General features: G+C 43.8%; 1 protein-coding gene across 1 annotated transcript; it reads left to right on the forward strand.

Annotated features, from left to right (window-relative positions):
- Positions 1 to 8,014: 8,014 nt before the first annotated feature.
- Positions 8,015 to 46,159, forward strand: NPFFR2 (neuropeptide FF receptor 2). Its single transcript, XM_026653350.2, has 6 exons — positions 8,015 to 8,113; positions 34,283 to 34,342; positions 36,244 to 36,363; positions 37,318 to 37,657; positions 42,811 to 42,910; positions 45,042 to 46,159. Exons 4-6 carry the CDS (start codon positions 37,330 to 37,332, stop codon positions 45,883 to 45,885), a joined length of 1,272 nt encoding a protein of 423 aa, XP_026509135.1. The 5' UTR covers positions 8,015 to 8,113; positions 34,283 to 34,342; positions 36,244 to 36,363; positions 37,318 to 37,329; the 3' UTR covers positions 45,886 to 46,159.
- Positions 46,160 to 72,089: the final 25,930 nt, after the last annotated feature.

Genomic DNA, 72,089 nt, shown 5'->3' on the forward strand with positions numbered 1-72,089 from the left:
TGGGCTCACCAGATGTACAATTTTGAGTCTATGGGGGGAAACAAATTAACATTTGTCAGCTACTGTTGTTTAACTCATTTGGCTACAGAGATCACATTAGATTCTCTTTTAGTCAATGTAAAAAAGTTGGCAAAGTTGTTGGTCTATTTAAACAGAGAATCAAGAGCAGCTGGATGCTTATTTCTCATGGGTTGAGTGGGCTTCTAAAATGTTACTGTTTGGGAATTGGCAGTATATCTGATGTGTAGGTAGAGGTCAACTAATGTCCTGCTACTACCAGGCAACTGTAAGTAGGAGGCTGTAGAAATCTCTTTGCATTAGTTAGCATAGAGAACTAAAGAATAAATTGGTGCCCACAATCAACTGCCTTAGGGTTTTATATTTGCAGATCTATTGGTTCATTGACTCATGAATGCCATCTGAGGTGTGTAAGTAAGTTTGACTGTTATCCCCGTTTTACAGATGGAGGAAATGAAGAGGTGAGGTTAAGTGACTTTCTCAGATTCATAGATTCTAAGCCCAGAAAGGACCCCTGTGATCATCTAGTCTGACCTGCTGCATAACAGAGGCCACAGAATTTCCCCAAAATAATTCCTAATACAGATGTTTTAGAAAACCATCCCATCTTGATTTAAAATTTGTGAGTGACCCTGGTAAGTTGTTCCAGTGGTTAATTACTTGCCCTGTTAAAGTTCACATGCTGAGTATCACCTCCAGCACTGGAACCCAGGAATTCCTGGTGCTCCGTCTCCTGTTTATTTCCACTAGATCATGTTCGATTCCTCCTGAAGGATCCTGCAATAAAGCAATTTTGGAAAATATAAGGGTCAAAAGAGGCTACTTGATAGGAGTAAAATGTGTTCTCCGTAGTATTTCACATCTTATTACACAGAGATTAATATACAGTGATATGCTGCATACCAGTGAACATAGATCTTACCACTGCTGCGCCTCAAAATCAAATCTCAGGTCAGGCTACCTGAACCTGGTGTGTATGTGGCTTGAGAGTAAAATGTATGTATGTTTGAGAGCAGATGGGTTAAACCTCATTTGCTCACCTTCCCCCAGCAGGTGTTTTAAAAAAGAGTGAGCATAGACACAGCCTTCATATTCCAATTATACTTCAACACGTGACCTATCTGCTGTACTTTAACAGAAACTGCCAAAGAGTGGCAGTGCCCCACTCCACCTGGCTTTGTGCAAAGGTCCTTAGTGGGCTGCTCTCGTATAGATTTTGCAACATCAGTGGTTAGTTTCTGTTCATTACAGTGGTCCCGGTTGAGATCAGGATGTTTATCATTTGGTAGAAAAGTGGACCTGGCCATGCCTTGGTTAAATAGCATCTGAAATAATCCTACCTGAATGTTACCCATGCACATACTGGTAGCTAGTCCTGGACTGAGCCCTGAGCTCACCAGTGCAATGAGACTTAATACTTCCAGGGGCTACCTATCAGGGAAACAGCTCCACAGCTGTTAAGGCTCAGTCTTAGACTCTGGAAACATTAGGTCTTGGCTCAGTTCCAGGCATTATGTTGTCCGTTTCCAGACAGTGTTACCTTCATTGTCCATTTGAACATGTCCAGGAGGAATAATGTCTGCTACGGAGTCCCCTTCCTCTCCTGCTGCCCTTCTGAAGGACAAGGTTGCTGGTGCACTTCAGAATTTGTGGCTTGAAGAGAAACTTGTATAACTCAAATAGCGTTTGGCCTGGTATCTTGGCCAGGTAGCCCTTTACACAGAATGAAGATGTTATCAAGTTTTTTGGGGAAAAGACATTCATAAAAAAAACAAGTTAAGAGTTCTAACTGTACATGCCCTGATTAGCAGCAGGCTGATACCCTGAAGCCTGGGGGACTTTGGAGGCTGGGAAAGCCAGCCAGGATTGTGCGGCAAATCATTTCTCCAGGAGCACCCCAGAGAAGGAGTTATAGCTCAGGGAGCCACAATTCCCTCTCTGCTTCGCTCTTGATCCAGGAGCAGTAATTTTATTGATGCCCTATACCAGCAGCAAATTACTAGTGGTCCGCTCCACTCCATGCTGACATGATGCTGGCCAGTATGTTGGGAGGTTGTGTATGGAGGATAGGATCTGCCCCTTTCCCACCCTCCTGTTTTGGAGAATGTGGAGTAGTGAGTGTACCGTATCCACATAACCCCATGCATCCGGACACAAGATCTGGGTCATCCATGCAGGGATAAAAGTCAGGTTCTTACACTTTCTTAAACTCCCTATCTAGCCCATAGCTGCACACAACACCACAGAGTAAAGCCCGAAATGGGTAGCTGTTCCTTAAACAGTCAAAGCTCTAGCCAGGAAGCCTTGCTGTGCCTAGGGTGACCAGATGTCCTGATTGTATAGGGACAGTCACAATATTTGGGGCTTTGTCCTATATATTACCCCCCACCCCCATCCTGATTTTTCACACTTGCTAGCTGTGTCACACTTGTTCTTTCCACATGTGGCACAGGCAAAGCAGTTTGCTAGTTTGTCTAAGCCTGAGGAACGTAATTACTGCTTATTTCAGGTAATGCTACCAGTCCATTATGAATTCTGATGCTCATTTAACAAAATTAATTCTAGCAAGCTGTTCTGGAAGGTACATAGCTGTACTATATAATTTTATTAGAAATGTATCAATAATTGCAGTCTGTTCATGGTTCAGTGGAACATAACTGTCTCTGTGTCAACTTTGTCCACTACACCACGCAGCTGGAGCTACAACGGGGCTCTTCTCCATTGTTATTTTCCTGTATTTCATTATAAAACACAATCACTGATTTACTGTGTCACCTGGGATCAATTCAAGCTAGAGTAAAGTAGATTGTTTAATGAGCACAGCAAGTGTCCCTCAGGATTCCAGATATAAATTTACAATGGGAACAGACTACTTCCCAATAAAGAGTGATTTATTATCTTTTCCTTTGGTATTCATATCAGTAATACCTTGAATTGTGACATACAGATCATGGAGTCTTGTGGAAAACATGCTGATTGCAAAAGGAGCAGGATTGGTCCCGCTAGCTGGAAGTATTTTTACTGCTACATCTTTTGGATTTCTCTTTTCCTTTTATCTTGGGACAGATTCTGCTCTCAGTTACACCAGTACCGCCACTAAAGTCAGTAGAGTTACTCCAGATTCACAATGGCATAATTGAGAGAGGACTTTAGCCCATTGATACTAAAGGCATTAACAAAAGAACAAGACTGCTTGTTTTCCCCTAACACATCATCCACTCCTACTGCTTATTCTTCAGCTGACCTCAAGTTGGAGCTGACTCTTCCATCATAATTCCTACTAAGTAGCACACTGTGCAACAAACAGGTGGTCCATTGATTCCAGTGGAACAACTTGTGGAATAAGGTTCTACTTATCTCCACTGCTCTGATGATCAATACCCCCCATAATGCACCTGTCAAGATCCAAGGATTCTACACATCTATCACAACATGTTGTGTATTTCACCCAGTGCACTAAATGGCCCAATAACAACTATGTGGATGAAACAAAACAGTCACTATGCTCTTGAATGAACTCAGACAGAAAAATGATACAAGACGAAACCATCCTATCAAAACTGCAGGCGAACACTTTTCACAAAGGAATCGCTCTATACCAGAGCTCTCAGTCCTCATTCTCAAAGGAAATCTGCACACCACCTTCAAAAGATGAACCTGAAGCTTAAATTCATAACTATGCTAAACACTAAAAATCATGGGCTTAATAAAGACACTGGATTTATGGCTTATTACAACAATCTATAACCCACTAACCTCTCATTTTTGTCCTGTGACTGCAGAGTTGCTAACTGGCCAATTCAACTTGCATGATCTCTTACCATATTCTGTATGCATTGTTGTTGCAGCCATGCTGGTCCCAGAATATTAGAGCGACCAGGTGGGTGAGGTAATATCATTTATTGGACCAACTTCAGTTGGTGAGAGAGACAAGCTCTTGAGCTTACACAGAGCTCTTCTTCTGAACCGTGTCTCTCTCACCAACAGAACTTGGCACAATAAAAGATATTACCTCACCCACTTTGTCTCTGTAATATCCTGCTACCAACACAGCTACAATGACACTGCAAGTCATAAAAGTCAGTTCACACATGAACTTTCTTAACAGTGACAGTGAAAATACAGTGGCTTCTTTCAGATGCCTCTTCATTAACTCTCAATATATCATAACACATTAGATCTTTTTAATGGGACATTTTGATGTGTCACTAATTGAGACCGAGTCATATTACTCTATGAATCCATTGTTGAGGGATGCCCTCTACAGACTTATTTGTAAAATGATTCAAAATAAATCAATCCCTCTCATCATTCAGAGAACGACTTTGAAATTCCTAAAGTAGCCTTTAATTCTTTTCATTCTCTTTCCATCTCCCATGCACCTTGGCCATGTGGGGTATTATGCCATTGAATTATTGCAAGTAAGGCTGCAACATTACTGAGGTATAGTTCTAGTAGAAATTCAGATTCCATAAATTCGTAATAGGACATAAAAATGAGTTCTACCATGTAATGGAATTTTTATCATTGAGATGGAACCATGCTAATTTCTGAATCTGTTTGTAAACAGATGCCCTCTATAGAATCGTTTATGGAATGGTTCCAGATAAATTATCCCTGCTCATTATTTAGAGAAATATACTGAAATGCCTAAAATAACCAGGTTTCCTATAATTCTTTGCTTTTCTTCCCCCCATCACCAATACACTGGCCACCTGGAGTACTATACTATTGAATTACTGCAAGTCAGGCTACATAGAGCCACGGTATAGTTCTGGTATAAATTCAGTTTACAGGGCCCAGTTCTGCAAGCCATTACTCACATAAGTAACCCTCAGTCAATCAACTAATCTTACTGAATTTAATGGGAATACACTTGTGAGTAAGGAGTACATGCATAAGAAGACCTGGTCTATGCTTAAAAATTAGATTGACTTAGCTACCTCACTCAACGCTGTGAAAAAAATGGTACCCTCAATACTGTATTTAGGTTGACCTAACCCCAGTTGTAGATGTAGCTAAATCAATGGCAGAATTCTTCCATCAAGCTAGCTAGCTACCTCCTCTTGAGGGTGTGAGTTACCTACAGTGATGGAAAAACCCCTTCTATAGAAAGTGTCTACAGGACAACGCTTCAGCATTTATGGTCCTAAGCTTATAGATCTGGGAATGAGACCAAAATGGTATTGAAAGGAATGCTTTCGCGTATGCTTGGCTTTACTACTGAATGCTATTTTGATATTTAACTTAATATGTTTCAGCTACAAGTGGATGTAGTTTTTACAATGTATTTAAATTAGGGGGGAACCTTTCACTTGAAACTCATGATCCAATTGGTCTGAACAGGACTGTCTAACTTCCTGCCCTCCAGAACTTTGCCAGATTGCCTTGAGACTTCACCACCATCCACTGAGCAGCAAGTCGGGTGGGAGTTTCAAAAGCGCTCAGCATTGGTCCAACTCTTCTTCCATGGAAGTCTCAATGGGAATTTTGCCAGTGATTGCAGTGGGAGCTGAGTTAGGCCAACACCACACGTTTTTGAAAAACCCCACCCGTGATCATTTGCCTACCACCAACACCATGATCGTTTTTTTAGTTCAGCTATAAAATGTTTAATAGTTACTGCAAAATTAATGGCATGCTACTCAAACATCCAGCTGCTCCATTAAATTAATTATATTTTAAATCCTTGTGCTCACTTTCCTGCTGCAGATTGCAGCTGCTCCTCTGAGTTACACACAGTTGAGTTTAGTCTTTGTGCCAGAGTGCAATCTTTGGCAGGCTTTTTAGAAGTTTTAATAAAACCTAGCTCATGGTGGAAAACTATTGCCCACTGAGTTGAAAATTGACCAGTATTCACCCTGCAGCTAAGGTCATTGTAATCCACCATATGGAACTTTCCGTTTAAGCGTACCTTTCCACCATACGGCCAAACGCCACTCAACGTATAATGAAATAATGTCATATAAGATGCACTTATTAAATTGGAGCATTGCCTCTATATAGGAAAAAACCCCTCCCTGTATGATTCTAATTGTAATCCTACACTCCTTTTATTGTCTTGGCATGCATTTACCCATCTAGTGCATTCCAAAGCAGTTCACCCATGCATTTTGTGGGCACAAGTTTTTGCATCCATCTTGGGAAATTTGTCCTAAAATAGGTTGCTGTTGTACTGTGCCTTACATCATGGAGGGCCCCACCTCCATCAGGGATGGATCCTCAAGGTGCTTCTGTAACAAAAAAGAATAATGTATTAATGTATTAGTAGAGAGACAAGATGGGTGAGGTAATATCTTTTATTGGACCAACTTCTGCTGGTGAAAGTGACAAGCTTTCGAGCTAACACAAGAGCTCTTCTTCAGGTCTGGGAAAGGTATTTAGGGTGACACAGCTAAATACAAAGTGGACCAGATAAAGAGTTAACACATGTTGCAAGAGACCATTCTAGGGGCAGTAGGCAGTTAGCACCTCTATGGCTGTAGGACAAAGGGGGGTTAATGGGTTACAGATTGTTGTAATGAGACACAAATCCAGGTTCTTTATTAAGTCCATGATTTTTAGTGTCTAGCAAAGTTATGAATGTAACCGCCCAGGCTCATATTTTGAAGGTGTTGTGCAAGTTTCCTTTGAGGATAAGGACTGAGAGATCAGATATGGAGTGATCGCTTTGTGAAAAGTGTTTGCCCACCATGGCTGATGGATGATTTTGTCTTTTATCATTTTTCAGTGTGAGTTTATTCGAGAGCGTAGTGATTGTCTCATTTCACTTAGTTGTTATTGGGGCATTTAGTGCACTGGCTGAGGTACACCACATGTTGTGATAGGTATGTGTAGACCCATGGATCTTGAATGGTGTGGTGTGGGGGGTATTGATCATTATAGCGGCAGAGATATGTCTGCAGGTTTTGAGTCTGTCATTATAGCTTTGGCTGGTGGTGCTGCTTTGAATTGGTGTGTCCTGGTCTGTGGGAATCTTGCTTCTGATGATGAGCTTGGAGAGGCTGGGCAGTTGGCTGACAGCCAGAAGATGGGGTTTGGGAAAGTTCTTTCAGGATGTGGTTTATTTACTAATTATTATTGTTAGTAGAGAGATATCCTTCAAATTCAATATACTTGCTAGCATGTCTTGGAGGAAAGAAGACTGAGGAGGGACCTGGTAACAGTCTTCCGATACATTAAGGGCTGTTATAAAGAGGATAGTGATCAATTGTTCCCCACCTCCACTGAAGGTAGGACAAAAAATGGGCAGCATGGGAGATTAAGGTGACATAATAGGAAAAACTTTCTAACTCTAAGGGTAGTTAAGCTCTGGAACAGGTTTACAAGGGAGGTTGCAGAATCCCCATCACTGGAGATTAAAAACAGGCTGTACAAACCCCTGCCAGGGATAGTTTTAGCTTACTTGGTCCTGCCTGAGGGCAGGGGGCTGGTCATCAAGTCTTCTCATGGTCTCTTCCAGCCATACCTTCTCTGTGATTCCCTGGCTAAAGCGGGAGCTGGAGTAGTTAATGCAAAGAGGATTTAGAAGCACAGTAGGCAGAGATGGAAGACACACGTTAGGCAACCAACACCTCCTCCATCCCTTGCTCGAGGGGTGGACTAGACCCTTGCTAGGAAGACGGAGTAGATGTTGCCTGATGTTCCCACTCGCTCTCCACCACACACACGACTGGGACTCCCCAGAGCAGCGAAGCGGGGCTCCGGCCACCCCTGGGTGCGGACGGAGGCGAGCTGTGGAAGGACGCCAAGGGGCTGCTGCTGGGGGGCCGAGCGGGGTGAGTGGGGGCTGCACTGGGCTGGGGGGCGGGCACTCCGGGCGTTGGGTGTCTCTCTGCGGCATTTCTCTGGCTGGCTACAGACGGCTCGTCTCTGACTCCCTCCCTCCTCCGTTCCCGCAAGACGGGGAAGGGCCGCCCGCCCCCCAGGCCCGCCCCTCTCCAATGCTGCTCAAATGCCGGCCCCGGCAGCGGGGCAGGGCTGGGGCCCCCTCGGCGAGCGGGCAGAGCGCCCGGCTCGCCGCGCCGCTCCCGGGCCATGGAGCACGTGGGGCCGGGCCAGGAGGGGAACGCCGCGGAGCCCCTGCGCTGACCAGGTAGGGTGGGCACGGGGAGCCGGGCCAGGCGAGGGCAGGGCGGAGCCGGCCCCACGCGTGTTCGGAAACTCGGCTGGCGGAGCGCGGGGGCCGGCGTGTGCATGCCGGGGGGAAGCTGGCGGATCACCCCGACCCCTGCCTCCCTTCTGTCCGGGTCCTGGCTAGGCAGGCTGGGTCAAAGCGCTGGTTTGTCTCCGCCGCTGTGTGCGGGGCAGTTCGTGCCAGGCTGTCCTTCCGCCCAAACCGGGAGTGTTGGCTCGCCTCGGTTGTGTTTCAGCGTCTGGACCCGGGAGCGGAGTCTTTCCAGCCCTGCCGAGTAACAGGCTGGAAATCCTGACAAAAGCAGACGAGTCTGGACGTCGTCGACCCACAAGAAAAATGTTTCACGCCTGCCACAGGGGAGAAATGGCTCTGAAGTGTCAGTGGGCTAGAGGCACGGAAGTAGCGCTTCCTTTCCACTTTTGAAATAGACCTGCTCCTTGACACCTTCAACGTCTCCATTTGGCTGAAGGGGTTTCACGTCAGTTAATGGACTCTGTAATTTTACATTTAAAGACAGTGTAGTGAAGCTGGAAAACTGTTATTCTTAGGATTGAGCCACGCCCAGCTTTTGTACTACTCTAAGGAACTGGGTTTATAAACTGATATAGTTACATGGAGGTAACTCCTCCAGCGTGGCACAGTTATACTGTTAAAAAAGTGCTTATATAGGTATAATGATCATTGACAGAAATGAGCTATGTGGTATAAGCACTTTGATGCTGGCATATCTGCTTCCACACTAGATGGGTTGCACCAATGTAACTACATTCGATTCTAGCCAATACAGTTTATTTAATTGGTACAAAAACTGTGGGAAGACTAGTATGGTGATAGTGTGAAAATGGTTTAAAAGCACACTAGCTACTCAAATATGAAGAAATCAGACACTGTGTGCGGAGGGAGCTACAATCCAAAGGAGCTGTCAGTTTCATTTCACGTGTTAAATAATGTGTGGAGCTCTGGGTTATCATCACCTGGACTGGCAAAATTGATGGATTTGCCTCTAGATGAACGATAATGCTTATTTGCACCAGTCAGGCAATGTGGCTGTGTTTTTCCTGTGCTAAACTGTGAATGGCTAACAGTGTATAGGGTGGAAATCCCCATACTTGAAATGATTTTGCTATAGGGTTGATCCTCAGCTGCTTTGAATTGGCATAGAGGTACTGGCTTACAGCAGCAGAGGATCCGGCCCATAGATGTGCACTTACTCAGGGGCATCTGTGTTATTTACTGTGGATTCAGTAGAACAGTAGCCAAGTTCTGCTGTACTCACTAGTTTTTTTGTCCTGCCACACTTGTTTTTAATTTATTAAAATGGACCCATCCCAAATGTATACTGGTGCAAGTGAGAGGAGAATCAGACCCTAAGACGACAAGTTAGCACTGAAAACCAACCTGAAAGACATCCATTAAAACAAGTTGGTGCAATTGTTCTTTATCATAAAACGTAATACTTTGTACCCAGCCTGACATATTGCGCATTTGCCTCACAATAAGCCTTTAGGGGGTGATTTGAGCATTCAGGTTATCTTCTAAATGGAGAAGAAAATGTTTTCCATTTCCTATCTTTCCTTTTATTTGCATATCCATGGTTACAAGCAGCAGGTGAAACACACCTAGCGCTTAGTAAGCAAAATGAGGTGTTTTATCTTCTAAATATCAGTTCTGATTACATCTCAGGAGCTACAGTGTATAATGTCACCAAACAAAACAATTACAGATTCTGGGCTGGAGTCCTACTGCTGTTACACTGGTGTCACTCCATTTACTTCCCTGGATTTAAGAGCACAGGTGTAAATGAGAGCAGAATCTTTCAGCAGTTCATGGACTGTCAGGGTGAACTCTTTGAATCCTCCCCACCCCCCAATATTTTAACCACAAGATTTCTCTGTGACTCCTTTATAGAGGATACAGTGGAGATCACAGCAGAATGCACAGAAAGCTGCCCACTGGTATTTTTCTGAATAGTTCCTGTTACAAACTGTTTTATAAATTCTCTGGGCCTGACCCTGCTCCCATACTTAAATTGTGAACTCTCTGGGTCAACTCTCTTTATTGTGTGTGTACAATGCCGGGTATAGTGGATTCCTCATCCTTTACAGGGGCCTCTGGCTGCTACTGCAATACATACAGTAACAATATTAATTGAAGTTCATGGCAAAACTCCCCTAATTAATTTTCTCTTTAGTTTCTAATGTGACATGTAGCTTGGTGATTTGCTCCAGGACAAGGTTATGTGAGTGATTTACTAGTGGATCACGCATATGTCAGACAATATACTGTGTCAATACGCACCTGAGTAAATGGTAAAATGTGATGACACTTTTTGGCTGAATTACTTCTAGGGACATGGGCTGATACCTTGACACCGTACATGGTTTACCAATTTTAAAATATATTTGTATTCGTGTTCAGAATTCACATTTTAATCTGATAAGGTTCTCACTCCTCAACTAAGACCAGATTCTGTCATCATTTCTCATGTTTAGTAGTGCCTTCTCCGTGTTTTGCATTTTGAGAGGGATTCAATTCATTTTAACAGTTCAGAATTAGACCCTTTACCCAGCTCTGTTTTTACATAAGCGAGCCAGTGGCTTTTTTTATGGCCAGAATCTGATATCTTTTCTCACACTGAGAAGTGCCTTAGTCTACAAATAGTCCTAGTCACTACTTATAGTGGGACTACCCCAGATACTCTTCAAGATGAAATCAGATACTCTTCAAGATGAGGAAAGCGATCAAAATCTGGCCCTCCAATTTTTGGGGCCAGACTCTCCATTCCTCCATTACTACACTCTGACACCTTTAAGCCAACTTTGCACAGTATATATTCCAGGATCTTCTGGGGGCATGCCCAGCACCCAGCCTAAATTACAGCAGCCTCTCCAGGGGCCATTCTGTAGCGCAGAATAGCAGGGGTATAGTCTGTTCTACCCTCTCCTCCATTACATGCCCTCAGTAAACCCCTTATGCTGGGGGCTGCAGGGGACAGTGTAGATCTGTTGCGGCAGCTATACAGTGCCTGGGGACCCCCCTTATGCCAGAATTATTACCCAGGAGTGGTTCCAACCCCTTTATGCCACGAGGACCACAGGGCACTGCAGAATCTGAGCTCTCATGGCATCACAACTTTTGGTCCTTAGAAACAGCATCAGGTTTTTAACAGTGAAGATTTCCACTAGAATATTTATTTCACGCTGCATGGGGCTTGTTGGTTACAAGTTACCTTGTAATAGCTAAATTACGTCCAAATCCTTATCTTTTCACATTATATTCTCTCTCTTCCATTCATCAATCCAAACTTATTAGATACTGATATACACTGATATGGGACCTGATCCTGCAGCCCTTACTCCAGTGAGTTGGCGTCGTTCATTCATACTGTCTCAGTGTAGAAGGAAATGGGGGTACTTGCAGAAATAAGATTTGAAAGATAAGATTAAGATGCTGAACATGGAACATTGTATACCTAGATCAGTGGTTCCCAAACTGAGGTTCGTGAACCCCTGGGCGTTCACGAAATGTTACAGGGGATTATCGGGAAAAAATTCCCTAATGGCAGACAGAGCTGTCCCTATGAACCCTGGGCAACATGGGGCCAGCAGCCCGGAGCTCCTGGACTTCCAAGAGCGAAGCAGATCAAAGCAAGCATATCTATCATACTGAGGAGATTTAAACTTCAAGACTCCTTATAAGAAATGGAAAGGGAGGTGGATATTTTTTGCTGTTTTTAAAATTAAATAGGCAGCTAGTATTGTTTTTAAAATTATTATGAAGAACAAGTTTAAGCTTTGTTGTAACGTGCGTTGTTTGCCTGGACTGCTCAAGACATGAATGCTTGTGAAGGAGGAACTCTTTGAGTTGGCTTCTTAAATGCCTTCATGCTGTTTCACATCTGATACTCCTTGATGAAACATAGGAGCCTTGTCTTATAACAGGCTTATTCAAAGTGATACAAGCTACGAAAGTGAGATCTTGGAAGAGTGTTGCCGTTTTCATAATGTAATAAAAATACTATAATGATAAATAATAATAAATTGTGTGTAATAAGCATGTCATAAAAACAAATGTTATATTTCCAAGATCACTGCTTTTTATAATTTATACTCCGGTAAAGGAGAAACCCCCTGGAAATATTCATTTTTAGGAGGGGGTTCGCGAGACTTGACATTTTAGTGAAAGGGGTTCGTGGGTTGTTAAAGTTTGGGAACCACTGCCCTAGATGAAGCTGAAAGAAGTCATTTTCACAAGGTCATCTGTGTAGCGCCTGATCCTGTCAACTGCTGAGCACCTTTAACTTCCATTGACTTCAGAAGTAGTTGTAGGTTGCTTAGCACCTCACAGGCAGTGCTTTGAACTTGATCAGATCAAGACCCTATTCATTCTAAGGGCACGTCTTCACTACCCGCCGGATCGGTGGGTAGCAATCGATCTATTGGGGATCGACTTATCGCGTCTAGTGAAGACGTGATAAAATCGATCCCTGATCGCTCTGCCGTCGACTCCGGAAATCCACCGCGGCAAGAGGCGGAAGCAGAGTCGACGGTGGAGCGGCGGCGGAGCGGCAGAGGTCGACTCGCTGCCGTCCTCACAGCCAGGTAAGTCGACCTAAAATACGCAACTTCAGCTACGCTATTCACGTAGCTGAAGTTGCGTATCTTAGGTCGACCCCCCGCCCCATAGTGTAGACCTAGCGTAAGACAGGTTCCAGTCAGCCAAGTGTAGCAAATGAGCCAAGTATTTAATGGTATTGATACAAGAGGTTTGTTTTTTTTTTCAGCTGCTCTATTCTGTGTTGGAAATACAGTATTATGGACATTGCCCTGTCACGGGAAAGATCGAAATTAAACATATTTAAATTAGAACAGGTAATGCAGCAGAAAAGGTTATAATCAGGAAAGACATGTTTCTAGACAATTAAAAATACTATTGATCCAAACCATGCAATTACATTTTCTCGTTGCTGTCCTCAAATTACACTCCTTATAGAAATCAAAGCAGAGGGTACTTTGTGATGATTGGGGTGGAGGGTGAGAGGAGACACGGGAAGGCCTAAGTTTATTGCTAAGTATCTTCTCCTTTGAATTTTTCCCATGACAACTGAAGTAATGAAAAGGCCATCTAAGCTAATGATGCAGGAAACTTAACTCTCCCACTACATAGCCTTGGTTTTATCTTTCGTTAGGTAGATGACTGAATAATTACCTCCTCGGGCAAGCTCGAATTTATAGGCTCATAAGGGAGACTGACCGTGAACAACATTGGAATGGCAGATCCTGGGCTCGAAGGCCCCAATCCAGCAAGATATTTAGAGATGCCCAACTTTCAGCAGATGAATTGTCCCATTGATGGGATAATTCACCTGCCGAAAATTAGGGCACGTACTCTAAGGGTCTCATTGTGCAACCCTTACTTACACTGCTGGGTGTTTATTTACACAAGGTCTCCTTAAAGCCAGTAGGACCACTTGCACCAGTCTTCACCAGTGTATGGATTGCACAATCAGGCTCTCAATAATTCGGTGCTAGGAGGATAATGTTTCACCAAGAGGTAGCAGGAGTGTCTGTGGGAACCCCTGGTCACCAGTCCTATATTCTGTATGTGTGTGATGGGACACATCACTCACCGCCTCCTCCTGGTCACTCTGGGAATTAGCACTTGAGGGTGACCCCCCTTCCTGTGATCACATATCATCACACCATCTCTCGCTCTCTCTCCAGTCTGCAACTCCTCTCTCGTCCCAGGAACCGCAGCGTCCTCTTTCTGACTCAGCCCTCAAGCTAGGTCACTCAGCGTTTTCCCCCCTTCTGGGAGGAAGGGGTATACTCCTCCAAATTCTCTGTCACTCCCACAGTGACCCAAGCAGTCTTCCAGTTCACTGCTCTGCCTGTGCCACTTCCCCAGTGGCCAGGGACCCTCAACTCAGCAGTTCAAGGCTTTCCTCTCCTAGCCCTCACTGCTCCTTCCCTGGACCGCTTCCTTCCACTCCTGGCTCCCCTCCTTGCTCTGGGTGTACCAGCTCCAAACCCTCCTCCCTCTTCCCAGGGAGTGACTGCCCTTTCCCAGCAGCAGCCTGCTTGCAATCAATCCCTGCTCCTTGACTCTTCCTTAAGGCCACAGCCTGTGGAGTTAGTAGGCCTACCTGGCCACCTTAACCGCTTCCAGTCCTGTGTGGGGTGGACACCCCATCACAGTGTGCCACACGCTTTACCGTGAGACTATTTCTGTTTTAGGGAGTTTTAGAAAATGTACGTTAGAAATATTGCATATTTTTTAAAGCTAAGCTTCTATTAATTTTTCACATTGTTATAAAAATCTAGTCCGGTTGTTCTGTGTCCGTATGTTAAAAAAGAACTCTCATCTACCCTGATAATCGTGACAGCCTTTACAATTGAAACTGCAAATCTACTGCATGAGAATCTCATTAGAACACAACTTTTTCACTAGTAATTAGGAATACCCAATGGCAGGAAGTGGTCTCTTGTTTTGGTAAGTGATTTTAGGCAAGCAGCAGAAACCACTCCTTTGGTCAACTTAATGTACCCTCTTACATTCACATCATACATAATTTGAAAGTTTTTTATGTCTACTTTAAGATGAGGTATGATGTGGAGCTGTCAGGTGGGGCTTTTACCAAAGAAACAGGGATAAACACCAACACATTAAAATGACCACTTTGAAATATTTGCATTCATTTTTATTAGTTTAATGGTTCCGTGTATCATTTCAAGACATAAACATGGATTTATTTGTGATATCAAAGCCTCACAAAACAATCAAAAGGGTAAAACAAAAATCTAACAATACATCTGTACAGGTATCATTGGAATGTGATAGCATTGGTGACATTTCTAGTCAACATCATCATCGTCATCTTGTTCATCATCATGATCTCTGTCAAGAGTGCATGAGTTACCACAGCCTTCATTGCCTTGGCATGTACACAGTTCTGTGCAGGGAAGATTGTTCTGACTACAGACATAGTTGATTGTGCAGCAACCCCTACTTATACAGGCACAAATAAGGTCTCATAGAAGCTCAGAAGCTAACTGGCCCATGAAGAAAAGAAGAATTATCTTATTATCCACATTTTTCCATCTATGTTGCAATGGTGATCCAATATCTGGCTTACCTATGTGCGAAGACATCCACATCTTTGTTTGCCAAGATGCTTTTTTGACATGCTCTTCAAAACTGTCCTTACATAGTGTGAGTTTGGCCAGTGACTTGTCCTTTTTGATGGCTAGATTGAGGCGCAAGCAATTCTGGTCTCTGTGGACCTCCTTTTTTCTTGCTGTGGTCATACAGCACTGCTACCAACTTCCTTGCTGGAGCAATTGCAGCTTGTTCATCACTATCTCCCAATTTGGCAAGATCTCTGAAGCGGTAACTCTCTTTGGTCTGACAATATTAAATATAGATTTCCCCCCATAGCAAATAGGGATGACACAGAGTCACATCCTGTCACTGCGTGTATAGCAGGAAGCATGTTGTGGAAGTCAGGAGTGAGTGCATCACAAGTATGAAGCGATGCTAGTCAGTTGTGCTGGTAATAGTGCACATTTCAATCCACATTTTATCTATGTGGTCCGTTTTTGGAAAGTAGTGATCAGCAAGGACCAAAACATCTGTATCAGGTGACCTAAATATTATGGTTCCTTTGACATCAAGCAACCCAAAGGCCATATTGGCACATACAGCATGCAGAAGCAGTCTTGGGTCCACTTCCTCTTGAGTACTGTGCAGGTCTTGGGCTTCTTCAACATCTCTACCGGTGATGGACTTTGCTATTTTACCATTGGAAAAGCTTCCAGGAAGAAGGAGAGTTTGTGCTGGGAAAGCTTCTACGCTGTCAGGTGCATTTTGAACCATACATTCACAGAGGAATTTTACAAGTGACCGCTTGTTGAATGCCACGTTTAGAAACTTTTTCTATGGAGGCATAGAGCATCCACCAATCACCTGATATTACTTGCATCCAACATTAGATCCTGTCCAGTGCTGTCTTTCTGCAGTTTTCACAGGGTTACTGTTCTCATATTTGTCAAACACTTCACCTACAGAGTTAGCTTTGTCAACTCCTTTAGGACCTACCTCAACTACTTAGCAGACAATTCATGAATGTGTGGAATTTGTCTCCAGCTACATTTGTAGGACAGCCATGATATCTCTGATGTACACTACGGACTCTTTGTTGTATGCTGTTAGCTCATGGATTCTTTTTAGCTTGAGCTTCCACCTGATGTCCTAATTCAGCGTTGTCTGTTCTTATTGTTCCATCAGCATGGAAAAGGGACATAGGCAAAGGTCCTATTGGGTGACTAAGAACAATTACCATTGAAACATCATTTTTTGCTAAGGACAGGGCTGTGCAGAAAATAATTTCTTGACTGATCGCTGCTGTGATTGTCTCTCCCTTGCCAGACTTAAATTTGGTCTTTTTGGCCATGTCAGCAAATGTTTTGATATCAGACTTCATGACCGGGCTGAAGAAGCTACGTGTCCTATTAGAATCAAGTGCACCTCTCACAATCTCTCCATTTGTTTTCAGTAGAGGCTCTTGTACATCTGATATTACATGCAGTCCAGTAGATGTGTCCATAAGCACCTCCGGATGTGATTCAGGGTTAAATGGGTTTGGCATATTATTGATGAAGTGGTCTGTAAAAGATGCAACATGCTCTTCACTCCTCTTCAGTGCAGAGGCAAGGACTTGTTTGTGGACCTGGTCTTTACTACTTCTTGTTAGGCCACACCTTTTTCTCATCATTTTTGCATATTCATAATATGAAGCTGTGTAATGTCATCTCTAACACTAATAGTGATCCGTGCATAAGTGTCAGTGAATTAAAAGCTAGCTTCTTGAATATTTCAAAGGGTATGTCTACACTACAGGATTAATCCGAATTTAGATAATTCGAATTTGGGAAACAGGTTGTATAAATTCGATTGTGCGCGGCCACACTAAGCACCTTAATTCGGTTTTAAACCACATTAATTCGGTGGTGTGCGGCCACACTACCCCATTAACTTAAACACAGTAATTCGGTGGTGTGCGTCCACACTAACCCTAATTCGAATTAACAAAATCGATTTAGGCTCTACTCCGTTCGTCGAGGTGGAGTACAGAAATCGATTTAAAGGGCCCTTTAATTCGAATTAACTGGCTCTGTAGTGTGGACGGGTGAAGGGTTAATTCGGATTAAGGCAGCTAAATCCGAATTAAAGTCCTAGTGTAGACCAGGCCAAAGGCTAGTACTGCATGCATAGGCAATTACAAATTAAAACCTTCTACTAGGCAGACTAGATCCTACCCTGTATGCACAAAAGCTTACAAAGGAGAAGCAATTATATTAGACGTTCACGTACGTTTATATCTACCCCCTATGCAGTACAAACTATGAGCGCACAGTCTACCACTACTGGTGCACGGCCTTCACTGTGAGACTCATCTGGTCAGCAAATTTCAATTTAAAATATAGAAAACTATTACAACACTTGTTAGATACTTTGACAATTAAGAATATGCAATGTGAAAAAGTGAAGCTGAAGGAGGTTTAAGTTGAACAAGTAAAACTTTATTAAAACCTGTGCATTGCTCTTTCTGTGTGGCTGGGTAACTCCCCATGTTCCCTCTTCCACAAGTGACCCATCACTAACAGAGGCTCCCGGGACAGGTTATCAGCACCTATAAACTAATTATCTAGAACTGAGAGCTATATCTCTTTTAAAGTTTTATGAATTTTAAACTCAGATGGCCATTCCACTGATTTGAGACAATGCATCCCCGCATTGTAACTGCAGGGTTTTCTATAGTGAGCCACAAGGTGGCTAAGCAAAATAGGAGTCTGTACCGGCGCGCACTCACCTCATGCAAGTGTCCCTTGGTTGAGTGTGTGATTGCCTGCAGTTTTTCCTTGATTTCCTCCGCTCACAATGCCTCGTCAGCTGCTGCACTCGTCAGGCAGGTCTTCGATGACTCAGCCCTCCACCAAGTCAAACACAGTCCATGTGCGAAAACAAACCAATCCCTTCTGGAGTACACAATCTAACCGGGCCTATCTCAGAGCCCTCAGTAATGTCCTGTAGCCCTCCCTGGGCTTAGTCCTTTAACAGTCCAATCATCACAGTAGCCTCAGTTGGTGTGTCCCTGCCAAGAGCACTACCAGCTTTTTTGCCGCCCTAGGCGGTGGAAGGTCCCGCCCCCGAAATGCCGCCCCCCACAGAGGTGGTGGAAGGTCCCGCCCCCGAAACTTAAACTGCAGCAAGGGAGGTCTAGGTTGGACATTAGGAAAAAGTTCCTAACTGTCAGCATGGTTAAACACTGGAAACACTCTTTCCATTCACCCCCTGCTCGCCACAGCTGGGATCCACAGCTTTCAGCCCCTTCTCGCATTCTTTCCTCCTCTGCAATTTTGTTTAGTCACCTGTGCACAGACTAAACAAGTAACAAGTACAGCCAGGTGTCTGACACTCCACCTCCATTCTGTCTCTCTTCTCCGTTTACATTGATACAATTGCTCTGGCCTATTTTACAGTTCTTCCAGTCCTTATAATTCCCAAATATTTGCCCCTGTTTTCTACAATTCATGTGTTGAATTAAATATACAAAAGTAGTATTGTTTTCAGAGGAGTTCTTCTAGGGAGTTCCAGTACAAAGCATAAATTAGGGTTTAAATTGGCACATAAATGGCGTGGTATTTTTTCACACAACACACAGTCAACCTGTGGAATTCCTTGCCAGAGGATGTTATGAAGGCCAAGACTATAACAGGGTTGAAAATAGAACTAGATAATTTCATGGAAGGTAGGTCCATCAATGGCTATTGGCCAGGATGGGCAGGGATGGTGTCCCTAGCCTCTGTTTGCCAGAAGCTGGGAATGAGCGACGGGATGGATCACTTGATGATTATCTGTTCTGTTCATTTCCTCTGGGGCACCTGGTATTGCTTACTGTCGGAAAACAGGATATTGGGCTAGATGGACCTTTGGTCTGACCCAGTATGGCCGTTCTTATCATCTTAATACTTGCACACGGCACTGGGGTGAATTTCACTCCACACTGAAAGGATGGAGCAGATGAAAATCTGTAATGATACAAGATGGCAAATTAGAAGTCTAACTCCCCATACCCTGACACCAGTGGGTATTTCGCATGCACAAGGACTTCAGCATCAGGCACTGGGAAAGATGCAGGAAACAACTAACCATTGACAGTACAGCTGCTAAGGTACAAAAGCCAAATTCCTTGTTGCCAAGAGCAGAGCACGAAGCAGCTGACGTTATTCCAAGGGAGATCTCTAGCCAGTAGAATGTGATGTGCACAAAGTCATTCTTTATGGAATGGCCTGGAGACAACACCGGACATTCTGAACAAGCTACTTTAACTTCATGCCCAACATGTAGTTCCCTACAACTGAGGTCATTTTTCCTCACTGAATTAAAAAATAATTTGAGGGCAAAGGGTAGCCATAAACCGAGCTGTTCTCAAGCTGTAACAGAAATTACAAGCAGGGTTCCAAAGGGATGAATATTTAATGAACCTCTGTCTATGTTTTATTAGAGAAATGGGCCCATGTCTGCAGTATCCTCCTTTGGCTGGTAGATTTGAGGAGGCAATGGATGCACAAGTTCCATTCTTCCCCAGGCCTGTTTCCAAAACACTCCCCTGTGCTCTGCAGCTTCTTGTGGAGTGAACTGCCTGTGCTGATTCACACCCGCAGTGGAAATGTTCCAGTCCCACAGTGTTCAGGGTCTTCTGCAGCCCTTCCTGTGGCTACAGGATTTGGCCTCTCCTGAAGACCAAGGACCTGATCCAAAGACTTTTCAAGTCAATTGGACTCTTACCATTGGGTCAATGGGCTTTGCCCGTGGCCCTAGAGTCTCATCCCACATACATGGACAAATTACAAAACATGCCCAGTACTTTTTAATACTGGTTTTAGCACCATTCTGGTTATCAAAATTTTTACAACTTTCTTCTAGTGAGTCCTAATCTCTTTTGAAAAATGCACAATAAAAAGTAACAGCTCTGAAGGGTTTCAGTGGTAGCCGTGTTAGTATGTATCAGTTGGAGTCTGTTTTTGAAGTTTTTTTGTTGAAGAATTGCCACTTTTAAGTCTGTTATTGAGTGTCCAGAGAGTTTGAAGTTTTCTCCTGCTGGTTTTTGAATGTTATGGTTCCTGATATCAGATTTGTGTCCATTTATTCTTTTGTGTAGAGACTGTCCGGTTTAGCCAATGTACATGGCAAAGGGGCATTGCTGGCACATGATGGCATATATCACATTGGTAGATGTGCAGGTGAACGAGCCCCGACGTGAAGCTGCAGAACTGGAATTAATTTGCAAACTGGACACCATCCGATTAGGCCTGAATAAAGACTGGGAGTAGTTGGGTCATTACAAAACCTAAACTTAATTTCCCCCATACTAATTTCCCCCTACTGTTACTCACACCTTCTTGTCAACTGTCTGTAATGGGCCACTCTCTTACCACTTCAAAAGTTATTTTTCCTCCTTTGGTATCCTGCTGTTAATTGGTTTATCTCATTAGACTGACCTCACACTTGGTAAAGCAACCCCCATCCTTTCATGTATTTATACCTGCTCCTGTATTTTCCACTCCATGCTTCTGATGAAGTGGGTTCTAGCCCACGAAAGCTTATGCCCAAATAAATTTGTTAGTCTCTAAGGTGCCACAACGACTCCTCGGTTTTTTTTTTTAGCTCTGTAGGGGTAATTCTGGTCAAGTAAATATTATGCATTTGAAAACGGTCTAAATACAATGCAAGTTGCACAATCACTTAAATGTACACATTTGGGAGTCCTTATGTAACATATATAATATTACATTAAAAGAACATTAAAGTTGCAAAATCAAGCATTCAAAAGTTAGGAAATGCAAGAATTAAGGTTGATCGAGCAACCTTAATTCAGTCCCCATGTGCATATGCATTATGATACAATATTTAATTACATGGTCTCATACATTTCCCCCCACCCCCCAGGACCTCTGAATGGGAAGTTTTTCAATATTTCTGTTTATCCTCATTCAGTGTGTGGTCCCATGTATTATTTAACGCACACTATCCAAACCCTGCCCTGAATACATTATTAATTTCCTCCCGGGCATTTCTATGGTGATCTCATTATAGTGTCTGAGTGCTCCACAAGCTTTAATAAACTTATCTTCATCAGACCCTGTGTGGTTAGGTGATGTTATTCACCACAGAGAAGGAGAATAAAACAGAAGAGGGCATTTTTGTTATATATTTTTTGCAGTTGAAAAATGAGTGATGCAGCCTAGAAAAGTATCTTCTTCAGTGATCAGTTCTGTGAGCAACTCTCACATTACTTCTCCTTTTGCTTTATTGCACTTGAGTTTGCTAGGCACCCTAGACGTCTGCTGAAGTTAATTGTGGTTTTAGGTGCACCAGGGATGAGCCATAGGGAGGCATAAGTACCGACTCATGTTTTCCTAGCCAATCTTAGAGTGGTTTGGGGGAAGGCGGTATGCTACTGTAATAGCTCTGTAGTCAAAGCTTTGTGTCTAGCTTTCAGAATAGTATTTTTCATTGGCAAGGTCCATTCATAGAGAGTAAAATCTCAGTTGTGCACATACACAGTAATGACTTTTGCTGTTGTTGAGCAGTGCAGTACTACCTGCATAATTAAAATAATATCATCGATAATATCTACACAGACATTTTTCCGTTTAGTAAGCTCTATATTTTAATGCAGAAACAGATTCTGTAATGCAATCTTTATGCTCCTGTGTAGCATATGAGCTCCACAAGAGGGAGCCTTTCACCTGTAGTGATTGTAATCATTGCAAGAGCAAACTTTGGGGCTACAAGTTCTGGTGGTGACAGAAAATTTCTGTCTATGGAGCTTGCAAACTCCAAGAGCATTGCCAGTTCTGCATGTAAGTTCTTCAAGTCTGCTAGCTCAACAGCCCAACCTTTGGCTGCAGCCGAAGAGAGCTCAGCATGGCTCAGAAGTAGGATGCAAAGGTGAGTCTTGCTTGTCAAGAATCACAGAAAAATCTTCTCCAGATCAGGAGTGTCTAAATGGTGTAGGCTAGGAATCCTTGCTGACCTGCAGAGCTTTCTTTCATGCTGCTGTAACATAAGGATTTTTGAAATGCTTGGCAGGAGCTTCACAGCAGAGTTTGGTGTCTCTTTATGTTGGGTTGGAGCCCAGTGCTTCGGCTGATGGGTGCTGGCAGGATACGTTTCCCTCAAATAAGTAAACTTGTAGTCCAAGCATACAATGGACAGCTTTGCTTTCATGTCAAAAAGTGTTGGACTTCTGAGTTATGAATGTTAAAAATATAGGGCAGACATTAACATAACCATAAATTCTTTTATGAAATCCCTCCAAACTAGGAAATGCCACTCCTGTTCCAGTCTATATGGCAGTTCAGTTTCCATAGCTCCCAAATCCTGGCTTGTCTGCTCAGGGTACCGAGGAAGGTGTTAATTAGTGAGAAAAAGCGTGATGCTGATTTGTATGTGGCTACCTGTGTTCACATTATTCTATTCATAATTTTCATCTCTGCTTCAGAAAAGTAGTCTGGAAGGTGATCTCATAATCAATTTCTCAAAATTATAGCAAGTGTTATTTCATTCAAGAGTAAAACAAAATGGTCTGAATAAGAACAGATAAAATCCTATTTTTTCCGCCTAGCACTGAAAATACTAGCAGCTCAATTTAGTGAAGAATTATTTTTTTCACTTGTGTTTGAATTTTGTGCTTGTGAAAGTGAGGGACTAACAGCACTGGCTTGAGCCAGGGATCTGGGTCAAGTCCTCATTTAATGTGTTCCTAGCTCTCGTTAACATTAATGGGAGTTACACACGTACCATGTTAGATCCCTTGACAACACAAGCAGGTGCCAGGCAAATTTCTCAACAGCTCTGCCAACGTCCCTCAGTTGGACCTACAATACTCCTGCTGTTCTTGTCTTGAGCTTCTTTTTAGCTTTAGTACATTAGTTTTGTGATGTTTATAAAGAAGAACTGAAAGCAGACCATCAAACTCATTTTCCCAAGGGGTCCATGTCAGGCTGGAATCCAAGCTTCAGAAGGCAAATAGGGTAGTCCATTCGCTTACAGATCCAGTTCATCCCCTGAATTACCTTTGTGTCATGGATTCATCTATCTTCCTAAAGATTTACTGGACTTTTCAACTACAGTAGAACCTCAACGTTATAAACACCAGATTTACGAACTGACTGGTCAACCACACACCTCATTTGAATCCGGAAATACGCAATCAGGCAGCAGCAGAGGGGGGGAAAAGCAAATACAGTATAGTACTGTATTAATTGTAAACTACTAAAAAAATAAAGGGAAAGTTTAAAAAAAAAAAGATTTGACAAGGTAAGGAAACTGTTTCTGTGCTTGTTTCATTTAAAAGCAGCATTTTCCCTCTGCATAGTAAAGTTTCAAAGCTGAACTAAGTCAATGTTCAGTTGTAAACTTTTGAAAGAACCATAACATTTTGTTCAGAGTTATGAACATTTCAGAGTTACAAACAACCTCCATTCCCGAGGTGTTGGTAACTCTGAGGTTCTACTGTAAATTGAAAATCCCCTGGTAATTTCAGTTTTCCTATTTTAAAAAAGAGAAACCCATTCGCTATAAATTCTGTTACACACAATGGCAACTTACAATGCATGTTTTGCAGAACCCACAGCTGAGAAAGGCAGAACTTTATGACCCAACCATCAGTCAACCGAAGTCTCTGCCTTGGTCCGTTAAGCATTTCCCCGTGTGTTACCGCGGTAGCCTTTTGCAATACACCTCACTGAGAGAAGATAACTCTGCGCTTGCTCTTTGATCAAAACTGAGCAGGTTTCCTTACTGGCCAGCACCTCTCCTTCAAGGTTTCAGGGTTCTTTTCTCCTTGGACACTAGCTGCTTGAAAACACCCACACAACAATACAACTGCTTAAATCAAGATTTATTAATTCCATTTTCTCTCTGTTGTTCTAGCAAAAACAGCTTGCTTGACAGATCGAGATCAAACTCCCCATAATCTTCACTAGCTGAGGTACTCTCAGCTTACTTAACGAAAAGAAAGGCTCACATGTTTAAAGAGCATGTCCTAGCTCTGACCTCTTCTGTGAGGAGTGTGCCAGTCCCCATCTTGTCCAGAGAGCAAGAATTTCCCTCCTCTCCCATAAAACCTCTTTATCAAGGCTCCAGTATTAAAGCTCATTATCATATGAGGGGTACGTCTACACTACTCGCTGGATCCGCGGGTAGCGATCGATCTATCAGGGATCGATTTATCACGTGTAGTGTAGACACGATAAATCGATCCCCGATCACTCTCTTGTCAACTGCTGAACTCCAGCTCGGCGAGAGGCGGAAGCAAAGTCGATGGGGGAGCCGCGGCCGTCGATCCCGCGTCGTGAGCACGCGAGGTAAGTCAAACTAAGATACGTCGACTTCAGCTACGCTATTCTCATAGCTGAAGTTGCGTATCTTCGATCGATCCCCACCCCCAGTGTAGACCAGGCCTAGGTGAAGCCTTCTTTTTCTCCCTTCCAAAGCATTTTTTTCTAACCCTACCTTCCCCCGAGTCAGGTTACTCTCTCTCCAATGGGCATTTAGACGTAAGTGTAGCACCTCACGGGTTGTTCTGCGAGTCCCTGCCTAATCCATCAGGCTGCTTATTGATTGGGCTCTTCCACTGTTCTTGGGGATATGCATTTCAGTCTGGCTGGGGGGATATATTCTAAATCTAAAACTAACCTCTGTCGTCTTCCTCGGCTATCAGGTATTAATTGGTTGACAGATGGTAATCAGTCTGTCTGTGTTTGCCTCTCTGTAAACCCAATCCCATGTCCTAGCACATGCGGTGCAGTCAAGCATATTTTCTGCTTTCTCTGGATCTTGGCATGATTCTCACATGCCATCCCTGTTAACTCCGTGTAGGGAGGGTTCGTCGGGGCTCGTCCCTCTCCGGGGCAGCAGGGAACCACACTGCCTCCCTTAGTCCCTGCACTGGCCCCTGAGGAATCAGTCGGGCCGCAGGAGTCCTGGCTCAAGCCATCCGGCAGGGGCTGAGCAAACGCGGGTAACCGTTAGCAGTTAACAGGCCCAGGCCTTGGGGCAGGGCGGGGCAGTGATGAGTTCAAGGCTCAGACCCTCAGGCAGGGGCTGAGCAAACAGGTAAATGACACACCCAGGCTTCAGGCTCTGAGCAGCCTGGGAGAGGGCCACCCGCGAGGTGGGTGGCAGGGGGGACGCAGGCCCTCCCACTCCGCTGTGTCCCAGCCCGGGGCCCTAGCAGCGGCCACAGGCCCACTGCTGTGTCAGTGGGGATCCCGGCCGCAACACACGGACATGGGTTTGGGCAATGTTGCAGCCAGACTCGGGTCGGCTGCCCCCGGGCTACTTCCCAACCCCCTCTCTGGAGGTACCTGTGTCAAGGTGGTGTCCTCAGGGGGGTCGATCCCCATTGGATCCTCGGGGTAGCTGGCGAGGGGTAGGCTCAGCGACTCGTCGGGGTAGCTGGCGAGGGGTAGGCTCAGCGACTCTCCCACACACTGGTCTGCGTAGAGTATCAGCCGGTCAGGCCAATCTCCAGGTCCGCCGCTGGTTACTGGAGTCTCCCCAGCAGGAGCTGGGCTGGAGGCGTCTGGCCTCTCCAGCGGCTGCCTCTCGAGTGAGCTCTGGGGTTGGGCTCCTATACTTCCTGTCTGGCACCTGACCTGCTGGGGGGCGGGCTTGGAGTGCTCTGGCCCCGCCCACTCAGGTGTCCGGCACACACCGCCTCCCTACACTCCCCAAGTTGTTTTGTGGAAGTTCAGCATATATCCCACCACAGACTCACCCCGCCTCTGAGGTGCTGCCTTTCCATTCACACCTTACCACGTCCATGGGTTCCCTGATCCTCCTGCCATGCTTGAGTTCCAAAGAAGAGAAACCTTTAGGCACTTCCTTGCATCTCGGTCACGTGGTTGCTGACTGGCAAAAGTTTTTAACTTCATAGTTATGACTCCATTAAACTGGTCAACCAGTCTGCTAATCTTGGGGTATATGAGGAAGACTGGAATTGTTGACCCTATACTTCTCCCATAAACTTTCGAGCAGGATTGATATACAGTTGGACAATACCTCACTGGGGAAATCCCTCCTTTTCTCATTTCTAGCAAGCTATCAGCCACCTTGTCACCTTCCATAGAGAATAAGGCCAGCACTTCTAGGTATGTGCGTATTTTACAATATTTGCATAATTTCAACTAATTTGCATGTGACCATAAATTTCGGGTGATGGGAAATAGGCCCTTCCCCGAGCAGGGTTGCAGGTGGGTCAGGGATCTACATGGAACTTGGCAGCCCTGACTGGAGCAGGTATGGAGGTGTGAGGCTGTCTAGGAATTTGGGATTAAATGGGGGTGGGACAATTATGGTCATTTCTTGTAGTATCCTGGACAAACATGACTGAATTACAATTAAGCCTTACTGAATTAAATTCAGGTATTTTAGGAGATCAGTGTATTAAAAATGCAAATGTTCATGTATTAGCGTGGGATTGTAGAGAACTTGTAGATAGGCCTCCGTGCAATATCTGAGAAGTACTGTGAGCTTCGAAAGACTATGCTGAACAATGTAGCAGACACTAATAATCTGTTGGGACAATACGTGTGACGTGGAATTTCTAGGAAGAATTTGGAAGAGGGGACTGCAAATTCTCACCTACTGACTGAGCCTTTGAAGCTTTGCCCTGAGGGGAAGGTTCAAAGACTGACTTACTCATGAGGATGCTTGTTCTGAGCTGACGCTGTGATGAACTTGTAACCACAGGGAAATCCCGGTGTGGGACTGGGAGAACTGTCCACCATCCAGAGCCCTTGTTGGAGTCAGGGGCTGATCTCTGGTAAACCTGTTACCATGCCTGTAAGTTATTTTATTGTTTTAATGTGTTTTCAGTATAATACTTTTACCTTAAGAATAAATGTGCTTGCTTAGAAAGAGTTGTGGGGTAGTTTAATCTGTGGCAATAATACTGCGTGCCATCTCTGAGGGGAGAAGTAAAGCAGGTGGGCATCAGCAGTTTACCTTGCTGGGGAATAACACAGTGAGGGTAGGGAACTATTCAGCCTGGAAATCCCTGGTCAGACAAGAGAGAGAGAAGCCATTGCTGGGGAGCTGGAAACGTAGAGTGGGTGCCCTTGCTGGACCATAGAGGGGGAATACAAGTGCAGTTGCCCAGAGCCGTGACACGAGGGTGCTGGGGGTATGTGTGTGTCTGGGTAAGGTGAGTAGGTTCTAGGGTGTTTGCTGGGTATTGGGTGGTGGAGTGGGTCTGAAATAGCTGGGAGTGTCTGGGTGCTGCTTGAGGGTAGCAGGGCGCTTTCAGGGGTGGGTGCATGTATGGCTCAGGTATGCAGGTGGGTCCTGGGTGCTGTTGGGGATGGGTGGATCCTGGGATATGACAGAGCCGGGGTTGGTGAATAGGTGCTGTCTAGGAGGAAAGCAGAGGTCCGTCAAGGGGGCTGAGATCTCTTTGGAGAGCAGGGGCCCGGGGTGTAGCTGGGGGTAGTGGAGTCTGGTCTGGCTGGGATGCAGGGATCTTTCTCGTGGTCTGGAGTTTGGCTGCGGGCAGAGTGTCACCGCCTGGGGGCCGGTGTGCCTGGGGCTAGTACTGAACCCCTTTCACCTTCTGTAGTGGGGATGGCAGACAGGAGACCTGACGTCCTGAAGCCAAGTCCCACAGCATCCTCTAGCAGCCAACAGTGGGCCCTGCAGCTTCTGCCTGCATCTCAGCCAGACGCCCGATATTCAGACTGAGATTTGGACAGGCAGCTGGGCTACACATGCGTGACTGTCACACGAGAGGCACTTGGCAGCCCTGACCTACATTCTCTGTGTGCAGAGGGGCTTGGACAGCATGTGAGAGAGGATTCTCCCCCCGCCCCCGTCCACCCCTCACATCTTGGGATAGGTCCAGGGCTCAGGAGTTGAGCCTAGAGTGCTATACAACTCTTCAAAGGGAGTGAGTTATCCTTCCCAAAGCATTATTTAATACTGGGCATTTGATACATGGGCCCTTCCTAGGGTTTGAAAGGTTTTTTTATTCATAAACTTAATTCTGGTCTCATTCAGAATTTCATTTGTTTGCTGTTTGACTGTGTTCAACGGGTTGTTTGATTTAAAAAGAACAATTGCATGTGACAATTGGGTGCAATAAATGCTGTCTTTGCCATTTTTTTTTTAATTTCAGTACATCTCCAAACAAAAACTCTTACCTGACTATAGTTGCCTTCAGCGTATCCACACTCATAAAATACTTGCAGTAAATGACTTTGTATCTGTCAAAACCCGTTTCTTATCCTTTCAAAGCATGGCTTTGGTAAAGTCCCACGGCTAGATCTTCATTTAACATAAATTGGCCTCTTTGCATTTAATTCAGTGGAACAATGCTGAGGATTTGGCTCTCATCTTTCACAGATTTTCATTTTGCATATTAAAAAAAAAAATCTCTCTGCCAATTCTTCCTCCCTTCTCTGTCTCATGACATTTAAAGGCAGGTAATTATGCAGCCATCTGTGCCCTTGTCAAGTGTTTTTTTTAAAGTTTGCAGTGTTGTTGTAGCTGTGTTGGTCTCAGATATTAACGAGATAAGACGGGTGAGGTAAAATCTTTTATTGGACCGACTTCTGTTGGTGAAAGAGACGAGCTTTCTAGCTACACAGAGCTCCTCTGCAGGTCTTCTTCAGCTCTGTGTAAGCTTGAAAGCTCATCTCTCTCACCAACAGAAGTTGGTCCAATACAAGATATTACCTCACCTGCCTTGTCTCTCTGTTTTTAAAACAGATCATTTTTGTTTATTACCTCATAGAATTTATGCATCACATTATGATATTTTCCTGTTCATCAAATGACTTATGTGTCTGTCCTCTCAGCCTCTGCAGGTTACTTATCCTTGTCTATTTTAACCTGCAAGGCCCATGTCCATGCATAAAAGATTCCTTTTTGTTTTCCTCCTTCATGCCAATGCTCTCCTCCATCACTTTCAACCCAACAAAGAGCTCCCTACCACACAGTAGTCTCCAAGCAGTGGAATTCATATTCCTGATTCATATTCATTCCTGGCAACCTTAAGAATAACACTATTCACGGTGCCACATTCATCTCAGACCAGCTATAGAATATGCAAGAATGCCATCACCTTCAAATGTGCTTTGACTTCATGAAGTTTCTCTTATTATTGTAATTCATCTTTATAGGACATGAAAGATATAGATGTGGTGCTCTACAGGCAAGTACAATGTCAAAGGGCCCTCTGTCCTTGGATCCAGTCAAGCAAAGCCGAGCTCAGTCCAGGAGCTGAGGGACAAATGTGCTGTATGCCCCTGATCACTGTGGTTGAACTGGTCTCAAGAGCTGGTCTTCACGGAAAACTTTTATTGGCTTAGTTACATCGTTCAGGGGTGCAGACCGTACTAGGTCAATGGAAGAATTCTACAGTTAACCTAGCTCCTGCTTCTTGGGGAGGTGGATTAACTACAGTGATGGGAGAACCTCTCCCATTACTGCATTGAGTGTCTATACCAGGGGTAGGCAACCTATGGCACGCATGCCAAAGGCAGCACACGAGCTGATTTTCAGTGGCACTCACACTGCTCGGGTTCTGGCCACCGGTTCGGGGGGGACTCCGCATTTTAATTGAATTTTAAATGAAACTTCTTAAACATTTTAATTTAATTTTAAATGAAACTTCTTAAACATTTTAAAAGCCTTATTTATTTTACGTACAACAATTGTTTAGTTATATATTATAGACTTCTAGAAAGAGAGCTTCTAAAAACGTTAAAATGTATTATTGGCACACGAAACCTTAAATTGGAGTGAATAAATGAAGACTCGGCACACCACTTCTGAAAGGTTGCCAACCCCTGGTCTATACTGAAGTGCTGCAACTGCGCCGCTGTAGTGTTTTAAGTGTAGACCTGGCATAAGTTAGAGTAGCCCTGAGGTTGATCTAGCAGATGCCCTGTTGAAGTGCCTCCACACAAAAGGTTATTGTGTCAATGGAGGAAGACTGGAGCAGAACAGGACTCTGGCCACGTCTTCCCCAACATACTCTCTGTTTTGCAGACTCAAAGAGGCATTGGGCTGGTTACACTGGCTCTGTGCTACTTGGGGACAGAGGTGCTGGAACTATGGATGCTGGGGGCGCTGCCGCACGCCCTGGCTTGAAGTAGTAATAACAAACACCAAACACATGGTTTCCATCATCAGCACCCCCACTATAAACATTGTTGCAGCACCCCTGCTTGGGGACTCCCCATGCGCTACAGAAATCCTTAGTTGGCCATTTATGTCAGAGCAGCACAAAGCAGACTTCACATAGACCAGGATCTGGCTCAAGCTCCCTGGCCCAGGGACATTCTATATAAAAGCAAGACAAAACCTCAACAGCAGGGCAACAGTGAGAGGGAGAAGGGCACTGCTATAGCAGAGGGGGAGGCTACCCCTTGGAAGTGCCGTTTCCCCCCGGCTTGAAGTTGTTTGTTTCACATAATTCTTCTTTGTAAGTATATAAAAGTGTTATTATGTATAGCTAGGAGTGTCTTCCAACGGAGGGCTTGAATGAGAGGAGTACAGCTGGACGAACGCTGCAAAACAATTCACTGTGAATTAGCTTCTATTGTGTTTCCGCCCCTTTCTGGGTTCACTTCCCTTGAACAGTCCAGTGAACGAGTTTACAGCCAGCCATGTTTGCTAAAGCTGTGAATTTGAAACAAACACTACAAAATGTTTGAGAAGAGTGAATTTACAATTTATAATATTCACCCCAGGAAGCTGATTCCAAGGCTCTGAACTCATCTAACCAGGGAATAAGAAACGTACCATGGTGGCTACTCCAGAAATCTGACTCGCCACCGGGTTACTGCAATTTCACCCTGGTGTAGCAACCCTGGTTCCAGCAGAGTTCCACTGGCACAGAACGGGAGTAGCAGAGAGGTGAAACAGGCCCTAGGTGTTCACTAAAAACAGCCCAGATTTTAACTGTGGAATATTTGCAGCCAATTGCTCCAGAAGAGTTAGAGTACAGACCAAAACGTATCCCAATTTATTTGGGGGTATTTATTTGGGGAATAATTTTGGATTCACACACACACTTGAGAAAATCACAGTCTCTTTAGGGTTAATTCGTTAAAAGACAGGGAGGTAGAATCTTGCGGATGTAAGTGAAGGGGCAGAGATGTGCGTTTGCAGGAAACAGTGCACTAGATAGGAACGCCTGTCAAGGTAGCTTGCTTTAGTTGTATGCATTAATTCAATTTCCCCATTGATTAAAGAGTCATACTAATGACAGCAGACTTTGTACTCATGGGGTATGTCTACTCTGCAATTAGACGCCTGTGGCTGGCCCCCACCAGGGCTTGCAGGGGTCAGGTTAAGGCCCTGTTTCATTGTGATGTAGGTGTTCAGGCTTGGGTTGGAGCTCAGGCTCTAGGACCCTGCGAGGTGGCAGACTGAACTCAAACGTCTACACTACAATTAAACAGCCCTTAGCCCAAGCCCCACAAGCCTGCGTTAGCTGGCACGGGCCAGCCATGGGTGTCTAATTGCAGTGTAGACATACCCATGGACCCAAATTCTCAGTTGCCCCACTCCTTGTGCAGTTGTTTGTAAAACCCTTCTAAATCAGAATAGTAGCATTTTGCACTGATATAAATGACAACATAGGGCGCAGAGCAATGGCACATCTGGTTGATGGTCTTTCCTCTTAATTCTTTCTCTGAAATGGCAGGGAGTTCATCCCCTAAAATCTATAGATCTCTGGAACTATACAAACACAACTGTCTTTTCCCTGCAATGACATCTCCTCCCCTACCCCTCTGCTGCCCTTTGATGGCAAAGATTCTCCGGGAGCCATGCAAATCAGGGAATACAATATAGCATGAAATTCACGCCATTGCAAAAGAGCAGTGCAAGGTCTTTGCACCATTGCAGTGTTGCCAGCTTCCCTGATATTTGGTCTTCTCCTTAAAGCCCTAGCAACTGGGGTCAAGTGATTCTATAAGAATCTCAGCTTTCTTTTAAAATAAAAAGTAAATTCCTAGTCCTCATGGTTGAAAACTTGAAACAAGTGGACCTCAGAGGCTCAAAACCGGAAGGCAAATAAAAAGAAGCAAAAATGTATTATTATTTTTTTTAAATCTCATGGTTTTTTGGGGACTGACTTCTGCTTTTTAAGAACATGTGGAGTTGACTGTACTGCCAGTGTCCCACTTAAGCCTTCCAAATAGGCTGTGAGTTTTAACTGTTGCAGCAGTTTCTCGCTGGCCCTCCGCACGGGTGTGATTTTTTTCCATTTTGATTGCACAATCCTATTAGCTTTATAAAGGTATGTTACGGTGCTTTGTTTACCCTGCAAGACAAATTGGTGATGCAGCATTGCTTACACATGCTGCTTCATTCCTTGGTGTTTCATTTACTTTTCATTAAGTATCTCAGTGAGTCTCAGCAGCAATCTGCAATGTTGGTAGCTGGGCATCCCCACAGACTTGTCTTGCTTAGTAACAAAATGAAGCCAAATACCACTTTTAAAATAAATCAGGACTGCCCCCCAATTTTTGGTGTTTCCACTGGGACAGAATGTGTCCTTATCTTAGTCAGCCCAGCAGTGGAATAAGGTCCCATCCCAAGTCACGTTTGAGCTACTCAGAGCCTGGCTCTGGAGGTTCGTCTGTACTGCACAGATCTTATGGTGGTAGATAGAGGACATGCACTGCATGCCCCTAGCATGAGTATAAATAGCAGTGTAGATGGTTAGGGGCTGCTTAGACGAGTAAAGACATGTCTGAACCCTGTGGGTATGTACCATACACAGCTCTCTCTCTCTCTCTCTCTCCATGCCCAAGCCGTGCCTGCCCTATCTACACTGCTATCTTTGGCAGTATAGTTTCCTGCTGCCTCCCTGATGGCAGAGCCTTTCCCTTGCCATAGATCAGAGCTAGCGTGGGAATTTACACCATTCCAGGTCTAGTATACACATCCCTTCTTCAGAACCCTGCCTCACGGCCAGCCCCGGGACGGGCGTTGTTATTTGCCAGTGTCTATATTCACACTCTGTTGACACACTTTTAACGTTCTTGGGCCCGTCACAATTCTCCATAAAAAAGAAGATCCAGCCAACATTTCCCTTCCCTCCCCATGACTAGTCACGCTCATGGATGCTCCCAAGTTCAATTTATGACCCAGTCAAGAGAAACAAATATGGGAAGTGTCTTGAGAGCTTCCTTTCTTACTGATTATTGGTGTGTCTTTTGTCACCTATTTTAATACGAGGTTAGTTGGTCTTATTAATTAAAATCAACACTGCTCCTTTGACCTAGTTGGATATGCCTGATCAGTATATAAATAAATAAGCCTGTTTTAATTAAATTACTTCCAAATTGTCAGTTGTATGTTGGACAGAAATCTGACCTTATTCAGTACCTAATTTAGTTGAGTTTCGAAGTCTCCATCTGGAAGATAAAACCGAGAATTGGTTTAAACCACTTGGGTGCTAAAAATAGATTAGGGCCTCTGGAGTCGCTGTAGATGTCACAACATCAATGTAGGTGTAATCTGGTGTCTAATATCCGTTTTACATGGGTTGTGTCACACAGGTTAAGAGTCTGATATGGGTTAAGATTATGATTAAGAATGTGCAGGATCTCACAGTTCTACTGGATCTAGAGGGCAAAAAATATAAATATATAAATGTGAAATATAAAGAAAGGATGAATCTAAAATGTCTGCACAGTATAACCCCTCGAGAGTTGGTGGAAGTGTGGTGGAAATATTTTGTCAGCTGCATTATTAATATTTGTTTTGTCTTTCAGGTTCAAGGTGAAGAACAAAAATCTTTCCTACACAAAGATTTTTGCTTTTCCCCTCCTTTTAATTTTATTTATAGTTTTGTATACAAGCATAGGGCCAGCAACAGAGCTACACCTATTTACATCAGCTGAGGATCTGGCCCATAAAGGGTTATGTACTACTGGGATATATTTTAGGCAGTGATCTAGAACGTTACTCTCTATACAAGACATATAATGCGAAAGGGTTTCATAACAAACTTTTCCTCTTTTTCTCCATTGGAAGGCTTTTCTGAAGAAGGCTGATTTGCTGTGGGACTTGAGGCCTGCTTTTCAGAGGCGGTAGGTAAGTACCCACAGTGCCCACTGCCCGCCATTTTGGTTGGATTGGTGTCCACTCATTTTTTGAGATGTATGGACTTGCAAACCTGGGGAACATCTGGGTGACGTATTGTAACTGCGCTCACCAGGCAATCCTCTTGTTCTGTAGCAATCCTTGTCCTCACATTGGTCGATACTAGCTCCCACACAGCACCTGCTGGGGACAGTCCTTGCAGAGCCCTCATTTTTGATCAAATGATCCCCTTTTCCTCTGAAGTTAATGACCCCTTTCTCTCTGAGATCAATGACCGGGTTCCCGGACTTACGAACATCTGACAAAAGCATAGCCCTATGTGTGCAGTCTCTGCCACCAATTACACACATGCAAAGTGAAACAAAGTTTGAAAAGAGAGAGACAAAAATCTCTAAATAAAAATTAAAACACAGTAAAAGCAGAGCTGGGCTAGCACAGAGAACTGTGAGCAAGCGAGGCTCAGCTCTTGGTTACAAAGGAGTAGTTAAGCAACGGAAAAGCTAACACTTTTATAATTTCCTTGTCTCTCTTTACAGCTGCACAACTCCTGTGAGCGGCATCCCATTTTGGTGTGCCATGGGTGCAGCATGGGAGGGTTCTACCTCTTAGTTTTTTCTATTCTGACTAAATCAGTCTAAACACTCAGGGCCAGCTTGTGAACCCCTTCCGCACAAAGCAGTTCCACTGATGACAACGTCACTCATGTGAGGAATGGCTTTACAATCTGTCCCTAAACCCCTACATTCTATGCCCCGATATGTAGGTGGGAGCGAAAAAAAAGCACTTCAAACATTGATGGTAACAAATAAGGGGAAAGACGGGTTTTAAATTCCATGCGCTTTCTTCTAGTTTGTTTGCAAAATGTTATGGTTCATGAAGCAACCTTGTCATAGTAAAACTGAAAAATATGTTAGACCAAGTCTTTGCAGTGTGAAATTCTGCAAGGTGTTCTGAAGTTCCAAGGCAGGTGAATGGTTCAGGGGGAAATGTTAACCAGCTGCATTCAAACATGCTCAGCCGCACCTATCTATTGAGCTACCATCAATACAGTATTATTACTGGGATTCAATGGCTGAGCTTGCCTATGATCCCTGACTCCTTGGCACAGCTGAGGGAGCTGGGTCACAATTTGGCTTACAGTGTTATTTTCAATAGGGTACTGTGTGTAGTTTGACGAGTGGGTTCTTTGGGGTGGGGTGGGGTGGGGAAGAGAAAACTGCACCAATCACGTTGCCTCTAAAGGTCACTCTAGAAGAGTCAACAACACTGTTGAAATATCTGTGGGCAATGACTGATACAAGTTTGACGCTGTCAGACTCAGATGCCCATGTCATCAAAACACTCCCACCTCATCTCTAATACTAACAAACATTGACACTCTATGATTCTTGGTTAGTCAAAGCTACTGCATTCCAGGATGATGCAGAACTTGGTTAGGTTTTCTAATATACCCAAGGAAGGCACAAAGATGGGAAACATTTTACAAGCAAGCAAATTAAATAAAGCTCCAAGAAACATAGTTCAGTATTTATTATTATTATTTATAAATCCTATTACAGTAGTACCTAGATGCCTCAACCCAGATCAGAGAGCCACGGTGCAAGGTGCTGTACAAACACAGAGTGAGAGATGATCTCTGCTTTAATGAGCTTACAATGCAAATACATGAGATGGACGAAAAGTGGGAAAAGCAGTATTATTTACTTTTTATAGATGGGGAGCTGGGGCAGAGAGAGATTAAGAATGACTTACCCACAGTCACATTGGAAGTCAGTGGCAGAGCCAGAAATGAATCCAGATATCTTGAGTTCCAGGCCAGCACCTTAACTGCTATATGATCCTAAGCACAAAATATGCATTTCCTGGTTTAAATGTCTTATTTCTTGTTAAAGGAAAGAAGAAACAACTAATATAAAGTCTCCGTGTGCGAGAGAGAACAGTGATTCACTAATACTCTGCACCTGAAGTGAAACACAAAAGATCAACGGTCTCACAGCTGCCATTGCAAGCAGGTAGCAACTTCTCTTCATTGGAAGGTGCAGCTCACAGAAAACAGAATTACCACATCCCCTTTTAGGGTATGTCTATACTTACCCGCTGGTTCAGCGGCAAGCAATCGAACTTCTGGGTTCGATTTATCGCGTCTTGTCTGGACGCGATAAATCGAACCCAGAAGTGCTCGCCGTCGACTCCGGTACTCCTGCTCGGCGAGAGGAGTACACGGAGTTGACGGGGGAGCCTGCCTGCCGCGTCTGGACCGCGGTAAGTTCGAACTAAGGTATGTCGACTTCAGCTACGTTATTCACGTAGCTGAAGTTGCGTATCTTAGTTCGAATTGGGGGGTTAGTGTAGACCAGCCCTTAGATACATAGCTATATGTACCACAGTAGAAATATCCTGATGTTAAAGTCTCATGATATCTTATGATCTACAGTTGCTAGAAACAAAAGCCTCATCCCATTGGAAAAGGAGGATTCCTAGATTTCTAATGACTGAAATCTCCTTATTCTAGCTCCGAGGGGTGTGAATTACCAGATGGAAAGGCCCACATTTTTTAAAGTGGCCATTAATTTTGGGTGCCCAATTTTAAACACAGCCCGTTGAGCGCCTGCAGAAGCCATGTCTGAACAGGAGGCCCAAGCTGTCTCAAATTGGACACCCAGAAACCACAGCACCCAAATTAGTGAAGGAAAGAAGGAATAACTTCTATGGTACATTGTATATTTTGAAAGAAAAAGCAGCAGCTGTTTGTGGCTGCTCAGATGATGGGCTGCTATAATCAGTCCTGGCAAATATGAGTGGGCAGACTGCAGGTGCCAGATGTGGTATATATAAGTGTTTGTACGAACAGGTATTACAAGATTATAATACAGCAGCAGTGCCTATTTTAATGGGAAATGGGCACATGGATCCCTTTAGGCAGCTTTCAGGCATATTATAATGTGCTCTTTTTTCAATCTTACAAGGTACAATTCAATATGAATGAGAGAGTGGATTCCAATTCTTCACTCAGTTGGCCTCACATGCAGAGTTTCAATGGCACATACAAGTATCCATACCCAGACCACAACATTTCCTATGTGGACTTCTACCTTCATCAGCCACTAGTGGCAGCCATCTTCATCGTCTCCTACCTCCTCATCTTCCTCCTGTGTATGCTTGGCAATGGAGTGGTTTGCTTCATTGTTCTGAGGAGCAAGCACATGCGCACAGTCACAAACCTCTTCATCTTGAATCTGGCTGTCAGTGACTTACTGGTGGGGATATTCTGCATGCCCACTACTCTCCTGGATAACATCATAGCAGGTAGGTAGAACCTGATGATATAACTGTTGGCGCGATCATGGAAATCTCCTACAGCGTTTGGTCCTCACTCGGGATGTGAAAATGCTTCAGACAAAATAAGAACCAACAAGAATCTTTGCCTAAGCCTGCCCTGGACTAGAGCCCTAAATATATATCAAGTTCAAGAACAAGCAGAGCCAGATCTTTGGCCCCTGCTTTGGCTTCTGGGCATCATGAGAGCAGTTCAAAGGGCCAGGAAGCTGCAATCACAGCATAGGTGGTCTCACTACCCTTAGCAAGGGTGAACCCCACCCCCACAGTGGTAAAAAGTCAGCACAGCTAGCTCTTCACCGCCACTTCCAACTCCCCCTGGCATCAGGGATGTGTGTTGGAGGCATGAGTTACCATGCCCTGAGGCTACTCAGATGTACAAAAGGGAGCCAGTCCAGTCCCTGGCTGCCAATCAAAAGCTAGTTTTGAATAATCTTTAATGGAATTGTACATCAGAGCACATTAAAATGTACCACATTTTCCTGAGTCAGCGGGAGGTTTTCTTTAACCCTATGACTTTTTATGGAATTATACATAGTAGCATATTAAAATGCAAATTAAAACTTAAATACCAAAATCAGAAGAAGCACACATCTAGATTTATCAAACTTTTAAAAAAACCTGTACACCATCTACTAGTTAGCCATATATGTTTTTTAATTTTCAACCAGGAATAAAGTTTCCTCTTTCTAATAAATCCCTCCAACAGCTGTCTTTAAAATCTGGTAGCAGCTGTCTTTCAAAACTGGTAGAGAACCCCTAGAGGTATCACAGGTTTAATCTCTATTCATATTCCATTTGCTCAAAGTAATACCTTTCTTATCTTTTTACATTTATTAGAAATTAGTACCTATTGGCTTAAACTGCATAAGAGGCCTTTTAATTTTAGTACATTTTTACCTAATTAATTGCATAGGATATAAAATACCCTATAGAAGCAGTTTATAAGTATGCATTTGTCACCTGTCATGGAAATTTATCATTTGTGAATTACAAAGAATGTATTAGTTTCAAGGACACAGCATAAAGAACCATTGACCAGAGTTGTGTTAGACTAAAACAAGCATACAAACAAAAAACCCCAATATTTTTGACCAGTAGCTATTGACAAAAGAGCCTGTCTAGCATTTGTGTACCTATCAGAGAAATATTCATCTAGATTTATGTATCAAATTTTAAAAATCTATTTAATTTCAAATTATTTTAACACATATAATGGTATGCATAATACGTGAGCAGTGCAACATAATGGCACTCAAACCACATGGGATATAGAGACACAGTTTGGAATTTGTCTGGTTAAGACCATAGCCCATTGTATGGGTTGTATTACTTCTAAGACATTGAATAATACGTGTTTTGTTTTTTAAAGATAAGTCAAGACTTTGTGTTCCAAGTATCTTTTATTTTATGTTTTATCTAAGCTCCCACATGCATTCTGGATCTCAGAGTCTGCCGTCAATATTTGAAGAATGACTGCATAGACTTTGGTTTTATTGCTACTGATTTTCGTTTTCTGAACATATAAAATAAAAGGCATCTTTATTTTGTTTTTTGCCTAATCTTAGCCCATACACTAGTGTACAATGTTAAAATAGTAGAGGAATTTTTACCCTGATTACTGAGCTAACACCAACTTTGCTGCTATCGTTAAATGGAGATTTAAACTATAGTACCCACCAAAAGGAGCACACATCTACAGTTATCTAACATAGCTAAATACATTTTTCCACATTCCCTCTTACATGTTTATTTAAAACTAATAAAGAGTTCCTAATAGTATTACAAGCCCTGAGCCTCCCGCCCCCAAATATTCCTATATTTCTCCCACCGACTCATAAATGTTATGTATTTCTTCCCGTAACTTTGAATTATTGGAAATTAGCCCCTTTGGCTCAAACTATGCAAGAAGTCTGTTAATTTTGGTAGTTTTGCCTAATGGAAAACATAGCATTCAAAAAACAAGAGAAAACAAACAAACAAAACCTCTGGCAGACAGTTTACAATGCTGTATTTCTTTCTTATATTGGATGTAAGTTAAGCAATTTTAATTTCCAGGAGAATACAAACCCCTCATTCACAGAGGTGTATGATAATAAAAAAGAGCCAGAAAAAAAAGCAGCAATCCATAAGTTTGTAATGGTTTGCAGCACAGAGATAAAAATGTTATTTGTTGTTCATTAGGCCTCTGATGAAACATCAAAATGTTTATCAGAAGGAAATGGAGAGGCTGGTACACAATGAACATCTCTTTTACCACCCTATTACCATCAGATATCAGGAAAAGAATGCTAGGGAAGTGTGGATGGGAGTTTGTGTGGATGACAGCTGTTGCAATTTTTATCTCTATACTTCAAACAGATAGAAAAGTATAGACTGTGAAAAAATTTTCGTGCTCTTTTTTTACTATAATACATCTGGCTTTTTTGCTGCCCCGAGCAAAAAGAAAAAAAAAATCGGGGCGGCCAGAACGGCAAAGCAGGAAAACAAAAACAAAAACCTGCGGGGCGGCCAGAGCCAGGGTGCAGGGGGACTCCCTGCGCTGCAGACGTGCCCCGGCTAGCAGGGGTAGGGAGAGGGAGCGGGGGGAGAGAGAGAAGGGGGGGGGCAGGGCTTCAGCGGGGCGCTTGCCACGCAGCCCCGACCGCCGTGCCGCCTGCCGGGAGGGCTCCGCGCCGCTCCGGTCGGCGGGGAGGAAAGGATACGGGCTGCCCTGCCGGGCCTACTACAGACCTGGCACCAGCTGGGGCAGACGGAGCGCGCAGCCTGCTCCCAGCAGGGCGCTCCCCTCCTCCGCGCCGCCGCCCCCTATAGGGCAGCCGGATCGGCGGAAAAAAAAAAAAAGCTGCCGTGCCGACCTAGGATTGGGCAGTATGCTGCCCCATAGAATCTGCCGCCCCAAGCACCAGCTTGCTCGGCTGGTGCCTGGAGCTGGCCCTGTCAAAGCAGGACCAATTCCCAACTAAATCATCCCAGCCAGGGCTTTGTCAAGCCTGACCTTAAAAACCTCTAAGGAAGGAGATTCCACCACCTCCCTAGGTAACCCATTCTAGTGCTTCACCACCCTCCTAGTGAAAAAGTTTTTCCTAATATCCAACCTAAACCTCCCCCACTGCAACTTGAGACCATTACTCCTTGTTCTGTCATCTGCTACCACTGAGAACAGTCTCTAGATCCATCCTCTTTGGACCCCCCCCTCAGGTAGTTGAAAGCAGCTATCAAATCCCCACTCACTCTTCTCTTCTGCAGACTAAACAATCCCAGTTCCCTCAGCCTCTCCTCATAAGTCATGTGCTCCAGCCCCCTAATCATTTTTGTTGCCCTCCACTGGACTCTTTCCAATTTTTCCACATCCTTCTTGTAGTGTGGGGCCCAAAACTGGACACAATACTCCAGATGAGGCCTCACCAATGCCGAATAGAGGGGAATGATCACGTCCCTCGATCTGCTGGCACTGCCCCTACTTATACAGCCCAAAATGCAGTTAGCCTTCTTGGCAACAAGGGCAAACTGTTGACTCATATCCAGCTTCTTGTCCACTGTAACCGGTAGGTCCTTTTCTGCAGAACTGCTGCCTAGCCATTCGGTCCCTAGTCTGTAGCAGTGCATGGGATTCTTCCATCCTAAGTGCAGGACTCTGCACTTGTCCTTCTTGAACCTCATCAGATTTCTTTTGAAATGAGGGGGTTGTATGCTGAATCCTGGAAATATAACTTCCTTCTCAATTCACAAATGATGAATGTTTAATCCAGGTGTGACAGTCATGGAACTGCTATATATTAAGCTATGAATCATATTTAATAATGATATGAATATTGTAAGTGACCTAGTCAGTGAGGTAAACTTGCTGTATAATTATGAAAATTTGGAAAATCCATACAATATATCTCATCACTTCCCCTTTTATTCTTCTGACCGTTTGCATTTATTTATTTATATTTGAGCTAGTTGCATAAAAGCATATTTTCCTAATATATATATATATATATATATATATATTATTTATTTATTTAAAGATTCACATAAGGATACATTCAATAGAATATAAAAACTTTTTGTTTTCCAAAATGGTCGAATGGCAGTGAAAATGCACACAGGTCCAGAAATGATACCGAGGCATTCTGGAAATTTAGGAAAGGGCTGGCAGGACCTTCAGAGCCATGCAGCCAGCTCATTGGATAAAAAGAGGGTGGGAAATGGGAGGGACATGCTGTCTAAAATGAGCTTTTGATTGGTGCATTATTGCAGTTTGGGACATGGACACCTGCCAACCAATACATTGTGATGAAAGGTATAGAGTTATTACTATGACTCTTTGCAATCAGTGTTGGGAATTAAACATGTTCAGAGGTGGTGAAGGAGGCAGTCTCTGTTAGATGTACAGTCACACTCCATTAGCCCTACTCACACTCAGACATTTGTAAGGGGGCTTGAAGTAGTCTTTGCTGGTGGAATTTACATGCTGAGAAACCAGAAAGTGTAATTTAAAATAAGACGTGGTCGTCTTCAACACACATCTTCCTATATCTTGTTCTTATTGCTTTTCTTGCTACATTCCTCCTTTCTACCCCATGGCACGTGCGTTTCCCCAGATTAGATGCCATTACTCTGTTAGATTCAGTAGACTCTGTTGGTCAAACTCAGAGATGACATGTAAAGGATAGTGTGTAAGTTGTTGGTAACCAGGAATGAGTTTAAGTGATTAACCAATTCTAATGAGCCTAAGTTGATACATACTGTGGGGGGCTAGGACAAGGTGAAAGTTATACCTCTGTAAGGTAAGGTCCCTGTTTTATATGGAAGCATGTGAGACCATTGCAGCTATAGTGTCTATCTTCCTTTCCTCTCACATGATGCTGCTCTAACCGGTGCTCAAGCTAATGCTTCAGATGCATGTGTGCTGCTATCAGGGTCATCAGAAGAACATCTCTGCCCCCTTTTATTACCTTGTGGTGGGTCACTGTGCACCATCACTCACCTGGACTTGGACAGCATTATGCCTGGGGGGAGCACTTCAGCTCTGGGAGGGTTCTGGGAAGGATGCTCCTTCGCTGAGCCTTCAGCATTGAAGTGAAATGGAGGCAATTTACCTTTCTAGGGTTATTTCAATTTGTACCTTCCAGGCTGGCCCTTTGGGAGCATGGTCTGCAAAATGAGTGGGATGGTCCAGGGAATCTCCGTCTCAGCCTCTGTTTTCACTTTGGTTGCAATTGCAGTTGACAGGTAAGATGATGTAAAGCTCTGAAACCAATATTCATTAAAAAATCAAAAATATATTGCTCATCATCCCGGGATCCCCAGCATTTTTACAATTACCAATTCATCCTCATTACACCCTGATGAGATGGGGTGTATTGTGCCCATTTTCTGGATGGGCAGAATGAGGCACAGCTAGGTTAAAGTGTGGCTGGCCATCATCATTTTCCCCCCACTTAATTTCCATAAAGATGGTAGAGGAGCAGGCACTGCAGGGGAACCCCCTTAGTGTGGCTTCAGCTATCCCACCTGCTGCTTGCAGAGCTGAGAACAACGGGTCTAAAATTCTGATCTGCTGCTGAGAGAAGAGAAGCCTGTGAGTCCCCATCCCCCAGCAGAGCAAGGAATTCACCCATCCCGGTCTGGGTAGAGTGCCCTGGAGGAGACTGGCAGATCCGTCTTCACTACCCGCCGATCCGGCGGGTAGCAATCGGTCTATCGGGGATCGACTTACCGCGTCTAGTGAAGATGCGATAAAATCAATCCCTGATGGCTCTACCGTCGACTCCGGAAATCCACCGCGGCAAGAGGCGGTAGCGGAGTCGACGGCGGCGCGGCAGCGGTCGACTTGCCGCCGTCCTCACAGCCAGGTAAGTCGACCTAAAATACGCCACTTCAGCTACGCTATTCACGTAGCTGAAGTTGCGTATCTTAGGTCGACCCCCCGCTGTAGTGTAGACCTAGCCCCTGTGTCTGCTACTCTCCCTTCAGGTGGCAGATCAAAGAGGTGCTGGGACCAGAAGGGCCCCTCCCAGGTCTGTAGCAGCAGCAGGAGGGGTGGCAATTCCGTGCTCAGAGTCTCAGGACTTAGCCCGCTGGCCTACTCTAAAGAGCTCCTCCCCCCTCCCAGCTGGTCCATCTTTTATGAAGGATGTGTGTCTTCTCCCAGCCCCCAGCCAGGCTGCTCTGGGTCCCTCCTGGGGGTAGGGGAGGATGTTATAAATGCTCTTTCCCAGCCTCTACTTCTGCCCCTTCAATGCTGTGGGAAGGGTGTTTCTCCCTTGTTCCCCTCCCAGAATACCATTGGGGGCAGTGAGGTAGCCAGTTGCTCCGCCTCAGTCCCCTGCTGCCTCTCTCATCTCATTTTGGGAGCAGGGGTATGTCTCTCCCTTCCTGCTGCAGATTCCTAGCCCTTCCTTCTCCCTTCAACTCCACCCTTGCCCTTCTTTGAAGCAGCTGCAGGCTCTTCAGGCAGCGTCCGCTGGCCCCACCCCTGTGGCAATGTAGAAGTCTGCCTAAGCACGAGTTTGGATTCAGTCGAGGGATGTTCAAAATTAGCATAAAATACATGTTTTTTCAACGAAAGATTGGCCATTTGCTGAGTCTGACCCTTTTTTAATGGCAAGTGCTGTCAGTGAGTAGGACCACATTTGATGTGACTGTCCCGTGTCGTACAACAGAGACGAGGCAGAGCTGTGTATACAGCGCTGCATCTGGGGGCCTGGCCCAATGCTCTGGCCAATAGACCAAACCCCCCAGGCTGTGCCCCTCCTTCCTAAGCTGTGCAGCATGGTAGAAAACTCCTTGTTCCGCGAGTACGGTAGGCCCAGCGAGAGAGGCTGTTTTGCAGTGGAAGTAAATGTTTATGAATCAGCCATTCCAAAACTGTGGTCCATGTGCTACCCATGCATACTTCGCTGGTGGCCAGCAGAACTGATTGGTCACATGTTGCTGGCTCCTCCTCCTTATGTCCAGCTGCTAAGTGACATTGAGACACCTAAAACTACATGAAATACTTTCCTAATGCCACCTTTCCACGTCAGCAGCAATTGCCGTTGCCACAGGGATGTTATTCAATTGTCTTTGGGCAGGGAGGTGGCCCAGCCAATCGTGAATGAGAAAGGAACGGTCTATAAGGCAATTTCTGACATATGGACCACATTGTCAAGTTTGAGGACCCCCGTTACAAATCATGGGCCAGATCTTCAGCTGGTGTAAAATGCAAAACTCCGCTGACGTCAGTACATTGATTTACACCAGCTGAGGCCCTCACTGCACATCCGTATTTCTTAGGTTTAAAATAAATGATTGAACTGGGTTTTATTGACCTTGATTATGTGGCTTTTAGATTTATTCTCTGGCATTCTGTTCACTACAGGTTCCGATGCATTGTTTACCCATTTAAGCAGAAGCTCACCATATCAACTGCGGTTGTCATTCTAGCAGTCATCTGGGTTCTGGCTATCGCCATCATGTGTCCGTCTGCAGTCATGTTGCAGGTACAAGAGGAAAAGTATTTCAGGGTGATCCTTGGCTATAGCAATCAAACCAGCCCTATATACTGGTGCCGGGAGGACTGGCCCAATCAGGAAATGAGAAAGATCTATACAACGGTGCTGTTTACCAACATCTACCTGGCCCCCCTTTCACTCATCGTCATTATGTATGCTAGGATAGGGATCGCGCTCTTCAACAAAGCAGCACCTGTAGGGGGAAAACAGAGCCAGGAGCAGCGCCACTCCGTGTCCAAGAAGAAGCAGAAGGTGATCAAAATGCTCATCATTGTGGCTTCACTTTTCATCCTGTCCTGGCTCCCCTTGTGGACTTTGATGATGCTCTCAGACTATGCCAATCTGACGGAGGTCCAGCTGCAGATCATCAACATTTACATCTACCCCTTCGCTCACTGGCTGGCCTTTTTCAACAGCAGCATCAACCCGATCATCTATGGCTTCTTCAACGAGAACTTTCGCCGAGGCTTCCAGGCAGCCTTTAAGCTTCAGCTCTGCTCCGGGGAAATGATGCGCAGGGAGTTCTACTCCCAGCGGGGCCAAAGCAATGCCATATTACCGGCAACCACCCACCAGCTGCTGGAGGACCAACCTTCTCAAAATGCCAAGGATGAGGAGAAACCAATTCAGAGAGGGAACTGGATGAACAACCAGCAGAACTTGATGATGGAAGACCTAGAAAAGGCAACCAACAACAATGGAGTAAAATGAAATTTGCTATGAACTGGTTTATTCCTTGGCAGAGTCTGATGTGGTGTGAGGTTCACACGATTTAATCCCTCACTGGCAAAAACAAAACAAAACAAAACACATCTTAAGATGTTACTATTGTAAAGTATATATAACTTGTAGAATAGCTGGTTGCTTGGACTAGATATGAGGCCTAATTCTGCCCCCCTTTATACCAAAGTAAATCAGGAACAACTCCATTGAAGTCAGTGGCATTACACAGGCATAAACATGGTATAAGTGAGAGCAGAATGAAGACCACTGATTTAAATGGAGATGCTCCTGATTTACATTTGGTGTACTGGGGAGCAGAATCAGGCCTGTATTGGTTTAGTTTTACACTGTTCTCAGAATAGGTGAAACAGGGTTGCATAAAGTTTTGTTAGAGAAATGTTACAGCATGTAATGCTATTGCTATTAATCCATACAACAGTTTTGTCAGAGTAGAATCTGAAGAAGTTATTGATTTATTTAATATCCACTTAGATGTTGGGGTTTGGACTGGGTGCGAATCATGGAATGATTCTGCTGTAACATTTTCATTATTTTTTCATTAGCCAATTTTGGACACAATCAAAATTTTATTTTGCAGATTAGGATGGTGGTTTATGAGACTAATGAAAAATCCTCCACTTTTAATTGAACAGTGTCCATTTTACAAAGTCAGGATAATCCAACAAACCCTCATTTTTACAAGTTAGCTGTTAAATTCACTTCATTTATTAATAGCCCCTCCCAGTATCACTGTTTTATATTTATTGCTCAAGCATAATAGCGGGTTCCTGAAATCATTCATTCTGCTATGTTACCATTACCATTAACTCAAATGTTAGAGATTTGCTTAATAGACCAGCATTAATGTTTTAATATCTCTGAATATAGAATATTGTGCCACCCAGCTTCCAGGCAAATGTATAATTTGTATTCACAGTGCTTCTGGCCTGGAGATATTGTATGCTGACTGTTTTTTTTAATATATCTGCCTGTTTGAACTGGTGTGAGGTGTGCAGCTTCTATGGCTTCTTATTTGTTCCCCTTTCTGGCTGATTCTTTAGTTAATTTTGTGATTGAACTGTCATTCAGTTTATCTGTCTCTCAGTCTGAGAAATAAAAAGGATTAAGGATGTGAGAAATAAAAGAAAAGCTGCTTTTATGCTGCAGTTTTGGTGGGTTCTCAGAATCTTGTTCTTATATTTTTTCAAATCTTTGATAAAGAAATATCTTGCCAAAATATCGTGTCCAGCGTCTAAGTTGCACATTTTGATGGTAGCTATTCTAGATACCATGACATCATTGCTCTACCAAGAGACAGTAACAGGAGTATTTTAAGGTTCCGATCCTCCAGTCAGATCCGCAGGGGCAGAGACTTGCACCCCCCACACAGAGCTTCACTGAAATCAAAGCACACACGCTTCTGAAGTCACTGGGGTTCCACATGGACGCAAGGCTCCATCCACACAGAGCTGGGGCTTCACAAGGCGGACATGATGAAGGCCTATGGAATAATATAGAATATCCACCTGTCAATGCAGAATTGTTCCCAACAGTTAGTCCAGGCTGGAATATTCATCACAATACAGTTATTTTTGGATGAAACTTCACTGTTTTTAGTTCATGAAACCACCACACAGCTTACAGGAATCAAAACATTTCAACTAAATTTCAAATGAAACATTTTTCCACAATGTTTTTTGATTAAAGTGAAACAGCAGTTGGGGATTTTGAAAAAAAAACAACAACTGCTCTAATTTTGCAGGTAAGATTTCATGAGGCATTATTACTAAGGCTAGGATTTTCAAAGGAGCCAATAGGATTTGGATGCCTGACACCCTTAGTCTCCTTTGAAAACCACAGCATAAAGGCTTGACTGAAATCCAGCTATTAAGGCCCAGATCCTCACATTTACTTAGTCATTTACTGATTTCAGTGGAATGTAGGTGCATAAATACCTCTGAGGATCTGGTCTTATGAGCCTACTGCATTCCTTCGGCCCACTACTCTTTCCTTCACTCACTGCACTTTTAAAAAATGGGCTTAGGGTTGCCTGGCATGGTTTGTTCTTCACGGATTCCTGAGGCTTATTCCTTTATACTCTACAGGCCAAATTATGGCTGGCTTGGTGTGAGCTGTTTACTGCTTGTGGACTGGTTCACATTCTCTGAGTTGCCGGTGAACAAAGGTGTGACATGTGTGTTAGGAATACAGCTATTTCAGGTGAGAAATACCCTGAGCTTCATCAGTTTCTCACCCTATTTTGTATTTATTATACCTGAGAATGTCCAAATCATTCAATGTATGTCCAAAAAGAAAGAGAGCGCGCTTGTTGTACAGCAGCATTATTATTTACTGGCAGTGAGGCTGAGAGGCAGATGACATTATCAAAGGGAGATACAACCTCTGTGCTCTTCAAAAGTATGATCAAATTAATGTGCCCAGTTTAATGGTATAAACCTTTCAGGCCTACATGAGTTACTCCTGCTACAATTTGATACAAGAGTGGCATTCAATAAACTAATAGTTGAGATGGATATTGCAGTGGCTTTTTTCTGCCTAAGATGTTTTTGCCACAAGGTGCTCCTTCTTGAGTAAGGTGGTGATTCAGCAAAGCATTTAAGTACATGGTGAATTTTAAGTATATACTTAAGTCCATCCCAGTTTTCAGCAAAGCGCTTAAGTGTGTGTTTAACTGAAGTCTAATTGAAGTCAATGGGACGTGCTTTACTGAAACAGGGCCTAGAAAACAGATGCTGACTGCTGCTAGTGGTTCAGAAGGTTTACCCTTCATTAAAGGACATGGTTCACAAAGTACATGGCGTCTACTGCTTTGACTTAACTAAAAAGTAGAAAGGAAGTTCTGTTTTGTGAGGGATTTTTATATTTCAAAATCTGGCTTTGTTTTGAATTGGAACAAAACCTGAAAATATAGAAATTCTGCACAAAGGAATACTTTCCCCCCAAATGTGTGATGGGGTGTCCACCCCACACAGGGGCTGAACAGGCAAAATAGTCCAATTAACCCCGCGACAGGCTGTACCTGGAGGGAAGCCAAGGACTGACCAGGCCTAATGTTTGATGAAGCCCAGCCGTGGGAGGAGCTGGGATAGGCCTATAAAGAGAGGAAGAGTTGTGCTCTCATATCCTACAGACTCACTTGTCTACAGAGCCAGGACCAGATCCTGCTCCAGATGAAGTAAGAGGGCACAGTTCAAATGGTCTCTTCCAACCCTAATATTCTATGATTCTGTGAGGAGAATAAGCCCTGGGATCCTGCCTTGGACTATAGACTCTGGCAAGAATCTGAACTGGGGTGAAGTATCCACATGGAGCAAAGGAAGCGCCAATGGTAACCCATGATAGAGCCAGAAGATAGCGAAGAAAGATAGGAACGAGTGCAGGGAACCAGCAGCAAGGCCAGAGACTGAGCAGACTGTGGCTACTGGGCATAGGGTCTCTGGGCTGGAATCTGGAGTAGTGGGCAGGCCAGGGTTCCCCTCATGGCCACAAGGAAAGTGGCACAGACTGGGCAGTCTATCAGAAGCCTGCCTGAGACAGTTTGTCCAGTGTGCCTTTGTTACCCCACAAGAAGAGGACAATAGTGACCAGGTCGGTGGACTAAGTTATGAAGAGAGAGCAACTGACTTCAGAAAGAGACAGACAGACAGACAGACACATACACACACACACACATATCATGGTGAGCAACCAAAGGAGGGGGCATCAGACCAGCTGAGAAATATTCCGCAGATGAACCTCAAGGAAACATCTCCACGATGAGTAGTTAACCCATCACAGAATGATTAAAACATTTAATTCCAACCCAATCCAACTTTTAAAAAATGTACATAACACAAAATTTTAAAAATTGAAACAGGAAGCCGTTTCAAATGAAAAATCAAAACATTTCATTCCAAAGATGTGTTGCTGTAACTTTTTTTATGTTTGTTTTTCTTGTAAATGAAATTTTGGCAAAATCAACATGCTTTTGTGAAGTACTTCGATTGCAATGGAGTTGCATTTTCAGACCAGCTCCCTAAAAAGGAATATTCCCATCCCCAAATCATCACACATCTGGCCTGTTTTACTGCTGATAATCTGTGGCACAGTTAATTACATCACATTCTGATTTTTTTTTTTTTTGTGGCAATTCAGGTAACAGTGAATTAGCATGCTTGGTTACATAATTAATATCAAGCAGTCTGAATTAATTGCCATATAGACCTTAGTTCATCTTCAACAGATACTGAATGTACTGAGCATAAAAATCAGGTACTTCATGGATTTACATGTTATCAAAGGATGAGTGGATACGTGCACATCTTAACTCCAATAAGCATCTGTTTTGAGATGGTCCTGAATTTTGATGATTATTTTAAGACCCGTGCTAGGGGCCAATCTTCCTTTCATTGAAGTCAACAGAAGTTTTACCACTGACTTCAGTAAAAGCATTATCAGGTCCGAGATGTCGAATATATTAAGGTCAAGATTCTCAGAAGTTAGTGCTTAAAATTAGGTGGCTTAATCCATATTAAGTATCTAAGTAGGTGGCCTGTTTTTCCAAAGAGCTGAGCACCTTGCAGCTCCAAATGCTCCCACCTCAAAGTTCTGACTGTTCAGGTATATGGATTTGGTTTAGGTTTATCTCTGGTATTTAATAGCTGATAATTCAATGTCAAGTGGATTGTCATGTTCCTCATTCATACCATATGCTCCTTTTTGTTATCAAACATGTATTGGGAGTTAATTTGACATAATTCCTTACTTTAACTGTTACCTGAGGTTTAGATTAAGAGTTTCTCGTTAACTAATGAGTTACAAGCCCATAAATAAGAGGACTTCTCACCTCAAAGTATAAAAATCTAGCTGTCATTTAATCGCTGAGAATTTATAGTAAGTGATAAATGTTTAATTACAGTATTAATGTCTTGCATTCGCTAATAAGTTAACAAGCGGAATTAGAAACACTACATTTCAAGTTTCATTGGTTCGGTACCTCTGCAAATCGTATTCTCTCAAACATTTATAATAGCTGAGCAGCACGTATTCGCTGTCAATATTCACATAAACCATGATAATTTATCTTCTAGCATCTGACTGTAGCTAGAGAACATCTCTCCCCCCCTTCCCCATTGTTGTTAAAGTGATGTCTCCAATGTTCACATTAGGGAGCTGCAGGGAGCGTTTGGCATTGCTGAAAAATTTAGGCTCCAGTGCTGTGAACGCTTTGCTGTGAGTAGAACCTTCCACCCCCAAAGAGCCTCCCTGCAGGCTTTGTCCTCCAGCATGGAGAAGTCTGAGGATCAGAGCTTTGTTCAACACCTAACTACAGGTTTCAGTGACTTACTTCAGGCACTTGAATTTGAAAATTTGGCCCAGTATATTTCTATTTGCCTTGTGTAACTGTTTTTTTTTTAAAAACCCACCTGTAGCCATTTTAAAGGTAGGCACTGAACTCTAACTACCTGAGCTATTCAAAGGAATGACATAGTTATTGATTTTTATTATGATTATTACTTCATAATTTTTATGTTTCATTTCACTTTACTGTTGCATGCAGTGACGTCGGTTTGACATAGAGTGGAATAGCTGAGCTATTGGCTTATTGCCAAAATTGGTACTACTATAAAGCTTCTAGAAAGTCATATTACCCTCCTATGCACCTTTGAAAAGAAAGTGAATTTAGGATGGAAGATAAAATACAGGAGTTCAATAGCATCCCCCAATAGATAAACTTTCCTATTTTTTTTCTTTTGTGGCAGAGTATAGCCAAAAATAAACACAGAACTTTACAAAACACAGAGCAAGGCATGCATCCTGCAGCAAAAAGCTTATGGACGGACAGAGACAAGCCAAAGGCGAGACAAGACTACAATATAAGTGAAGGAGCGTGTGAAGAAGTGATTGGTGAGGATAATAAGGGATGAAGGATTTCTGGAAGACATGGTTTATAAAGAGAGAGGGTGCTTAGCAGACAATAAAACAGAAACTGTTCCAAGTGCAGGAAGCTCCATTACTTGAGGTACAAAGCAGACCACAATCTGTGTGTGTGTGTGTGTGTGTTCGTCATTTACTGGCCCACAGGGATGATAAGAGATTTACTACCAACTCAGTTATCATAGGTCTGCTCTCAGCTCTCCGGGTGGGGGAGTGTGACTTGCTGCGGGCCCTGAAGTTGAGAACAAGGAACCTGAATCTAATGAGGCGAAAGCCAGAAAGCCACAGAAGGAGTGATGCAGTCAAAATGGCAGGCACAGATGTCTTTACCAGTGGTGTTTTAGACTGTCCAAAGGGGTGGAGAAGTTGCGAGCCAGGAGAGGAGTCATTTAAGGAAATCAAAGGGATTCTGAAAATGAAATCACAGACAGGGGTGTGGAGGGGTGTGTGTGTGGGGGGGGAGACATGCATTAACCTCAGGAACTCTGTAGCCTGAAGTAATGCATCTGTAACTTGTCGTGTTTCGGGGGCAGGGATGCGGGGGGAGGGGAGAGATAGATCTAATTTTTTCTCAGACCTCTTCAATATTTATATGAAGAATTGCTGTAGGGAAGACATTTAACACTCATTTTGATTAAAACTCCCTTGACGAGACTGAACAACAAACCATTTCGGTTGTTAGAAGAAATCTGCACCGAACAGCTGTTGGAGATTTGGTAAGCCTCTGGAGAAAAATGTTACTTTCTGTTCAGCATTTCATGACACTTCACCCAGACTAGACAGGACATTATCACAACAAAATAAACTGCATTTAGAGAACAGAATTCCATCAAAACAGGGCCCTGCAGAGACCTGCTGTGGTGCCGCAGCCAAAGTAAATCTGAACAAAGATGATGATGATGAGAGGGAGACAAGGAAGGAGATCAATTCTACAGCATCCTGGTCCGTCTATGGGCATGGAGTGGGAATTGTCCTTTTAACACAAAGTCCCTGATCCTGCCAACTCTTAAGCATGTGCGTAAGTTTACTCACATGAGTCATCCCATAGCTTCCAATGGCTAAGTGACCAACATTAAATATGTGCCTGAGTGTTTGGGGCCTTAATGTCTTTCCCACAGACTTTGATTTTTTTTATTTTTATTTTTTGTATGACACAGACAAGTCAAAGGCAAAGCAAGACCTAAGATCAAATACTCCCACTCACTGCCCTCACAGGGCACGTGACCCGGGCACCTCTGCACATGCAACCTCGGGGAGGGGGCAGCAAGGGCTAGAGAGTGCAGTGGGACCAAGCAGCTGACCCGCAGGGAGGGGGAGTAGCAGCCTGGGGGAAAGAGGAACCCCAACGTCCCAGTGGCTGTCAGCTTTGCTCCCTGCTCCAGGAAAGCTCTGCAGAGCAGTGAGGAGGAGCCAGAGCAGGAAGGGTGAGCGCGCTCCGCCAGGCAGTAATGGCACTTCCGGCAGCTCTGCTCCTCTGCCGCCGGGAACTCTGGGATACATCTGGAGGACTTCCAGCACCCGAGTCAAGCCGGGGCCGCATGCACACAGGAAAGCAATAGGGCTCGAACCCTCGGTCCCAACTTAACAGAGGTTTGGACCCTCCAGCCCTGCAGGGCCCTGGGAGTCTGGGACCAAGCCCTAGATTCGCACAATTGGTGTATGGACGCAAGGGGGTTTAGGCTTGAGCCCAGGCTCATGGCTGTGTACGCATATCCTTAGAGAATCTGGCCTTAGGAGCCTGGACCATTGACTTTTATTAAGACTTAGATAGGTTCCTAAGTGCCTAAATCACATTTGAAAATGGAACCTAGACTTCTAAATCATTTGGGCACTTTCGAAAAATTTACTTCATCTCCTATTATGTGTATGTATAACCTAGCACAATGGGGCCTTGAGCCCAGCTGGGACCTCAGGCACTACTGGAATCCAACTAATAACAAATAAATAGCAACAAAAAAATTACCCTCTACACTTGCTTCTCTTTGACAGGGGAGGAAGAGAGGGAGAAAAATGCCATTTTTTAAATACTGGGAAATGCCAGCTATAATGGTGATGAGAGCCATATGAGTACCCGTATAGATAAAGAAATAATAGTGATACTTGCAGTATATTATTCAGAGATGCCTCTGTGTGTTATAAAGCATTTTAGACAAGGTATGGCCCCTGGAAAAGATGGGAGATATAGATAGAACTCAAACGTCCTGGAAGCCTGTCTGTTTCTCTGTAGCTAGCAGCTGTTTCCTTTAATACATGCCTCCTGAGTAAGAGAGACTGACATCTTTTCATCCAAATCCTAGCTAGATTCAAAATAAAATGAAAACCAATATCTTCAAAGATCCAGTGCAGAATACTATTTCAACCAGTTATCAGTTTAAAAAAGAATGGTATTAAAACGAATGGTCTCAACATGTCTAGAACAAAATTCAAACAAGTAAAACGCGTACTTCAGGTGGTGTTTACAGTTCTTCATCTCGCCACCACTGCAAATTGCAATGCATTCATTGCCTGGCAAAACTGATAACTACGCACCTTTGTCATCATAGACAGCAGCAAAATGGCCACCAGTGATTCATGATGCCTTGAACTTTTCTGTCAGCACCCAGGAGATACGAAATTGCAAAGAAAAGCATCAATGTCAGAAAAATCAAATACACAAGGCTAATTTCCATGTATAAATGTAACACATAGCCAGCATGTTCAATGTTCAAGCAGAGAGCTGTTTCTGTTACAGCACCCCCCCAGGGAAGCCCCTGCCTTGCTAGATGATAATACGGCCATTAACATTTAGAAAATGACTAAACTCTATTAAAAAGACATGTTGCATTTCTAAATAGCTTGTCTGTGTGTGGCATGACAGTTTTTTGTAGCATTAATATAGTTTCAAAGTAAGAATGAATCCACTCCTCCATACAGCATGGAAAATAATGTTCTGAGTACAGTAATAATGACAAAGACCCTTCCACCTCAGGCTGTGATCCTATCCCCTATAAATGAAGATGGATTGAGTAGGTTCTCTACTTGGATGGGAGACCTTCAAGGAAGTTACAAGTTGTGCTGTAGGATGACACTAGGGATTTTGTAAGTGGCGTTTTCCCCTTTGTAGAAAGTACAGCGCCAACATTCCAGCGTGGCGTTAGGAGACACTGTTGCTAGAGTTTAGAACTGAGCTGCTGGAAAGACGTCTGACTTTCAAATGAAATGTAAAAACCAGAAGGCTCTGAACAGTCATCGGCCAAGTCTACCTGGGGAGGTTGCATTGGATTGGTTTGTTAGCTCTAAATGCAGTGATTTAATGATATCAAACTGAAGTGCATCCACATGACTTTGTTATGACAGACTTAGATACTTTCCTTGTTGGCCATTGCATCTGCATAGCTCTGTGCTTGCTTGAATTAACCACCACTCATCATTCTGGGGAGCTATCCCACAGCGCAATGCTCCGCCGCTCAGCTCTATGCACTAAGATTTTTCTCCTGGTGCATTGTGGGATGCCTATCAGAAATGACAGGGATTCTGGGAGTGGGGATCAAACTAAAACTCCCATGATTCCTCTCCCAGCATACATCAACTTGGCCAATTTTTGAACTGCTGTCAGGGAGCATGGGGGACATTCTGACCATGGCAGCCATTCATACAGACGGGATGGCAAGCCTGCATTTGCAGTTGGGCAGGGGGATGGAATTGGCTCTATGGTTTCACAGAACTGTTGATACCATAGTGATACAGCTAAGGGAGGAACACTCCCTTCTGATTCTTTGAGACTGCTCCAGGAAACCATCCCTCCACAAGTCTGCCTTTGTGGCCCTCGGCTGGGATGAATTCACTCATTCCTGGAACTGATCCTCTCTTGACTTGTTCTGTTTGTTTGAAGTGGAGTTTTGTCAGCCTCTCTACGAGTGATAACTCCAACATCACCTGAAGTGTGGCATTGCCAATGCTCAGAAAAAGCAGAAGTACTTATTGTTCCATTCCTAGTCTCCATGCCAACAATGATAAAAATGTATCTTTTCCTATAAATTTGAAATACCGTTCCCATCTTCTCTTCCCACTCTTGGGTTTGCTTCAAGAGGGTAAGACAATCTCCAAATCACCTCCCCATAATACAGGCCCCCGTAGCAAAGGCTGGGTGTTTGAGTGGCCATATTGGTTTCAGGTGCGGGGGGAGCAGCAGTCAGCAGGTTAGTAATTGCATGTGCAACTTGGCAGGCTGTTCGTACCCTGGAGGATGTTACCCTGAGGGAACATAAAAGGCAATGGGCAAACCATGAAGATATGCACCATTTACCAGAACGGTGTGCCCACCCCCTAGTTGGTGCAGGAAGGGAAAGGAAACACTAGCTATATGGGCAGCCCTAGAGAGCTACTTTGCCTTGCAATGTGCATGCCAAAACAGAGCACCATCTTTGCCTTATGTTCTCTTTTATGACGCCTACAGTTCGGCATAAAATGTGCTGCAAAATTAATAGATGCTGCAGTAGTTGTTCTCATCCCAAATGCCTTCTAGTGCCTCAAACTCTATCTTTTGAAATGTCTCTGTAGCATGATTTGGGCCATTTACCTCATGAAATCTCAGCTTTGCTAAACGCCGAGTGCATTAATGAAACTGAGCCAATGTAACTTTACTATTGCTTTTCTCTTTCTGTAGGTGCTGCTACTCTAAACATGCTTGGCATGCAATGAGTTTGATTTTGTTACCCCCATGGTGCTGACACCTTGAGCAGCCAGAGGAGGAGGAGTGGGTGAGGGAGGCTGTGTGGTGGGAGGATGGGGGTGGAGGGAGCGGGACAGCAAGCAGATCAGGAAGGGAGTTATGGGGACAGCAAGTGTGGGCGATGGTTGTGGATACTGCAGGGAAATAACTTTAAAGCATTAAGTGTCTGGTGAGAACACTATTTTCAGCACGCTGGCAGTGGGGGAAGAGGGTTAAAATGCCAAGCAGGCAGAATGAGATGCCTAGCTCTGTCCAAAATGGCAGCACTGGGAAATTCATTGAAAGCCCCATATGCACTTGCTTTATAATACAAGACATAAAATTAACTGATACAGCTCCCATTCTCTGCATTGTCATGCTGGGTCCTGACACAGCAATCCAGCACAGCAGTTTCAGTGTGCGTGTCTACATGGAGTTCTTGTGTAAGCTCCAAATTTGGGGGTCATATCGTTCTTGGCAGCCCTGATAAATCTCCTGCTGATTGGACCCCATGGCATCAAGGGAGTTTTGGTGGGTTTTTGGATGCTGGCCATGCTGTCTGGGGTGCTTGGTAGGTAACTATCTAGCACAGCATTTTCAGGTTCAGTGGTAGCATTGCTCGCAGTACAGTTCCTCATAGCATGGACAGGCAGTGGGAGCATTACCGGAGCTCCTGTCCTCAGGTACTTCCGCCAGAGCTCCTTTCCTTTGACTCGGCGTGGAGACTAGCTCTGGGAGTGCCCCCTTGCCTTCATTTACTCTGACAATGCCCTGTAGATGTCTGCATAGTGGTGACTCTTCTCCAGATAAGACCAAACATAGAATCATAGAATATGGAAGGGACCTCAGGAGGTCATCTAGTCCAACCTCCTACTCAAAGCAGGACCAATCCCCAACTAAATCATCCCAGCCAGGGCTTTGTCAAGCCTGACCTTAAAAACCTCTAAGGAAGGAGATTCCACCACCTCCCTAGGTAACCCATTCTAGTGCTTCACCACCCTCCTAGTGAAAAAGTTTTTCCTAATATCCAACCCTAAACCTCCCCCACTGCAACTTGAGACCATTACTCCTTGTTCTGTCATCTGCTACCACTGAGACCCATCTAGATCCATCCTCTTTGGAACCCCCTTTCAGGTAGTTGAAAGTAGCTATCAAATCCCCCCACATTCTTCTCTTCTGCAGGCTAAACAATCCCAATTCCCTCAGCCTCTCCTCATAAGTCATGTGCTCCAGCCCCCTAATCATTTTTGTTGCCCTCCACTGGACTCTTTCCAATTTTTCCACATCCTTCTTGTAGTGTGGGGCCCAAAACTGGACACAGTACTCCAGATGAGGCCTCACCAATGCCGAATAGAGGGGAATGATCACGTCCCTCGATCTGCTGGCAATGCCCCTACTTATACAGCCCAAAATGCCATTAGCCTTCTTGGCAACAAGGACACACTGTTGACACATATCCAGCTTCTTGTCCACCGTCACCCCTAGGTCCTTTTCTGCAGAACATGCAGCTCTCCACAGAGGACAATCAAGTCCTACCTCGGAAGGGGTCCACATGGAAGCACGGGTGGGTGGGGACATGGCTGCTATGATGGATATGTGAACTTACTACTGCCTGGTATTGAAAAGGGGCACTCATAGCTGCATGCCAGCATTTAAACAGAGAGGTGACAATGGGTCGAGATGACCTTTGAGCAATGCAGGGCACGCAGATACCAAGACAGGTCATCCCAGGTGGGAAGCAATACACTGTTCAAGAGCAGTTGGAGGACTGGCAGAAGCAGAACAGTTAGGAATGTATCCACATGAACCTTAAAGCGAACAAACTCCCTGTGAAGTGGAGTTACTTCCATGCCAGAGAGGTTTACTTACTGGGACCTACAACACCAACTAATTTGCTTTAATAAATGGTTGTATGTGGCTGTAAGGTATTTTAAGACAAACTAACCAAAGGTATTCTGATGTAACATCTCTGTACAGACAAGCCCTCAGAGTAACTAAAGATCCTCTTGCACTTTCCATGAGAGGTAGGGCTGGATCCATTGCTCAGTGAAGCCAATGGAAAGATGAGACTTATTTCTTCTTCCACAAGATGTCCCACTGGGACAACTCACATGAGAAAGGGTTCTACAGTTTGGAGGCAAGGGCTTACCCAAACACTACTGCAGTTAAAGGAAAGACTCTCATTGACCTTAATGTGCTTTTGCATCAACACCTAAATGTCCGATTACAAAGTGTGACAAATCAAGCCTGAAGCTCTTGTTTCTAATTTTCATACTGTTTCGAAAGCTTTCTTCAGATACTCCGGCTCTCCTCGTCACATTCTGAAGGCTGTGTAGGGGAGGGTGTTCTTCTCTTTCACCAGGAACATTTCTCTCCTTCACCACCCCGGAGAGCCCAGCATTTCTCCTACTTCAGTATCACTCTGTGCCCAGCTCTCTAGAAACTTCTCTCAAGATAATGCCTAAATTGTCACTGACAGATTGAAAAAGTCTTATGTTCTCATTCCAGAACTGCACGAGGATTGTGAGAAGGACTGCGTAGCTGCAACTAGAGCGGTGCGAAAAATGGGTATTTTGGTTCAGTGGCCAAACCAAGCTATTTTTTAAAATTCAGAGCCAAAAAAGCATTTTGTTTTGGTGTAGGTTTATTTTTAATACAGAATTTGAAACAAAAAGTCATTTTTAGCTGACAAATATAAAAATGTTCTGACTTTTTTTTTTTAATTTCTTTGGCTAAAACAATTCAGGGAATTTGACATGAACTAGTGAAATGTTTCAGTCAACCTGAATGTGCATTTGTTTGGTGAAAAAAGCTGTTTCAGCTGAAAACTTTTGCCCACCTCAATCTGCAATTCCTGTTGAGTATGTGGAAATTTGGGATATTTAGTGCCTAAACCTGAAAGGGACTATCTATAGATTCCAGGATTAGTCCCCTGATAATGTAACATTTTAATTGAATTGATGTTTCCAAAAAGCTTTTTCGTGCTAATATATTTGATGGAGGCAGTGTAGGGGACAGGTGACAATTCTCATTAGCTACAGAAAGCATGCCCTCAGCTCTATCATGTATGCCAGTTACATAAATGATACGTAAATACATACATAAATCAAATCTGGAGAGAGACAAATAATCCCGAAGGTGTGTGTAAAGATACCATATCAACTGGTGCACAACTTTCCAGATTAGTAAGGCATGAAAGAACAAGCTGCTCTTGCCTTACCCGAAAACCAACTTTCAAATTACAACATTTTCTAGATTTGGCATCAGGCAAACTTGGATCTCCAGGGATGAGTCACAAAGACTTGTATTATCTCAGGCTGAACATAGCTAAGGAGCACACATTGCAGAATTCTGTCTTGCATTTGTAGCAGGAGCGAACAGACAAGACTGCTTTAAAACCATAAAGTGGATTGTGCAAGCCTCTTTAAAACTACATCACAGGCAAAAAGCCCGCTAAATGGATTATAAGGCTACAGCAAAACTACGTAGGGAAATTGTCAGTTTATCTGCATCACAAATTAAAATCACAGAAAAAACACAGTAGTACCATCTCTTTAATTTTTAGATGGTCTAACAAAGAAAGGGTACAAAACAAACCTTAATTAAGCCAACTATTTAACTGATTACCTCTATCACCTTTCTTGCTTAGAGTTCATTGCTTAACTAAAGAAAAAGGATTCAAGAGATTAATTTAATTTTATAGAGTTTTATTAACTATCCTTAACAGCAACTACTAGAATAATACATGAAAAGGAAAAAAAAATAGTACTGGACTATAACTTTGGTAACAAACTAGAACATTGGTCAATATGATAACCATCCAGGTTTTCAGAATAAAAAACCACAACTGCAATGGAAAACAAAACATATATTTAATCACTATTCCAGGAAGGTGACTTTGTTTAGATTTTGACTAAGATTCCCTCAGAATAGGGCCTCACTTGTGCCATTTGATTATCAACTCCGGTGTTGCTAATACAACAGAGGAAAACACAATCCAAAGCTAACACACATGACAGTTTGGTCAATTACTTACATGCCAATTCCCTAATGGAGCTATAGTAATCAATCCGTTGAACCTACTTCCTCATGAATTATATTAGCCCCAGGATCTGATTAACACTCCTAACTACCTAACAAACTTCTACATTTATGACAAACTCTATAGACCGAGTGTAATTCTAAAGGCTTGCACTCTTGGTCTCATTTTAGATCTCTATACATCTAGAACTTGAAACGCAGTATAAAACCATTAGCTACCGTAGACACATATCCAGTGTTGACCATCTTAATTAACAGGAACTTGTTCTGTTTCAAAGCCAGTTTACAACAATCTTGATTGGAACATGTTACAAAATAAGGACACACACTGTCATTTTGTGAAAGGCTGCAGAAATCTAGCTGTTAGACCTCACGTTTTTATTCTCCTAGCCCTCTGTCCTATCTTTTCTGAAAGGCCTTGATGCCTGGGAAATTCTTAAAATAGTAACGACTCATAATTTTGGAGCCTTAGTTACTATAATTAGAATCACTTTAGGGTGGGGCCCATGTGCAATTTATCTGTGCTCTCAAACTTGAGCGTGCAGTGAAAATAATACCATTCCAACTCCGTGGCTGTGGGGTTTCCCAAGGACTATAACAGTCTGAAGTGGGTATCTCTGACAGTTTTGGGGAGTGGAGACTACATGGCAAACAAAACAGGGCTGTGAGTTTCAGAGCCCAGGTCTACAGACGCCAGCTCACAAGGCTCCTGCTCCCGCACTAAAAATAGCCATGTAGACATTCCTGCATGGCCTGGAGCTCGGGATCTGAAAGCCACTCCCTTCCTCAGGTTTCAGAAACCCAGAGTGCCACAGCATGAGCCCCGCAAGCCTGAGTCTAGATCTGGTCTCCGAGATTCGCTGCCACAGGTGGTTTTGTGCAGTGTAGATGTAACCCTAGACATTACCTGTCATAGTACCTCCACCTCCAGATAAGAAAAGGGAATCGATTCTCCACTGGTTACATTTGAACCCGGAAAATAGGATGAGCAGGGCAAAGTGGCAAAACAGCTGCTCCCAGATCTCCTTTCAAGCACTGCTGTGACACGATCCTGACCCATGTTGTTCTCATTTCTCAGTGCCCCTATTAGCTATTTGTTTCCGCTGACTAAAGGCCAGACACCCACCTCTACTCCCCTTTCTTTTGTGAGCAACACGCACCTAAGGCCAGGAGATAATAGTGGAGAGGGTACGGATTGTGAGTTAACTGAAGTCAGCAATACTTTCTGGGATTGCTGAGTCCAGGCCAAGATGAGTGGTATACTGTGGTTGTGAGCTAGGACTTGTGTGTTCACAGTTTCTTATTCAGCAGCTCTTTGGATTTCCTACTCCCCTAGTCCTGTTTCTTCTCCATGGTGATGGACACAACAACCTCTATCTTTCCAAGTGGCTCCATAGATGTTGTATACAGGTATTATGTGTGACCTTGCACTGAATACATTGTTCACATTAATGGTATACCCTAAAAATTACAGAGAGGCAGCGGCCATTTTATGTCTCTCAGCAGGACATTAAAAAAAGAGGGGAGCTGTTTCTCATCTGCAGTTTGGGTGGGGCTTTTAGAAAGTTATTCCTAACGTAAAAATACCATGTCACGGAAGAGCCTTTTGTTAACAATGTACTAAATAATATGCAATGATCAAATCATAGAAAGAACACAAAGAAATCCAGATTAAATTAAATCCAATTAAAAAAAATGGTTCCATGTCTTTAGCTAGTCTAAAACAACAGGTGCAAAGAACGTAAGGCCAGAAGTTTAGTCTGATCTCCTGCATAACACAGGCCACAGAGTTTCACTCAGTAACTCCTGGCATCAGACAGACAGAGTTAAGACATCTTCAAACAATTAAGAGAAGGGAAAAAATAAACAAAGTCAAAACTTTAATTCTCCTACTGCTCACCTGTGCAATTGCGTTCATCGGCACCTGTGCTTTCCCAGCCAGCTGGGTGGTTTCACCCCAGCTATTACCTCACATTCTGTAGTCTAATTAAGCCTCAAATAAGCACCCATTGGAGTTTGTGCTGGGGTTGTCGGAGTGGTTCTGTGGAGGCCATATTCCCTGTTTTGGAATCTTGGATTTGCAAATTGATCCTGGAGTCACTGTATATTTACATGGTCACATGGGTAAATCAACAGACTGATGGGCCAGCATGCCAATCAGCACTGTGCACTGCCATCAGCCACTCCCAGGATCAGTTCCCGAGAGTTGTCTCTCTAAGAGCTGGCAGGGGCTGGACAAGGCACAAGACAGAGTTCCTCAGGGGGAGCATTATTATATGTCTCTTTCCAGCTTCCGTTGCCAATGAACAAAGAGCCGCTCTACAAGGAATGCCTTCTAGCCCTTATCAGTCAGGGACAGTCATGGTGAAGTGGAGCCTTCAAGGAAGAAGGCAGAAGTAGAGTGCTCTGTTTAGGACTGGTGGGAAGAGGCCTCTGAGGACAAAGGAAGACTCCTACAGATTTATTTTTGCATTAATTAACTAAGTTTTTATAGGAGATTTTGCACAAGTCTGTGGAATGGGAGCAAGTCACAGCAACAGTTCTCGTTTTGATTAAATACCTTATTCCTTACTGACATTTTTTTCTTTAGAACAGAGAAAGAGAAGATGCAAGGGATGCAATTACAACAGATAAGAAACAAATGAGAAGTGCTATTTGTACACATACGCTCTCTTTTCCCACAGCTAACAAGGAGCAAGAGAAAATGACAACTTTCGAACACTGTGTATTATTTTGGGAAACTTCTGGCACCATAAAAAGTGAACTCACCTGTTATTTTTTACAGTTCAGTAGCACCTAGAGTGCTCAGTTGAGGTCAGGGAGGGGGGATTCCATTGCGGTAAGTGTTGTACAAACACACAATGATAGACAGGCCCTGCCCTATACATCTCTCAGTCTAAACAGACAACAGGATCATATCCATTTTACTGATGGGAAACTGAGGCAGAGAGATATAAAGTGATTTGCCCAAGGTCACACACAGGAAGTCTGTGGCAGGGCCCCTTTCTTCTGAATCTTAGCCCAGTGCCTTCATCACAAAACCATCCTTCCACTTATCCCTTTCTCCTCTTCACTTGATATAGGCAGCAATTATCCTATACCTCACTTGGCCAAACAGCCTGCTGGAGTTATTAAAAGAAGCAATACAACACCCACCAAAATATCACAGCATCATTCTACCATGAGCAGCGTTAAAGAGGTATTCAGGTACTGGTAAAGGCTGTGAATTGCTGTCAGCTACTTGATTACATATCATTCTAGTCCTAGTCGTTGTGTGCCAGTGCACCAGATGGCACATGCATCATCTAAACTGTTTTGGGGGAGTGCTCGCAGCCCGCCCCATTCATTTCTTGAAGTACTGCATAATAAGTTCTAAATCTTTCTGAAAGGAGCCTTTGAAGTTATCTGTGCTCAGGGTCCACGAACAGAAGAGGAAAGGAAAACGTCTTCCCCTCCTCACTAAGCCAAGATGCTAATGACTCAGACCATATTTCATCCCACTTCACTGTTGTGTCTATATCACTGACTGAAATATTTATGGGATAATTGCGGTTGACTGTAATGTGCAGTGTTCTTTCACCCCATATGCCAGCACAGCCAAGAACAGTCAAGAGGCAATGAAGGAGTATATTATCTAGCATTGCCTTTTTCTGACATCATGATAAATACTGGGGACTTGTGGGTGGAAGGGAGGCGGGCAGCCAGCTCTTCAAGTGGTGTGAGGGGAGGAACAAGGACACAAGCTAACAGGTGATGCAAAATTCCTAAGCTGATTTTCTTCTCCTAACACAACTTTATACAGAAGTAAGAATCGCTTATACATTCACCCATACAAATAAACATTACGAACACTGGAAGCTAATGTGAGCCCCTTACCCTGGTGAGTGCTCCCTCACACAAGCAAGCAACCACTCACGGAAGGGAGGAAAGGCCGTTAGCCAGCCCTGAGTTAACGTGGTGGCATACAGGTGCACCACTCCCTGGAGAGCACCGGGGGCATTGTGCCTCAGGCTAGGTCTACACTACAGCGGGGGTCCGACCTAAGATACGCAACTTCAGCTACGTGAATACCGTAGCTGAAGTTGCGTATGTTAGGTTGGCTTACCTGGCGGTGAGGACGGGGGAAAGCCGACCGCTGCCGCGCTGCCGCCGACTCCGCTGCCGCCTCTTGCCGAGGTGGATTTCCGGAGTCGACGGCAGAGCGATCAGGGATTGATTTTACCGCGTCCTCACGAGATGCGGTAAGTCGATCCCCGATAGACCGATTGCTACCCGCCGGATCAGCGGGTAGTGAAGACATACCCTCAGACATGCCGCGGCTCCATCTTCTCCCGCACTCCCCGTCCACATGCTTTGTGGGAAGGGAGCAGATTATCTCCATCACCCCCAAATGTGCAGAGCCATGATCTGGGAAGCCCGGGTGTGGCTTCCCCCCCTCTGCCCCCACACTCCCTTGCATGATTGCAATAGGGCTAGTCTCGACATCACCTTAAATAACCTCCAAGTGAATAAGAATCATCCAGAAGGAAAAGGGTTAATATAACCAAAACAAAACAGGAACAGTAAGCTCAAGACCCCTTCCTTTTTCAGGTCTCTCCTCCCAAGTGCATTTCTGTTCCGTTCCAGCAAACAGGACACAGTAATTACGCCGCAGAATATAAAAGTCTGTATCCTGAAAGGTGACTTTGTGGGGCGAGACAGAATACAGATGTACTCATGTTCTTATTTGGTACATTCCTGTTTGGTCTTGGGTATCTTTTTTCTATTTGACCACTTAGCAGGACTCTGTTCCAGTAATAATAATATTTTATGCCCAGTCATAACCATGTTTCTCTTCACTTGGACCACTGCTAGCTGCCTGGCTTCCTCTGCTCTAGGCTCAATACCAGGAAACAGTGCAAACAGGATTTACGATCAAATCCCCTTTGGTTACTTAGGAATTATTCCAGGATTTATGTAAATAGGAAAAAGAAATGTAAGAGGGCACTGTCAACGTAAAGCTCATATTATTTAAAAGCTCCTTTACCTGTGCCACTTGCTAACATAACACCTTACGTTACAAAACTGAAAGCATTTTGAACAGGAGTCCTTGTGTCACCTTAGAGACTAACAAATTTATTTGAGCATAAGCTTTCGTGGGCTATAGCCCACTTCATCGGATGCATAGAATGGAACATATAGTGAGGAGATATATATACACATACAGAGAACATGAAAAGGTGGCAGTTGTCCTACCAACTCTAAGAGGCTAATTAATTAAGAGAAAAAACTTTTATAGTGATAATCAAAATAGCCCTTTACAGACAGTTTGACAAGAAGTGTGAGGATACTTAACATGGGGAAATAGATTCAGTGTGTGTAATGGCTCAGCCCCCATGTTAAGTATTCTCACACCTCTTCTCAAACTGTCTGTAATGGGCTATCTTGATTATCACTACAAAAGTTTTCTCTCTTAATTAATTAGCCTTTTAGAATTGGTAGGACAACTGCCACCTTTTCATGGTATTAGATATTTTAAAGCTCCAGCTCCTGGAGTCATGTTATTATCTGAGATTCCCAGCTCTCATTTCTAGGCCTCATGGTTCTGGAGGGAAAGCTTGACCCCTACAGGCTCAAACACCTGAAGGCAAAGAAAATGACCCAACATTTATTATTTTTTTTTAAAGTTTTATGATTTTTCACCGAGTCTCATAACTTTTTAGGCCCAACTCATGATTTTTGAATGCTTAAGGCTGGCAATACTGGGGAATGCACTCAGGGTGCTCCTAAGAGGGGAAGCACAAGAAAACCATGATATCATAATTCCGTGGTGAGGGTGCCCTGTAGAGGCCTCTATGGCTACTGGGCCCTGCACCTTCATCAAGAAAGGTGGGGAAGGGAACTTCTGAGTGCCTGTTGTGGGATTTGTAGGGTTGGGGGAATGTCGCTAGGAAGCCTTTTAAAGGGACTAGAGGGAGCTGGATCGGAGAGCATGTCAGGAGCATCTCGGAGGAGTAGTGGGCAGTGTGAGAATTTTCAGGGAGTGTTATGAGGAAGGTAAGGTACAGAGGATATCCTGATATGAATGACTGTCAGGAGAGGCCCTTGGGGGAAAAGACTGTGGGATAACAGGAGTGTGATGAGGAGTTAGGAGGAGGGAGAAGAGGAGGGGGGGGATTTTGAAAAGGAGGAAGATCACTGGGATAGAGTCTATTCTCCAAAGTTCCTTCCCTTTCCCATCATGCTCACCCAAAGCACAGAACTACTCCAATGGCCTCCACGCTAAACTGTACTTCCCAGCCAGTCTTGCCCTCTGGATTTCATAGATTCATAGATTCTAGGACTGGAAGGGACCTCGAGAGGTCATTGAGTCCAGTCCCCTGCCCGCATGGCAGGACCAAATACTGTCTAGACCATCCCTGACAGACATTTATCTAACCTACTCTTAAATATCTCCAGAGATGGAGATTCCACAACCTCCCTAGGCAGTTTATTCCAGTGTTTAACCACCCTGACAGTTAGGAACTTTTTCCTAATGTCCAACCGAGACCTCCCTTGCTGCAGTTTAAGCCCATTGCTTCTTGTTCGATCCTGTTTCAGACAGACTGGCTGGGAATCATTATTGGCCAGCCTTAGCCGGCTTCTGCTGAGGAGACAGGGGAGTTCCAGCACGTCCTGCGGAATGGCAGAATGGGCTTATTTACTCCTCCACTCTGCTTCCCCAAGAGCATTTTCCATTGTCCCTGTCACAGACAACAAAAACCTCTGTGACGCCATTATACGCTGAGCAATTGCAGTGTAGCATTCCTGGCCAATACACATTTAGTGGCTGATTTTTCAAATCGCTATTTAATTGTACCTATAAGCACAGATGTCATTAGATAGCTCAGAGAAAGGGGGAGCCAAAAACCTGTGGGTCTGGGCCACAGCATGCACAGAACAGGATGGGGACTGGCTCCACAGCTTTCTCCCCACTTTCGTCTAAAACCTCTGGAAGCCCAAGGAGACTCAGACCCACTGTGAAGATGTTTGATAAACTCTCTGTTGATGGAACATGCCTGCAAAACGTCGCTGGACTCACTGGCTGCAGCACCGTGCAGCATGCTAACAGAGATCGCCCCAGAAAGCTGGCATTATTTGATTATAAATAAAATAAAGCATTGTCATTCCCAATTCGATCGCACTATTCTGCTGAGACGGGCTGACATTTCACTTGAATGGGAGATACAGATCATAAATATATAAAGCGGCATCCAATCTTTAGAAGTGCTTTAAAATGCAGCCATGAGAGAGGTATGACCAGCAAATACCTCTCTCAGTGTGTGTATGTACACTGGAGAAGGGGGAAAGGGAACATTTGCAGAAGAGAAAATCATTTTTTTTATGCGGCTATAAAGCTATCTCCAGGGAGGGTGGAAAGCATTATTCAAAACTTCCCTGCATGTGTTTCTGTTTCTCTATAGAGCTTTGAAGCTCTACCTTCAGGCAGTATACAATTTGCTTAGTTACAGCTGCACTATGTTCATAAGGAAGCAGTACAGTTCTCAACTGTAAGGCTATAAAGCTCTGTAATGGAACAGAGGGCTAAGCAAAGAAAACTGCACAGAAATGTTAACTGAGCCACGCTCTGCAGGTTGCCCGGTCATCAAACCAGTATGGAACGTCTGCAGTTTTGTCATGAGTCTTGAGATTACATGGGGATCTCAGCTTTAATTTAAAAAAGTCAATTTCTAGCCCTTCATTTAAGCAGAGAAAAGCTTGAAAATGTGAAGCAAGTGCACTCCAAGAACTCAAAAACTGGAAGGCAAATAAAAAAAAAAAAGCTCAAATATTCATTTTAAAGCAAATTACATGATTTTGCGGGGCCTGACTCGTGATTTTTGACCGCTTGGGACTAGCGGTAATGCTGAACTACATGGTGACCATGGGCAATTCACGTCCCTTCTCTATGCCTCTGTTTTCCCGTCATTTGTCTGTCTATTTAGATTATAATCTCCTGAGAGCAGAGACTCTTACTATGTGTCTGTACATTGCCTAGCACAGTAAGGCCCTTATCATGGTCAGAACCTCTAAATACTACATCATGTAATAATAGGAACAGACTTACTATACTGTCAACTAAGAACTAAACATAAATTTTATATCTTTTTAAGAAGCAAAGATTTCATTGCCTGCATAATTAAAAAAATAAATACAGGCATCATGTACATAAAAATCCCAAGACAACTCAAAAACTTTGTCAGCCTCCTTGTAAATCCATGTGAACTTTTGGGAGATTTATAAAGCCTTGTTTACTGATTAATTTAGAACATTGTCAAACATACATAAAATAAATGAGACATAAAAAGCCTTCCCATTCTGAAGGGAAAAACAAACCAGCTGTTAAAAATCAGTGCCATAAAATAAACAAAGTTTTTAAAAAGTAAGTTGCTATGAAAGAGGAAGGTAAATTGCGCTGTTAAGAAAAACAAACAAACCCCCAAACATTATTGCAACGTGGGCAGACAAACCAGCTCATTAAAATAAAATGATCATCTCCGGGCAAAAATGTGTCATGAGAGTAAAAGTGATTATGCAATAAATAATAAAGTGTACAAAAGCGCTCGGTAATGATGTTGTTTTACTTGGCTTTTAACTATTTTGGGTTTTTACACTGCATATTTTATTTATTTATGTTTAAGGAAGACCAGAGAATTATAGTCAGTCTCATTCCTTCCCTATCAGCCACTGATGACAAAAGCAAAATGCACAAAACCAAACAAGTCAGCAGTGTAGTAAATTATTTATCTTAATTTTGTTCTCAATAATACAAGCAAAAAAAAGTTCCCCAAACATTACAATGCACACACTATTATGCCCTGGGAGAGGGTGAGAGAAAGAATGAATGAAGCATGACAGAGAGTCATAATGCTTAATGCACTACTGCAAGGTCATACTGCAGGTGATATAAGAACCTGTATAGAAGAGAATAATGTATAGAAAGGCTAGTTGTATCCTGTGACTATTTGGATTGACCTTGGTGTAATGGAATCTGGGTGACTGTGAAATCCAGTGACAAATCTAAGTCCCTCCTCACCCACAATACACCTCAACCCCGATATAATGTGACCCGATAGAACACGAATTCAGATATAATGCGGTAAAGCAGCGCTCCTGGGGGGGGGGCAGGGCTGTGCGCTCCGGCAGATCAAAGCAAGTTCGATATAAAGTGGTTTCACTTATAACGCGGTAAGATTTTTTGGCTCCCGAGGACAGCGTTATATCGGGGTAGAGGTATATTTATAAAAGTTTAGAGGGGTAGCCGTGTTAGTCTGTATCGACAAAAACAATGAGGAGTCCAGTGGCACCTTAAAGACTAACAGATTTATTTGGGCATAAGCTTTCGTGGGTAAAAACCCCACTTCTTCAGCTGGGGTTTAGAGGGGTACCCGTGTTAGTCTGTATCAACAAAAACCCAAATAAATCTGTTACTCTATAAGGTGCCACTGGACTCCTCGTTGTTTTTATAAAAGTTTAGGATAGAAGACTTAACTCTCTTGGGGTCAGGGAGTGGCAGATACAATATTGATGGAAAAAGCAGTATTTTTAATAAGGAAACATACCTGGGTTTTCTAAAGCAATACAGTATTTGTTTTACGGTGGCACTCTGATGCCTCAGTCAAGATACGAACCTGCTGTACAGTTATATCAGAAGATTTATACTCCCTGGACAAGGAACTGTAATCTAAGGCTCTGATGTTGAAAAAGGCATGTGGGTGGGAGGACTTCATGCGGTGCTCCTATAAGTCAATAGCACGCCATGCACGTACAGGGATGTACTTACATGACTTGGAAATAAGCGACGACAGCTGTTTTGCTCTAGCTGGGAATTAGATCCATGTCAAGCACTTGGAAGGAGAATGTGCAAAGACCAGATGCTCACATCCTGCAAATGTCTGGCCAGCAGCCTGCCTTGTGCAGAGATGTGCGAATGAGGTGTGGACGAGGATCAGTGTGTCAACATGTTTAGCAGTGGTGCTCTAGGTGGAGACAACACTGCTGATGACTTTGATGAAAAAATATTTTCAGTTATTCATGTCAAGGCTAACTTCCCTAGGATTACCAAAGATCAGCATCTTTTTCATGTAAGCAATGCATCCCTCTGTTAAAGTGTAATCCAAAAATGTTTATTTTAAAACTTTTTCCCAAATATATAACTATATAATTGTTCTAGGTTTGTCATACTTAGTACCACTGTGTTTGTGGGAGAAAGGGCTTTTGAATGATACCCAAGTCGACCCCTTTCTGACAATACTGTATTATCAAAATGTCCACCAACCAGAGGACCTGGAGCTGGGAGCCGAGGGGCAGGGCTGGCTCCAGGCACCAGCTTAACAAGCAGGTGCTTGGGGCGGCCAAGGGAGAGGGGCGGCACCTGCGGCAGGTCCCTCACTCCCTCTAGGAGCGAAGGACCTGCCGCTGAACTGCCGCTGCCGATCGCGGCTTTTTTTTTTGCTTGGGGCAGCCGGCCCTGCCGAGGGGTGTGTGTATGCAGTGAGTCCCCCCACCACACTGTAGTTGGTGACACCATTGAAATTATGATTCTGCAGATTCTTACGACTCCAATGACACCTCCCCTCCCTTGCGATCACTAACTTGCACTCTGAATGAGTCATTACTACATTATGCTCATAGATTATACAGTTAGAACAGCTAGGCAATGCTGCCTGAATATTTCTATCTCACTTGCAATAATTTGCCATCAGAATAATATGAAATTTAAAAGCTAGCACTGAACTATTACTGCTTATAAACTATATATACATACAGACATATATAACATCTCATGGGTAAAGCATCTCATGTATATGTAAATGGGAGAGAAAAAAAGCCAGTACTCTATCTGACTTAAGGTTTTCCATTCGAGCTCTGACTGGGAGTAAAATGCATGAATTGAAAATGGTAATTGTAATGCACAGTATCTCTCAGAGGCCAGGAGTCAGCAGGAAATGAAATATGTTGTTTGCTGTTTCTTGAGACAAGACATGTTTGTTGAAAACTCCTGCTCCGATTCATTGTGATAGCTGTCTCTGGGCCTTATTTTGGTCTCTTTTGCACAAGTGTAAATCAGCCGTAACTCAGCTGAAGTCGGTAGATTTATATGTGTGGAGCAGCACAGAGCCCTCTTCTCCCCAGGAAAAAGCCTCAATCAGTATGGGACTAAACTGGGTACCACCACCTAACTTTCGCCATGGCTGGTCCTTTATTGTGCGGGCAGAATGGCAGCAGGAGACTGGCTAATAGACCAGCAGGTTTTCATTCCGGAGGAGGAGTGTCACTCCCAAACAAAGACAAGGGGTTGGTTGCCAGTGACTTGAATTTCATTGGAGGGAATGGGATGTCACTGCAAAAATCAAGAGAAGGGGTTGGCTGTGGGTCATCTGGATGACCCTAGGCCAGTCAGCTTCACTTCACTTTCACTATTGTGCTGGGAAGCAGCAGCAGAGGAAGAGACAGCTGTGGGGCTGAGAGAGAAAGCATCCTGGAGCCAGCAGGACAGGACAGG

Source organism: Terrapene carolina, unplaced genomic scaffold, assembly GCF_002925995.2.
Source record: "Terrapene carolina triunguis isolate 2854851 unplaced genomic scaffold, T_m_triunguis-2.0 Scaffold136, whole genome shotgun sequence".
Classification (NCBI taxonomy): Eukaryota; Metazoa; Chordata; order Testudines; family Emydidae; genus Terrapene; species Terrapene triunguis.

What these genes read in the sequence shown, in the direction of transcription:
- NPFFR2 (XM_026653350.2), top strand. Translation starts at nt 37,330, where the DNA reads ATGAATGAGAGAGTGGATTCCAATTCTTCACTCAGTTGGCCTCACATG. An exon ending in CCTGGATAACATCATAGCAG is followed by an intron (nt 37,658 to 42,810) that starts GTAGGTAGAACC and finishes TGTACCTTCCAG; the next exon opens with GCTGGCCCTTTGGGAGCATG. An exon ending in GTTGCAATTGCAGTTGACAG is followed by an intron (nt 42,911 to 45,041) that starts GTAAGATGATGT and finishes TGTTCACTACAG; the next exon opens with GTTCCGATGCATTGTTTACC.